Source organism: Aotus nancymaae, unplaced genomic scaffold (assembly GCF_030222135.1).
Source record: "Aotus nancymaae isolate 86718 unplaced genomic scaffold, 86718_ANA_hifiasm-v0.15.2.pri h1tg000030l, whole genome shotgun sequence".
Classification (NCBI taxonomy): Eukaryota; Metazoa; Chordata; class Mammalia; order Primates; family Aotidae; genus Aotus; species Aotus nancymaae.
The window spans coordinates 21,552,953-21,620,497 of NW_026988443.1; the positions used below are offsets into that span (position 1 = coordinate 21,552,953).

A 67,545-nucleotide genomic window follows, 5' to 3' on the forward strand; every position below is an offset into this window, starting at 1 on the left:
CCCAGAGAGGGGCAGCTCCAGGGTAAGCCAAAGGGGTTCCTGTCCCACTCCCCTTCTCTGATTTCCTGCAGATGCCCTCATGCACTCACCAGCCTGTGTGTGAAACACAGCAGTGCCTTGGAGCCTGCACTGGGGCAGAAGGATGTATCCCCAGCCTCACCTCTTGTGCTCCAGACCCATGGGGCCTCGCCATCCTGCCCAGGCCCCTGCAGAGACTAAGGGACCTCTGCCCATCCCTGGGTGCAAGTGACTCGTGCACAGGGGCACAAGGTGCTTATACATGAGCAGAAAATGGGGACTCACAAGGTTTTGCAAAGATGACATCCAGGAAAACACATAGATATCACCCTCAAAGACACACCTCCTTGACCATCACCTGCATAGAGTTCAGTCATCCAGGATCTGTGGCTGGTGGGCTCTGGATGCCCACAAAAATGACTCACTTTGCTGTGGCCCCAAGCTCTTACCGGTAGCCCATATGATGTCCCCATGTCCTTTCCTGCAAGGGACCCCAGTCTTGTCCTTTAAGCCCAGACCCTTTCTGTGTGGTAGGAGATGGGGAAGGGATGAAGGAGCATGTGTGTGCACACTCACACACACACACATGCACACAGACACTGAGACACAGATATACCAATCCTGTAGGGCCCAGCCCGGCTCTCTGGGGCTTTATTATTTTGCAAACATACTGCCATTTGGAGCGCTCCCATGGCCAGCCCATAAAGTCGTTGTGCAGGCTCTGGAGACATGTCTGGTGATGGTGATCGTGTCTCCACCCCAGGGCAGATGGAAGGGCTTCTACTCTATCCTGTCCCCTGCTGGATCTTGGGTGCTGGGCTCTCTCCCAGGGGATTCAGATGGAGCCAGAGGACAAGATTCCAGCTAGGGCTGCCTGGACCATTCAGACGGTTGCCTTCAGGGGCACGCTGTCTGCTGGTTGATCCAAGTCCTTCTTCCTTGACAGGGTCCAGTGGGTGAAGATGAGGATGAGGAAGATGCCTGTGGGGCCCAAGAGGGATGGATCAGGCCTTCGAAGGGGCTGTGGGACTTGTTCATCATGAGGGTCTTCCTGTGATTGGCACTGCTTTAATGAAGAGATGTGGTTTCCTGGACAGCATCCCGAGGCTGGGCTGGGTATGATTCTGTGGTCCTGGTGCCTGGAGAAGCTTGACTGCTCAGACTGCTTGGCCCCTACCCCTCTGAGGCTGTCCCAGTATACTCAGCCTCCAAAGTCTCCTTTTCTGGGGGACATCGGGGAACCAGTAAGTTGGACCCCAACTCTGTGGACCTCCAAGAGAAGGCTCATCACAGCCCTGTGCTAGACCAGCAAGGAAAACCAGCAAGGAGAAAATTTGAGGGGCTAAAGAAATAAAGGGGATGAAAGGGGTGGCTTAGACTGATGCAATTAGGCTACAAAGACCTGGGCTCTGTCACAACCTGACTATGTAACCTTGGACAAGTCACTTAACCTCTCAGCCTCAGTAACCTCATCTGCAAAATGGGGAGATGCCAGGATCTACCTCACAGGGTTGCTGGGAGGATTCCAGGCAATAGTCCCTGCCACACAGTCAATGTACAATCATGTACCTATAGATGCTGTTATCAATGATGATGACAATGACTATGATCAAAGGGGCAGGTGCATAATGACTAAGAGAGTTGGGGGCTTCCTTTTTCAGAGCTGGGGGCACCATGGGGACAAAGGTGTTTATTTGGAGGCTATGGTTCCATCCATTCATCGCTCTCACCCACACAGATAATGCCCAGCCTCCATTACCTATTGCTGCCAGGGTGCCCACAAGGATGCCCACTGCTGACAGCTTCGTGGGCATGCCCTTCATGCGGCCCACCTTGCGCATGCACTGCCCCTCCACATTGCAGCGACACACGATCACTGTGGGGAGAGGGGAGGAAGGTAAGATTAGGGAGGGGAGGGCTCCCCAGCTACTCAGAGCCACCAGCCCAGACACCCGGCTAATATGTGTGTGTTTGTGTACATGTGTGTATTCACTCGTGTGTGAGGATATATGCGCTGGCCAGACACGGTGGCTCACGCCTGTAATCCCAGCACTTTGGGAGGCCGAGATGGGTGGATCGCTTAAGCCAGGAGTTCAAGATCAGCCTAGCCAACATGGTGAAACCTCGTCTCTACTAAAAATACAAAAATTAGCTGGGCGTGGTGGTGCACACCTGTAATCCCAGCTACTCGGGAGGCTGAGGCAGGAGAATTTCTTGAACCTGGGAAGCGGAGGTTGCAGTGAGCCTAAATCGTGCCGCTGCACTCCAGCCTGGGCGACAGAGTAAGACTCTGTCACAAAAAAAAAGAAAATGTTTGTGCATCTGTGCCTGTTCCTGTGTGCACACAGGTATGTGTGCCCAGTCATAGGTGTGCAAGTGTGCACAGGCGTGTGCTGCCCACGTAAGGAGCTGTATGCATGTGTACCCAGCTCCCTCCCGCTGCATCTCTCAGGAACTGCAGGCTGCACCCAAGCCCAACCTCACCTTGAACCCGGAGCTGCCACATCTGGGCATTGTGGCTGACAACCACTGGGACTATGTATTCACGTGGCTCCACCCAGTGCAGAGCCAAGGTGAGGTAGGCATGGGAACCTGTCGGGATAGCAGGCAACGACCAGGGTCACCAGCCTGGACAGGCTCTCCGGGGGCTGCTCCCCCTAGGCCCAGCCCCTCCCCCATGGTAGAGAGGCATCTCACTTCCAAGTGACACCTCCTCCCTGCCTGGGCCACAGCCTCCCTCCCTTTCCCCACCACACACCATTGAGAGTCTGTAGGCGCCAATCCCGTTGCACCGTGGGGTTAGGACCAAGGGCGAAACTATAGGGACTGTGCCCACTGGCCAGGTCAGAGTCCTCACTGGGTCCACTCACGATCACGCCATGGTCCTGGCGGGGGGTGCAGAGGTATCGGGAGGGCACAGGGGCGGGAGTCAGGGCTGGGGCAGGAGGGGCCTTCAGGAAGTGGATCACCAGGGGCGCAGAGGTGCTCAGTCTTGGCTCATCTGCAGAGGAGGCAGCGCTGAGCTGGCTGGGTGTTGTCAGGGGAGGGGTGAGCTCCAAGGTCCCTGGGCTGCTCCTACAGCCCATGAGTCTGGCCCTGCAGACTCCTCTGCCATGCTTCTCTCCACCTGTCATCATCCCCATGCCACTGTGGACATCCCTGATTGGCGGAGCTCACTGCCACTGGCTCTGCTCTGTATCACAGCTCAGCTTGGAGCTGAACCCTGCCTCCCAGAGCTCCCCACCCCGGGGCCAGCTCCCTGTCCTGAGCAGTGTTCACAGTCCTCCACACCCGGCCCCAGTGGCCCATTCACTCCAGCACTCCTTCCCCAGGGGCAACCCTTGGCCTTCTTGCCACCTCTCTGGCCCTGTACCAGTCCCTGAAGCTGACACTCTGAGGGGCTAAAGGACAAGGGCTTTCTGGGGCTAAAGGACAAGGTTGGGGATTTTGAGGGTCGATCTATGAGAGTGGTCAGAGAGGGGAGGCAGACGCCAGACGTGCCCACCGGAGGAGTAGATGCATTCTCAGAGAGGAACACTGAACCCAGCTTCACGTCTGCTTCTCCTGCTTGGAGCTGGGGGTTGCCAGCGAGAGCCTCTGGGCGGAAGCTCAGTCCTGCTGTCTGTCTGTCTGAGGTTTGTATCCCCTCCCAGGGGCTCCCACCGCTGCCTGGCCATACCTGCATCCTGGGCCTCCACAAACACAGTGTAGATGTCCCCAGGCTGGGCGCCCTGCAGGAACTGGGCTGTGCGCACCTCCCCAGAGATCTTCTCAATGCAGAGCCAGCCTTCTGAGTCATTGACCAGGGAGAACCTGCCACCCAAGGAAGGGGGTGAGGAGGTACTGGAACTACATATAGGGTTTTGTTCAGAATTCCCCAGGGCCGTGTGAGTTGCTTAAATTCCACACCCTCTCTGTGACTCAGGGGCCACAGCAAAGCCTGGGGTGCCCAGTCTCTCTCTCTAGCTTCAGGATTTGTGGCTGTGGTTGTGGTGGTGGGTGTGGAGTGAACAATAGATCACGTGGGACGGGGAGAGACTCTCAGAGCCTGGGAGGCCCATTTCAGCTTTGCTTGTTCCAGGCCACCCTGCAAAGGAATCGGAACCTGGGAACAACCTTGTCTGTCTGCAATCTGTTGAGGGGCGTTGGAGGAGGGCCTGGTCCTCCCTCCAGGTACTGAAGCATAATCTGAGCTCTCATGGGGTCCAAAACACCCCCACCCGTGCTCCACCCAGTCCACCCAGCCCCAATCCCTGCCAGGAGGCACAACCTTGGCATTTGCCATAGTTTGAGAAATATTGCAGGCTGTCGATAATGTGAATCCCCTCTGAGGCCCTGGGGTCATCCCCAAGGAGCAGGGACGATCCAGTCCAGGTAAGAGGCTGGGCTTTCGGCTCACCTGAGGGGTCGGCTCATGGGGTCGGAGGGCTGGACGGTCAGCAGGAGGGAGCCAGCTGGGGCACTGATGGGGACACTGGCCTCATAGCTCTCCTGGTCCAACTTGGGGGGTGGTATCACCCTCTCCACCAGCACAGTCACCGTGGCCGTGGCTCCAGAGCCTGGGCCTGGCCCCAGCAGCTCTGCCACACTCCGCACCACCACCACCACCTCGTGACTTGGAGCTGCCTCATAGCTGAGGTTCTGGAACCGGGAGGCCCAGGTCACTGTGTGGGCCTGAGCGAGGCACATGTGCGTGCATGTGTGGGCCCCTTTCCCAGCCACCCCGGCCCTCACCTTGCAGAGTCTGAGTTGGACATGCCCAGAGTCTGGCTCCCAATCCAGGCCAAAGGTCTTTTCTGTGTCCCCCCTCTCAATGGCAAAATCCATGAGGCGGAAGGCAGGCTCGAGATCGGCATCAGTGGCTGTGAGCGTGGCCACCAGAGTCCCGGGCTCCACATCCTCAGGGAGGCTTATAGGCCCAATCTAGAGAAGAAGGAGGGGTAGTGAGCCCCCTGCCAGCATCCTTCCCAAGGCCTCCTCTCCTGTGTCTGCTTACCTGGGAAGTGGTGAACTCAGGGGCATGATCATTGATGTCTGTGACTGTGACTTCAACCTCACATGTGCTGCTGAGGCCTGGGGCAGAGAGGGCATGTTGGTGAGGTCAGGGTAGGAACAGAGGGGACAGGGGGCCTGGGTCACCAATCAAGGCACTTACCACCCTCTGCGCCTGCCAGGTCCATGGCCAGCACCAGAAGCAGGATGTCCTGGCCAGCTCGGAGTGGGAGTCCCCCCAGTGTCACACTGCCTGAAGTGGTTTCCACCTGGAAGGCTCTCCTCTCCACCCCATCCTCAGGCTCAGGGCTCAGGAGCTGATACACAATGTGAGAATTGGGGGAGCTGGGGGCATCTGCATCCTCTGCTGACAGTCTAGTCACTTCAGTACCTGCAAGACAGCACCCGCCTTGATAGGACCACAGCCCAGCCTGGGGGCCTTACCTTCCGACTCCTCTTTTGTGCTGAACTGAACTTAAGCTCGTGTGTGTGTGTGTGTGTGTGTGTGTGTGGTGGAGGGACATTGACATGGGGGCCTGAGGCTGGGTCCTTGTCCCAGAGAAGAGCAACACCAGATGGTTCATAGAGACATTGTCCCTCTCCCATCCCTACTAAGCCCGTAGCTCACCTGGGGGGCTGAACTCAGGGATGCTGACTGTGGGACCACGTGGGGGGCAGACAGGTGGGTTGTCATTCTCATCCATCACCAGCACATGCAGTTCCAGAGGCGCTGCATAGTCCTCACCACGGGAATTCCAAGCCCGCACCTGGAGCAGATACTGCGGTGGGCAGTGAAGGGGCTTCAGGTCAGGACCAAGGGCAGCTCCAACCTTGCCTGGCTCTGAGTTTCCTTCTGATCAGTCAGCTCCAGCTCTTCAAGGCTATTTTCCACTATCTCAGCCTCTGTTGCAGTTGTGACACCCCCAAAAATCAACTGGATAGTGACCAAGCACCCCCCAGCCTGCATCCCTGGCTCCCCGTTCATATTACCTCAGCCTGGGCTTCTCGGTCCAGCTCTCTGGTCACATAGAGGTTCCCTTCTGCATCCACATCAAAGGGTCCCAGGGGGTGGCTCTCCAGGTGATAGTGCACATCACTCCCACTCCAATGTACCTGGGAGGGACACCCCAGGTCGAGGGGCAGGAACAGTCCATGTCAGCCCTTGAGCCCCATCTGATTTCTGGGTGAGGAGCCTGGGTCCCAGCTGTGTGACCCAGGCAAAGTGCTGCCCTCCCTGGGCCTGGAGTCCAGGTGGGATCCTTCTGTTCAGGGCACATGTTGTTAGTGGCCTTGTCCTGGTCCAAAGTGCCTGAATGACCAGGTTACTTTATTTTCTGCCCCCATAGCCTGGGCCTGACCCCAGGGCATTCCTAGAAGAGGCCTGAGACATTCCTGGCCAGGGTGACAATCCCCATGGCAGCAAGAGGTGGCAGCTGCTCTCTCTGAGGAAGCTTTGGGCAAGTTCAAGAGGTCAGAGCACAGAGTCATGGCTGCTAGAGGATGGCAGGGCAGGTGAGGGGCTGTGGGCCTGCGCCCAGGGCCTTGAACACCCCAGTCCACAGTGGGAAGTGATGGGAAGAGTGGAGGAAGGAGCAGGGGTCACATGGGTTCCAGGCTCAGCCCCCAAATATCCAGGAGACTCAGGTCCAGTTGCACCGTCCATAGGGCTGCTTCAGCCACTGACAGCCACTTACTCACCTGGGCAATATGGTGGGGGTACAGGACTCTGAGATTCTCTGCCAGGTGGATAGGCTCTAGGGGTACCCAGGTGCTCTCTACTATGGAGACTTCTACGGTGGCAGTGGCCTGATGGCCTGAGGCCTGGTCACCCATGTCCTTGACCTGTACCAACAGCTGGTAGTGGCCCTCCAGAGTGTAGTCAAGGCTGGTGCTCCCTAAAACAGGGAGGATGGTCAGCTGAGCAGGGGGCCAGAGAGCAGGGGCCAGGGCTTCATTCTCAGCAAAATACCAGACACAAAACCAAGCATATGGCAGGTGATTGGGACACTCTCTTGGCCAAGGGAAGAGAGGAATTTTAAGCACTGTTGTGAGCATCCAACCAGGACATGACAGTTGCAAAACCACCTCGATATCTATCCACACGATGAATGAATGATAGATTAGAGGGGTAGATGGATAACCAGGATGAGGAGGTGGGTAGATGGTAGATGATGGGCTGGATGAATGGGTGGTTGATTTGGTAGGTGAATGGGACTTTGAGTGTGTGAATGGGAGAGTGTTTGGATGAGTGAGGGGTGGATGGATGGACTGTGTAGGTGTTTGGGTAGTAGGTGGGTGGATGCATGGCTGGCTATAATGATGTCTGATTCACTTTTCTTTCCATCCCTAGTTCATGCCTGTGGTCTGAGTTTCCAGGTCCAGGTCTCTTCTGTCGTCAATTGTGAGGTCGCCCAGCCACATCTTAGGCTACAGCTCCTCAGACTATTCCTATCCTTGTCCCTTAGGCCTGGGTCTTCATGGAGCATGGAGCTGATGCCTTCCGTTCATACCATTTCCCAGCTCTCCCTGCCTGGCCCTGCCTCCATGGCCGCCTGCCTTGCTGCTGTCTCCACCTAGAGTTCCCTTCCTTCCTTTTTTACCTCTCAAGCTCCCACCCATGCTTGTCTTATGTTCAGACGCCACCTTCTCCAGTTTTCTCTGACCCTCCCTCCCCAGCACACCCCACTCAGGCTCACCCTTGGGGCTGAGGGCCAGAGCCCCCAACCGAGGCTCCAGCTGGAACATGTCTGGGAAAGGCTGAGCTGGAGCCTGGCTCAGGATGTGGAATCGAAAATCCGAGTTGGCTGTGCCTGGCTCATCCTGGTCTGAAGCCTCAAGGAAGAGGAAGGGGATGCCTGGTTCATGGTGGGAGGGTAAACTGTAAGGGACAGAGAGAGTGGGGAGAGTCTCCCATGCCTCTCCTATTTCTCCCTAACCATCATCACATCAGAACTCTGGAGATGAGCCACGGCTTTTTGTCCTACTTCCCAGATCAGCAAACTGAGGCCAAGTAGTGGATGGGACCCTCAGTGGAGTAGAGGGATACAACGTGGGACAGAAATGGTACAGGATGGGCTGGGCGAGGTGGCTCATGCCTGTAATCCCAGCACTTTGGGAGGCTGAGGCGGGCAGATCACCTCAAGAAGCCAGGAGCTCGAGACCACCCTGGCCAATGTGGTGAAACCTCCTGTCTCTACTAAAACTACAAAAAAAAAAAAAAAAAAAAATAGCCAGGAGTGGTAGTGTGTGCCTGTAATACCAGCTACTTGGGAGGCTGAGGCAGGAGAATCACTTGAACCTAGGAGGCAGAGGTTGCAGTGAGGTGAGATCGCACCACTGCACTCCAGACTGGGCGACAGAGCGAGATTCCGCCTCAAAAAAAAAAGAAAGAAAAAATAAATGAGACAGAAATGGCTTCCCTGTCCCTATGCCAACTGTCTGGCCATTTCTTTGCTCTCTGCTGTCCCATCAAGTTGGCTGCCCTGGCCACTCACCAGGCCTGGTGCCCTGGCTCAGCTGAGCTCTGTAGATAGCTTGAGAGAAATGGGGCACCTGGTCATTTTCGTCCTTCACATGCACAAGCACAGGCTGTGGACCCCACAAGACACGTCCATCCTCCGTCTCCAGGGTGACCTAGCAGGGAAGGGGAGTCAGCGTCTGACCCTGCCTTGCCTGCTCTCCCCTACACCCGGTCCAGACATACCTGTAGCTGGTACTCTGCCTGCTCCTCTCGGTCCAGGGCCCTGGTCACCAGCAGGAAGCCAGAATCTGGATCCATAGCAAAGGGGCCCTCAGCTGCCTTGCCTGAGTCCCCTGACAGCACAATGTGGCCTTCAGCCCCCTCACGGGGCAGCAGCAGCTGATAGGGGTGAACAGAAGTGAAGGGAGTAGTGGTCAGGCCTGGGAGACGCCCCCCGTCCACCTGATGGCCTCATTTTATATGTGAGGAAACTGAATCTCAGAGATGTCTGGCTCCTGTCTGAAGTCACACAGCCAGTAAGCATCAGGACTGAGACTCAGAGGCAGAACTCTTTTCCCTGGACCAGATGCTCCCCAAAACTCCCTGTCCTTCTTTCTGAAGCTTGAAACCTCACCACCAAGATTTCATTCTTTAACCTAAAGCTCTACTCTCTGCTGGGATTAAAATCTTGTTAGTCATTCTCACTGCAGGTTGAGCATCTCTAACCTGAAAATCTGAAATACTCCAAAATCTGAAACTTTTTGAGCGCCAACATGTCGTGACAAGTGGAGAATGCTACATCTGACCTCCTGTGACAGGTCACAGCCAACACATAGTCAGAACTTTGTTTCATGCACAAAATCATTTAAAAATATTCAGCCAGGCGCGGTGGCTCACGCATGTAATCCCAGCACTTTGGGAGGCCAAGGTGGGTGGATCACCTGAGGTCAGGTATGCAAGACCAGCCTGGCCAACATGGCAAAACCCGTCTCTACTAAAAATACAACAGCAACAAAAAAATTACCAGTGCATGGTGGCACACACCTCTAGTCCCAGCTACTCAGGAGGCTGAGGCAGGAGAATCTCTCGAACCCAGGAGACGGAGGTTGCAGTGAGCTGAGATTGCACTGTTGCACTCCAGCTTGGGCAACAAGTGTGAAATTTAGTCTCAAAAGAAAAAAAAAAGGCCAGGTGCGGTGGCTGACGCCTGTAATCCCAGCATTTTGGGGGGCCAAGGCGGGTGGATCACAAGGTCAGGAGGTTGAGACCATCCTGGTTAACATGTGAAACCCCGTCTCTACTAAAAATACAAAAAATTAGCCAGGCGTGGTGGCAGGTGCCAGTAATCCCAGCTACTCAGGAGGCTGAGGCAGGAGAATCGCTTGAACCCAGGAGGCAGAGGCTGTAGTGAGCCGAGATCATGCCACTGCACTCCAGCCTGGCAACAGAGGGAGACTCCATCTCAAAAAAAGAAAAGGAAATGTATAACGTCCCCTTCAGGCTATGTGTGTAAGGCATATATGAAACATAAGTGAATTTTATGTCTAGATTTGGGTCCCATCCCCCAAGACATATCATAATGTATATGCAAATACTCCAAAATCTGAAAACAAAATCCAAAATCTGAAACACTTCTGGTCCCAAGCATTTCAGATAAGGGACATTTAACCTGTATAACATGTACATACTCTCTAGAAAGCAGGGTTTCAAAGAGAAACAGCAAGAGGAAGGGTGCCAGAGGAAGGAAAAGCAGGACTTTATGGGAAGGGAACCCCCCAACTCTCAGGCTCACCTTCATCAGGTATAAAGGGAAATTTCCACCATAGTTTTCTGGAACTTCCACAGACAGCTCTGCAAGCTGGGCCTCCAGGACAGCCTGTGGGAGGATTCTCACCTTGTCACCAGGCTCTATCCTCCTGCCTGGGCACTGGGACCCAACAGAAGAGGGGAATTTCTGCCCTTTCCCAGGGCCTGGCCGTATCTTAGTCCACCCACTCGCTGTCTGCCTTTGACCCCCTCATCCCACAGTAGCCCTGTAGTCCCAGCTCTGACCCCTCCCATGCCTTGCACTGTTCTCACAGTCAGTGCAATTGATCCAAGTGGAGTTGGGGGCAAGGGTGTCAACCTCCAAGGCCAAGACCTGAAGGAGAGGGGGCACGGCCCAGCTCACCTGAGGAATGGAGAAGCAAAGCAGCCACAGCCAGGCAGGGACCATGGTCAGGACAGACCTGGGGGGACACGGCAGTAAGGATCCAGCCCAGGTGAGTGGGGAGGGCCTTTCCACCCCCCACATACAACTAGAGGGCTCGTACTACAGACTAGCCTCCTCTTCCTCCCCTGCAAAAGAGCTGAGGCTCCCCATCTCCTGCAGGGTAGCACCCTGCTCCTCGCCCAGGCCCACCAAGGCCCCCAGGCCCAGCCACCCTGTATCTAGGCTCTTGGCCCCTCAAGGACTCTACCAGAACTTCACCTCTAGACCTTCAGCTCCTTCTTGCCATAGCCTCCACAGCTTGCAGATCCCAAAGTGGTAATTTTCTAGCAACCCCCCAAATCACAAAAGTTTGAAGCTGGAAAGTCCCTGAAGACCTGGAGGGTAACTTCCAGAAGTTACCTCTTGTTGCAGGCAAGGCCTGAAGGGTGGAGTCTGGCCAAGGTCACAGAGGACTTGACCACAGGAGGATTCCTCCTAGCATGGGGCCTCCAGGACTGTCCCGCCTCCCACTGCCACCCTCTAGACAAGGAGCACCTCTGGAGCAGGAGCCTGGCCCTCGTCTCGTCATTTTCCAGCCCTTGTCATGGAGCTGGGCAGCAGAGCAGCAACAAATCGACCATCCCGCTAAGATGGGGCCCTGGGAATTCTTTCGCAGATGACAAGGACAGGGCAGTGTTTCCCCTCTCCCCGACACCAACCCCAGCCTCAGCCATGCCCTCCCTTCAGATCCCAGCCCCTCACCCTCCAGTGCCCAAGGCTGGCTCCCTTGGTCCAGCTGCCAAGCGAAAGGGCTCCTTCTCCAGGGAGCTCTGGCCAGGCCGGGCTGGGTGGGGCAAGGCAGGGCACTTGAGCAGGTAGGAGGTTCAGCCACACTTGCTCAGGAGTGGAAAAAGCCACTGGGCCCACAGCAGCAGGCCTGGCCCTGCCCAGCCCCCCAAGTTACTCATTGACTTTGGAAAGCTAGGAGCTGCTCAGCATCCGTGACTGCCAGTCCCGGGAGGTGGGCAGATCATTGGCCTGGCACTCCCTCAACCCCAACACAGACCAGGGGGTATTCCTTGGCCCTCTGGGTTTGGACACTACTTTTTCTGTGGCTCCAGACTTGGTCTCACTTATCTCCCAGGCTCCAGCATCTGCAGCCTCACCTTTGCACACTCTTCCTTTTGCATGGAACACCCTTCCCACTCCATCTCTGTGGTAAGCACCTGCTCATGCTTCAGTGCTCCGCTCAAATATTCCTTTCTCCAGGAAACTTCCGCTATGCTCCCAGGCTGGTTCAGGAGCCTCCTCTGGGAATGCCCCACCCCCTCACACCATGCCATGTGCTATCTCTATTAATACACAGAGGACACCAGATTGTCATTATCTGCCTCTTCCATTAGACTGGAAGCCCTTTGAGAGCAGAACCCAGGGACTCAGCAATGATCTGGCTCTCGTTCTGCCCTGGCAGCTCCCCATGGCTTGTGGAACTAAAGGAGCTGGAGGTTGCAGAGGATGGGTGAGCAGTGTATCAGCAGAACTGGGTATTGGGGCTCCAGACCACCCACCAGGGGTGATCTGTGGTGGGGAGGTGCAGCAGCCTGTGAGCTCCCCAAGTCCTCACATTGGCCACAGCCACTCAACAGTGACAGGGCTGAGACAATGGATGGTCTCGTGCCTCCAAGAAGATTAAACCAGCTCAGGTGACCTTGAGAGAGTTGCAGGACTGAACAGGGGCCCCTCCCCCAGTGAGGGCAGCCAAGCAGAGCTAGGAGACGCTTCTGGGGCCTGGGAGTAGGGAACGAGGGGAGAGGGTGGGAAGATCCTGATCTCCAGTCCCTCCTCAGCCTTGGAGCTTCCTATGGTCCCCCCGGAGTCCTTCCCACTGTACATCTGATTAGTCTCTCTCAGGCCGGAAGCTACCCTCAGCTGCTCCCAGCCCTGTCACAAGCTGAGTACCTGCTTCAGGGTCACTCTGGCACCCAGCCTGGAGCAGGGCAGCATCGGGGGTTGAAGGGGGTTTCACATGCATTGAGCTCCTGCGAGGCGCCTAGCACTGCTCTGAGCACATACCTTTATTATGCCACCCACTCTGTTCTGAAGGGGCATTGTGTCCATGTCACACGCTGGGGCACAGAGAAGCTAAGTGGTTTGCCTAGGGGTCACATAGCCAATAAGTGACAGAGCCAGGTCCTGGGGACCCTCACTTGTTCTGAGAATACCATGCCCTCTGCATTCCTCTGAGTATGTTGTGGAGAGGGGCAGAGTAGCAACAGCTCTGAGCAGTTACCTCTGCCCTGGGGAGCACGTGGGTGAATCTCAGCGCTCCCCGTACATGGAGAGGTAGCCCTCAAGCCTCCTCTTGCCATTCAACAAGCTGTAATCAGGATTCTAACCAGGTTGCAAGGGCTCCCTGGAGTCTGTGGAGTGAATAAATCAAACTAAGAAAGGAATGTATGGATCCTGGCCCAGAACTTTCTTAGAAACTGTCCCCCACCTCGCCCCAGGCTGCCTCCAGGCTTTGGAGATGGGCAGACCTGTACACCACTCCCCACTCAGCCACTTCCCACCCAGCACCAAATGGGGATGATATTTTCCTGAGACCATGTAGGCAAAAACTCTTAGCAGCACTTGTGCCAAGCGTGGGGGAGCCACGGGCATGGGTGGGCAGGGAGACAGGTGCACCCCCAGCCATAAGCACAAGTACACTTTCTTTTCTTTTTTGAGAGGGAGTCTCACTCTGTCAACCCAGGCTGGAGTGCAATGGCACTATCTCAGCTCACTGCGACCTCTGCCTCCCGGGTTTAAGCGATTCTTCTGCCTCAGCCTCTCAAGTAGCTGGGACTACAGGTGCGCACCACCATGCCCGGCTAATTTTTTGTATTTTTAGTAGAAACGGGGTTTTACCATATTGGCCAGGCAGGTCTCGAACTCCTGACCTTGTGATCCACCCGCCTCAGCCTCCCAAAGTGCTGATTATCCCAAGTGGGATTACAGGCGTGAGCCACCATACCTGGCCGAGTACACCTTCCTATACACATGCAAGACCTTCCATTCCAGCAGGGAGGGCTCCAGGCAGCTGTTCCCACCCAAACCTAATGAGCCAATGCTAACCATGGAATGTTCTGGCCTGGACACTCACAGTGGCGAGAACAGTGAGGGCCTCCTCAGTAGCTCAACCCCAGCGGAGAGGTGGAGGACCCATGCAGAGTTGAGTGCGCCTGTGTGTGCCTTCACAGACCACCTCTTAGAGGTCTCTGTCCCCAGCCTCAGCTGATTCCAGCCCCTCAGGAGGGAACAGGGCAGAAATACCAGCTGTGGAGCCAGACCCAGGGTTCCCGCCTGGTTGTGAGGCCCAGGGCAGAATGTGCTCCCTTAAGAAGACTCGGTTTCCCTTTGTGGACAGTGAGGTGATTGAACCCTCAATCAGTTGGGCAATGCCAGGCCCCAGTGCAGAAAGAGAAGAATCTGGAAAACAGGGACTGGGAGGGGCTTGTGCCTCCTCCTGCTGGTTGAAACCCCCAAACAGGCCCACTGCTGGTCCCAGCTGGCTATATCCCAACCCTCACATTTATACATCATGGTCACTACTAGGGTGAGGCAGTGAGCCCCCATCCCTCAACTTCAGAAATGCTTCCTGCTCCTGAAGTGCCCAGATGGTAGAAAAGAGAGTCAACAGCCATGACATATCAGGAAATAATCTTTATTACAAAAATCTGCATGTAAACAAAGAGCCACCACACTGAATAGCCTCCCTCCAGGGCAGGCACACCGGGGCTGTGAAGGGGCTGTGAAGAAAGGCAGAATCCTCTCCGGGCACACAGGCCTGCCCCTTCGCTGCGCTCCGGCTGCTTGGGATGCATCTGAGCCTGCGCATGCATCTCTGTGGGCCCTGCTCTCACTGGCCCCTGGGAGCCGCCTCGCTGGGCAGCACTGTCTGTCCATGACCATGAGGTCGGGGGTGCCCAGCTGGCAGCTCCAAGGGACCCAGAGTCTGAGCCAGCCCTGAGGCACCTGGGGTGGTTGGCTGGGCCAGTCCACCAATCCATCAGTCCATCTGCCCACCGCACCACAGTGAGAGCGCGTGGGACCTAAAGAACGGAGAGGTCGTGGCATGACTTGGACTTGGCGCGAAAGGCCATCTTGCGGCTGTTACGAGCTACGATGCGGCCTAGGAAGCGCTTCGCCTTTTTGCCGAGGCTCTCTCGCCTCCGGGTACCTGCTTGCCGTCGTGCATTGGCCTCTTTGCTGTCCCTGCGCAGGCGTATCTGGCGCACGACACCTTCAAAAAGTGCCTGGACATTGTGGTGCAGTGCGGCCGATGTCTCAATGAACTTGCAGTCAAAGACCACTGCACAGGCCCGGCCCTCTGTGTGGGAGGGGACAGGCAGGCACCAGTAAACAAAGGGTGGGTGAGTGAGGAATCCCTCCAACCCTGGCCCCACCCATGCGAGCTGCCACTCGAGAATCTGCAGGGTTCTCCCTCAAAACACAGAGACCCCAGCTCCTGTACTGAGGGTACTGGGCACTGCTGCATCACCCAGTAGGCAGAGTGCCTGCATTTAAGGAGCCCCCAAAACAGTGGCCCTCAAAAGGAGATCCATTTATTGAAATAATTTGAAGCCTGGTATTTAAACAAAGTACGACAGTAGTCAACACAGGAAAATGAGAACTACGTTGAAAAATTTAGTATTTTCTAATCTAAGGTTATATCACAATGAATGACCCAGTGGACTGGGGATGGGGGGGCGAGATCACTAAGTCACTGCTGGGTTTCTCTAAGGGACTCAGTACTGGGGGCCACAGAGAAGGCTGCTGAAGCCAAGTGGGAAGGGTCTTCCCCAAGGCTAAGTCTACTCTGAGAATGGCCCAGACCTAGAACACAGGCTCTGACCTCCTGGCCTGTTTCCTTGCACTCTCTTCCACCCACTTACCCCCCAACCAGCTAGGCCAGGACCAAGAGGGGCAGGAGAGGAGAACCCCCATGGTGCTCCAGCTCCCCTGTCAGATTCGGTTCTTTCCCCAGCTCTCTGGGGCCTTCCTGAGCCCTGTGAGCAGGCAATGACTCTCTCCCATTTCCCTCCCCTCCAATTTTCTTCCTGAACATTTTTAGCCTCTGATGATCCCCAGGGACTCAAGCTGAGCCAAGACTGCCTGGATCAGGGCCCAGCTGGGCGCTCCCTCCCCCTGCAACCTGCCGCCTACTCACCATCCACCGAGACCTCCCGAGAGCGCACCAGGTCACTCTTATTGCCCACAAGGATGATGGGCACATCATCTGTTTGCCGGGCACGCCGCAGCTGGACCCGCAGTTCTGAGGCCTTCTCGAAGCTGCCCTTGTCCGTCACTGAATACACGATGACATAGGCATCCCCCATGGCCATGCAGTGGCCGGGCAGCCAGCGGCCCCCATCCTGGGGAACACACACACACATCTATGCAACAGTCCTCATGTCCCCGAAACGAGCCTGGCACTCCCAGATCTTACCCCAACTCACTCCTCCCACCCTTGCCCTGAGTCTCAGCCTGTACCCTACCTGCTCCCAAATGTCGTAGACAATGAGTGATGCCTCTTCTCCGTCCACCACAATACAGCGATCATAGGTGTGCCCTAGGCAGGAGACCAGTAGACAGGTTACCAGCTGGCTGTCAAAGCCCCTACTGCCAGGTTTCCTGTTCTGGCCACACCCTCCAACTCCTCCCTGGAGCCCTCCTCTCCACTTGCAGATGGCTGGCAAAAAGAGTGCCAGGCAGAAAAGTGGGGGCTGGAGGGCATGGTGTGCCTGAATTCCACCCACATGCCCCCAAGCTAGCAATGTCCCAAGTGGCCACTCTAATGCCTTCTGCCCTCCTGTTGCCTGGGTCCTGAGGTGGCTGTGACCCAGTGGCTTGAGTTAGAATGTCGTGCTCCCTGGGGACCTTGGCCACCTAGGGCTCCTCTCTTAGGAACCCCTCCAGTAAGAAACTCTGACCTGTCCCTGATAGGTATGGAGGGATGTCCTGTCCCATCCCGCAGAGCAACCATATCTATGCTCCCGCCTTCTGCTCTGGGTATTTCTTCCCTACCAAAGGTTGGGGGTGTCCCTTCTCCCTTTGTTCCCCATTTATGAAATGGGTAGGTAGAGGCATGATTCTGAAAGTGCCAATAGAATTCCACGGTATTTGCGGCTTTGAGTCCTGGTCTCAGCCCCCAGTCCTAGCCCCAGGATCGCCCCTTCCCTGGACAGCCCAGTTCCCTCACCTGCCGCCTCTGCTTCAGGTCCATCCTCGACACCGCCGAAGATGCGCGCCAGGGCGCTCTTGCCCACGCCGGGCGCCCCCAGCAGCAGCACCTTGTAAACGCTCTCGTCTGAGTCGCTGTCCCCTGAGCTGAGCGAGTCCGAGGAGTCCTCCGGCCAGTCCAGCCTGGGACCCTGGGTCCCTGTCCCGGCCGCGGCCGCCGCCAGGGCGCCCGGGGCCAGCGCCGCCTGCAGGTCGCGCTCGTCCACCGGCATGCTGCGGCGGTGCAGCGGCGGCGCGGGGCCCCAGGGCGTGCTGCCCCGACGGCCCTCGCGCTCCCGGCCCCCGCCGCTGCTCCCGCCCGCTCCGCTGCCACCGCCGTTCAGGGTCATCGCGTCCGGGGCGTCTAGAGGAGCAGGAACCGGCGTGGCCGTGTAAGCCGCGAGGGAGGCGGGACCCCGGGCGCACGTGCCCAACCCGGAGTCAGGCGGGATGCTGGGGCCAAGGTCCTGCCGCAGCCCTCCCCCAGCCCGGAGGTCGCCGCGCCCTCACCCGGACCCCTCCGGACCTGGCGCATCCATCTGCAACCGAGACGGTGCAGCCGCCCCGACCCCGCTCCGCCAGGACACTCACCCACTCACACACAGACACGCGCAGGACTAGGATCCGGGCTCAGATGCCACTCACTCGTAGTCCAGACTCGGACTCTTGGGTCTCTGCCGCCGCTGCCGCTGCAGCCACCGCCTTCTCCGCCCGCACTAGGTCGGGGCTCCAGAGCCGCCTATTTAAGCTTCTGCCCGCCCCCGCTCCCGCCCCCGCCCCCGCCCCCGGTCCACGCTGCTGCGGGGGCTGACGTGTCTGTCCATCCCCACCAGGGGAATCCCCCACCCTTCTCCTCAGACCTCACACCCTCGACACCCCGCCCCACCCGCCAGGGGCGGAGCCAGTAGCTATCTGGGAATAGAGGGGCTGACCCGTAGGCGAAGTCCGGGGCTGAGTGTGTGTGTGTGAGAAGGAGAGAGCGAGCGACGTTGAGGGTGGGGAGTACGTGATGGGAAGGCAGGCAGCGGGTGAAACCCGACCAGCCAAGAGCAGCAACTGCCCTCTGGAGAAGAATTCAGTTTGGCCCAGTGAGAGTTAAGTCTCCCTTCCCTCTCCCCTAGTACCCGATTGTCGTCCTAGCAAGTAGACTAGTTACAGATGGGACAGAGATCCCCTTTCCCTGACCAGGACACACACTCCCCACAGGGTCAGGATGAGCTAGAATTTAAGGGGTATCCACACAAAATCCTTTCCACTCCCTCCCCACCCTGGATTTGAAGATTCTCCCTAATGAGCCTACCCTTCAGGGTGAGGGTTGGTGTCACCCATGACCCCCTCGGGGTCCTGAGAGGGCTGCTCGGGCCCGGGGTGGGGGGGCTCTGGCAGTGTGGCAGGTGGAGGTGCCTGCTTGAATCCTGGGGAGGAAACTTCAGCCCAGAAGAGGGAAGGGATTAAACTCAGTCCACATCCCACCTCCCAGCACCCACCAGGCAGCTGCCAGCAACTCTGCTAAAAATAAATAATCTGCCCCGGCCCTGGCCCTGGTTATGCTCCTGGGCTGGAAGTTGCCCAGAGTAGGGGAAATCCAGACCGATGGGTGTTGGATGCCAGCAGGAGCCAGCCACTTTTGAGTTGTCAAGGTCTCCCTTCTTCCCTCTAGCTGAAGGCTAAGCTGGCCACCCAGGGCACATCCAGGGCCTGGAGATTCACGCACATCCACGACCCAACAGGGGCATAAACACAGGGTGTGTTCGAGGCATGAGGAGTGTCTAAGCCCCCTGCTTATCTCTTAGGGGTGTGAGGGTTGCAGGTCAGGCTGTGAGGTATTTTTGATAGGGACCTGCTATTAGACTGTGACATCTGATCGTGACAAGTGTGCTGGGGCAGGAGGGCACCCATTTGGGGCTCAGGTGACATCACAGATGGATGGACCCTGGTGGGCTGTGGTAGGTTGTCATGGAGACCTGGGCCAGGCTCTTTAGCCTCTGCATCAGTTTCCTTGGCAACACCTAAGAAGGCCTTGGATTGAGGAGGGCCTGGCTAGGTAAGATGAGGGCCCTCTTGTTCTTGAGGTTCCCAAAGTAGGCAAAAGGTGGGCTGAGAGGTGGCCGGCCCATGGTCCTGGGGGATCTTGGAGGCCTGGGCAGCCCCACACTGGTTCTGGGTTCCTGGAAGAAGTCCAGTGGGAAGAGAGAGTTATGAGCAGAGCCTCCTGTTAGCGGACAAGTCTAAAGAGCCAGCGCACACTTCCCATGAGGAATCCTGGCTGGGCTGCCGGTGCCCCCTCCAACCCCATGACTGTGCCACTGGAAAGAGCCCCTGGGTGTCCGGCAGAGGGTGGGGGCTGGGGGTAGCTGTGGCCCTTCCCACCAGGGGGCCAGTCAAAGAAACAGGGCTGGGTTTCCCCTCTGGCAATCTGAGCTCTTGACCTCAGCAGTGTTTTTTCATTGCCAAGGGAACTGCATCCACAAAGGGCCACTCAAGCCCCAGGCATTCCAGTGGCTGCTCCAACAGGCCAGAGACACTCACCACAAGCTAGATATGGCCAGGGGCCCCAGGCATTAACACCAGGACATGACCTTGAGACACCCCCCCCTCCCACCACCTGGTCCTCCCAGCTCTCTGGGCTGAGCATGGCTGCCTAGGAGGAATAAATTGAGGCTAGACTACCCCTAGGTCATCCCGGGCTTCAGATCCCAGCTGCACCCCTTGCTAGCTGTTTCACCTCTGTCCATTTATCTAGGCTGAGCCTCAGTTTCTCCTGTGTAGAACAGGGGTGATCTCTTCCTAATGATTATTATGAGACATAGCAAACATGAAATGCAGAGGCACAGTAGTTGGCTCAAGTCTGGCACACAGTAATATCTCACTAAGAACAGTTTTATCATCATCCTTGGTTGGATGAAGCAAGTTAGGTGAACTTGTGGTCCCTCTCTTGCTTCTACTCCACTCTCTCCAGGACAGTGGTCTGCCCAAGAGTGAGGCAGAGGTCTCAGGAATAATACAGACACCTCTCGCCTAGCCCCATACCCGTATCTCCTCTCTGTGGGACCTCACACTCTTCCCCCTCCCTTAGGTGACAAGATGCTGCAAAGGGAACTGGGCTGGGCTTCAGTGTCCCCACCACCTCCTCACACCATAGCCTTTAGGCCCCAGGGCCTCTGCTGTGTTCTAAGGCCCCACCATTCATTCATTCCACGGACTTGTACTAAATACCTACTGTGTGCCAGGCCCTCGTGCTGGGGGCAGGATTATGAGCAAAAATAGACATGGCTGGGCATGTTCATACATGTCATCTAATCCCTGGGTCAAACTCAGCTATGATTTGTTGTTCCCATTTTGTAGAGATGGTAACCAAGGCCTGAGGGGTCACAGGCCAGAAACAACGGAGCCAGACATACCTGGTGGAGGGTTTCAGGAACCTCAAACTTCACCACCCCCAGTACCTCTGTGTCCTCAGATAGCATCTGGGGTTCCAGAAAGTTCCTTGGGCGCTGGCCGAGGATGCACAGATGGTGGCCCTGCAGGCAGCCAGGGGCCAGGCACAGATGAGTCAAGAGTGACAAGGGGACTATGTGATACACCAGCTGTGGCATGAGCAGTTTGATGTCCCTCACCCACCATGGCCTGGCTGCCAGGAGGGCCAGCTGAATGACTCAGCCACACCTGCTGCCCCATGACTCCCCTCTTCCCCAGCTCAACACAGACACCATGGCCACCTCAGACAGGGACTGTCAAGCAGAAGGTACACACAGCCCAGGGTGTGAGGCCTTCCTCGGGAAGGCTCCCTGGGGCCCAGCTGCTCACCTACCTCTTTGGAGCCCTCAGCTTCCTTGTCTGTGTGGGATACAGTGCCTAGATCATCAGAGCTAGGCCTAGACCCATTTAAATCTCCCAAGAGCAGTCCCGAGTGATTGACATGACTATCTCCCTATCACAGATGAAGCTGCTCAGGGCCTCCTTTACTCCCTAGACAGAAGTTCTGTTGTTGTTGTTTTGAGACAGGGTCTTGCTCTGTTGCCCAGGCTGGAGTGCAGTGTTGCAATCAGTTCACTGCAGCCTCAATCTCCTGGGCTTGTCAAGAGATCCTCCCACCTCAGCCTCCCGAATACCTGGAACCACAGGCTTGCACCACCATTCCCCATTAGTTAAAAAAAAAAATTTTTTTTTAGAGACGGGGTCTTGCTATGTTCCCCAGGCTTGTCTCAAACTGCTGGGCTCAGGCGATCCTCTCACATCAGCCTCCCCAAATGCTAGGATTACAAGTGTGAGCCACTGCGCCCAGCTACAAGTCTTGAGAATTAAATTAGAGTGTCCCTTGGTATCCACAGGGGATTGGTCCCAGGATCCCCATGAATTCCCAAATCCATGAATACTCAACTCCCTTACGTATATTTTATTTTTTAAATTCTACTAAAGTGGCTGAGATCAAGTCTCTTACATAAAATGGCATAGTATCTGCATGTAACCTCTGCACATCCTTCCATATACTTTTAAGTTTTCTCCAGATTACTACTGTAATACCTAATACAATGTAAATGCTATGCAAGTAGTTGTTAGACTGTGTTGTTTAGGGAATAATGACAAGAAAAAAGTTTGTACATGTTCAGTACAGACACAGTTATCCTAGGCCTGACTACAGTTTCGATCCACAGTGGGTTGTACCCATGGATGTTGAAGCCATGGATAATGGAGGTCTGATTACATTTATTCTGGAAGCCCATTTCCTGTCCTAAAAATTGGGGATAAGAAAAGAATAGCAAGCTAGGTGTGTTGGCAGGTGCCTGTAGTCCCAGGTATTCAGGAGGCTGAGGCAAGAGAATCTCTGGAACCCAGGTATTCAAGGCTGTAGTGTACTATAATCACACCTATGGATAGCCACCGTACTCCAGTCTGGGCAACATAGTGAGATCCTGTATCTCAAAAAAAAAAAAAGAGAGAGAGAGAAACTGCTGCACAGGGCTGGAGAATGGACTGGCTAGATAGTAAGTGTAAAGCCTTCGGCTGAATGCCACTCTCAGGACAGGCTCAATGTTGTCAGCAGGCCCTCAAGAATAGACTTGTGAAATGGCCAGGATCCCTGCTGAGGCTTCTCTGCCTTCAATCACATCTGAGCCTCAGTAGGGATGGGGTGGGGTTGCGCACTGCTTCTTAATATTGCCATTTATCCTCAGAGAATGAGACTAAGGCAGAAGGGATATTTCCCCTGGGAAAGCAATCCTAACCAGCTAAACTGAGGTCTAAGCCCTATAGTCTGTCCAGGTGGCCAAATGCAATCTGGGCACAGGGCCAAGGAGGGGCAGAGGCCAGAGACCAAGCACATCACTTCACTGTGCTGAGCTTCCCTCTTACTCACATGCCTTTGGGAGAGCTGATGGGGAAGGTGCCTGAGGTTCCCTTCAACAGAGAAATCTAATGTCACTGCCCTGACCAGGGGACCAGACTGAGCATCACTAACAGCAGGAAAAGCTGGCACCACACACCTACTAGTGGGTTTATAAAATACATACGCTGCTCCCCTGGGCAGGGTTTTCATCAAAAAGCTCAAACCTGGACTCATTTAGGCCTTTAGACCAACTTCCAGTCACAGGCAACACAAATCAGGAATAAATCAGACTGCAGGACTGGGACTTCTCTGAATTTTTCAAAAAAATCACTGTGAAGAAAGATAAACGGCCGGGCATGGAGGTTCACACCTGTAATCTCAGCACTTTGCCAGGCTTGAGCCCAGGAGTTTGAGACAAGCTTAGGCAACATAGGGAGACCCAGTCTCTACAAAAAAAAAAAAAAAAATTAAAAAATTAGCCTGGCATAGTAGCACATGCCTGTAATCCCAGCTACTCGGGAGACGGAGGCAGGAGGATCACTTGAGCTCAGGAGGTTGAGGCTACAGTGAGCTCTAATCGCATCACTGCACACTCCAGCCTGGGTGGCAGAGGAAGACACTACCTCTTAACAAAATTTTTTTTTTTTTGAATTAAAAAAACTAAAAACCAGCTAGGTGTGGTTCTCAAGCCTGTAATTCCAGTGCTTTGGCAGACCAGGTGAGAACTGCTTGAGGACAGGAATTTGAGAGCAGGCTGGGCAACACAGCAAGGCCTCATCTCTTAAAAAAAAAAAAAAAAAAATTTATTGGGCTGGTTGTGGTGGCTCATACCTATAATCCCAACATTTTGGGAGGCTGAGGTAGGAGGATCACTTAAGCCCAGGAGCTACAGACTGGCCTGGACAACCTAGAGAGACCGTCTCTACAACAAAAATTAAAATAAACTAGGCACAGTGGTACATGCCTATAGTCCCAGCTATTCGGGAGGCTGAGGTGGGAGGACTGCTTGAGCCCAGGAGGTCAAGGCTGCAGAAAGGTGTAATTGTGCCACTGTATTCCAGCCTGGGCAACAGAGCAAGACTCTGTCCCCTCAAAAAAAAAAAAAATGGCCAGGAATGGTGGTGTATGCCTGTAATCCAAGCTACCTGGGAGGCCAAGGCTGGAGAATTGCTTGAACCCAGGAATTGAAGGCTGCAGTAAGATACGATCTAGCTGTTGCACCTCGGCCTGGGCAGCAGGGTGAGTCCCTGTCTCAAAAACAAAACAAAAACAACTATAAATGACATCTTAGGGAAATCCAGATATGCCTGGGTATTAGATAGTGTTGAGGAACTGTCCATTTTCTGATCAAATAAAAGGATTGTGGCCACACAGGCTTACTCATATAGAGGGAGGATGCAGTACTTCAAAGTAAAGAATCAAGTCTCTGCAGCTTACTCGCAAATATACTGATATTTATATACATACACATAAATAAGCCAGTGATACAATATGTCAACAACTGTTGACTCTAGTGCTGGTGGTAGGCATACAAGCACATTTGTACACTACTCTTTCCATTTTGATTTTGTTTTCATTAAGAAAAGTTGCAAGTACACCAACCTTCAGAGGCACTAACTACCACCGTCCCCCCTCAAATTCCAAATGACTCCAACCAAGATAAAAGACACCAAGACATCCTGGGAACTGAATATAAATTAAGTTTATTACAAAAAGCAAAATGTTAGTTTCTCATTGTGAGTGATTCAAGAAAACAAGGGTAAGAGCCCTGGCTGGAGCTGGGAGCAGAACACCAGTATGCAGGCTAGTGGGGGCCAAAGGCCAGGCTCAGGAGCGGGCTGAGAGGCACTGATTCACAACCTCCAGGAGGTGGGTGTTCTCCAGGGCAGCTGCCACCCTCTCCTTATCTGCAAGTTGCTTGTTCACTAGGTGTGAAGAAGGGTGTGGGGAAGGCAGAGTCAAAGCTAGGCTCTGTCCAGGCTGCTAGCCAGCCCAGCCCTACCTCTGAACCTTTGTATAGGATCTGTCCCCACCAGCAACAAAGCCCTCCTGTCACTTCCTTCCCAGGACCCCACACCTTGATCAGGCTACCTCAACCACCTGAGCCCACCTAGCCTGCCTTCTTAGGACCTCTCCACCTGGCTGTCTCCTGTACTGCTGAAGCCTGACACATTCTGGTCCTGTATACTTGGTGAAAGGGGATTTGGGAGAAGAGGACACGATAAGCACAGGAGATTCAAGTCAGGCCAGCTTTGGTCTAAGGTATGACCTACACTGAGGAGTCTCTGGCAATTTCACTCACCCAGTCACCCATCCCCAGTCTTGCCCATAGACTCCTGGGCAAGAGGTGAACCTCAGACTGCTTAGGGTGCCCAAGTCAACACGCTCACCACCAGCCCACACTTACCTGCATGCTCTGAGGCGTGGGTCCCCGGGGTAATGTGCACGTCCATCTGGGAGGGAGATAAGATAACCGGGGCCTAAACACCCACCAGAATTTTCCCCCCAGCCCCCAGACCCTCAGGCACCATCTCCAGCTGATCCTTCTCCCTAATCATGACTTTGGACTATGGCCCATCCTTTACACTCCAAACCCATCCACAGCTATTCCAATTTTTTTTTCCCGCCCCCCACCACCTCAAGACTGAGTCTTGCTCTATGGCCCAGGCTGGAGTGCAGTGGCAAGATCTTGGCTCATTGTGACCTCCTTCTCCCAGATTCAATCAATTCTCCTGCCTCAGCCTCCTGTGTAGCTGGGACCACAGGCCCACACCACCATGACCCGCTAATTTTTGTAGTTTTAGTAGAGAGGAGGTTTTTACCATGTTGGCCACGCTGGTCTCGAACTCCTAACCTCAGGTGATCCACCCACCTCAGCCTCCCAAAGTGCTGGGATTACAGGTGTGAGCCACCATGCCAGGCCTTAGCTATTCAAATTTTACCCAACGAACTGGCCCACTATTGTTGATTTAAAGGCCTGCCTGGGCCCCACCACTGGTCCAAACCCATCTGCAGCTCCTTGCTGCGCTTCCTGCCACACTCTTCAATATTTTTCTCCACTTTCCAGCTCAGATTTTTATTCTTGTCACATCGACTTGGAAAGTTTCCTCCCAGTTTCCTCTCTGCTAATTGGAATCCTTCCAGGCCCCACTCTGATGTCCTTTCCATGTTCATGCTCTCCCAGTCCCCATCCTCAGCAGTAGATCCTCATTGCCTGGTCCCACTTCCGGGGCTCAGCTCCAACTGACCTTGAAACGCTGAGGAAGGGAGCGCAGAAGCTTGACCTTGATGGACAGGCCAATAAGAGTGGCCATGCTGCAGTGTGGAATGGTTGGTGTGAAGGCCACAGCCACTGTACTCTCAGGGTCGCTAACCTGGTTGTGGAGGGGAGACGTCAAGAGGCAACCACCCTCAGCCAAAGGCCTCTCTTCTTAGTTTGTTGCTTTGGGCAAATCATCCAATTTCTATGGGCCTCAGTTTCAACACCCATAAAATAGGCACAACAATCTCCCCACCCAAAGATACCCTTCGGTGTCCGTGAGTGGAGAGCACTCCAACTCCTGGTGCACAGAAACCTTTCTGACTCTAGAACAACTCGCTCTCCTCCGAAGTGACTCACCTGAACCCGGACTTGCTCTACTACGTTCAACTCCTCTAGCGTCAGTGGATGCTCCGGGTCATTGATGGAGCGAATCAGATGTGGCAAGTGAAGGAAAAGGGACTCTGCGCCTTTGCCCACTCAGAACCCTTTGTCAGGAATCCCCGGTCGGGATGCGACTCCAACAGCTACTGGACATCACTGCTCCCCCCACTGCAAGCCCCCGGAACCCGCCCGCGGCCAGCAGCGGCGGATATCGAAGATCTCGCGTGCGTCGATGCTGTCGGGAACCTGCTCGTCCTCCTCGCCCGCCGTCACGGGCCGCTCCCCAGAGCGCTGGTAGATGAGGGGGTTAGCATTCTCCAGGAGGCCGCCGCCAACGCCGCCGCCGCCCACCATCGCGGAACCAACGCCGCCGATACTAGCAGGCGTGCACTTCCGCTCCTACCCGCGCACTTCCGGGGAACGGAAAGGGGGCGTGACGCGGTGACGGGGTCTCGCGAGGGACAAGCCGCGCTGTGCGTTCTCGGCCTGGAGTGTGAGAGAAGCGGTGACCTCGGCTCTGGCTGCTCGGTCCCGGGAACATGACGGTCGATGGGGCAAAGCCGCTGAGAAGGGATCCCGGCGGTGCTGGGTCCAGTGAGCCCGTAGCGGGCTGAACCCAGAGTCCACCGCCAGGTCTCAGAGGGCACTACACGATGTGAGGTGATCCCCGCACCGCTTCCTCCGGGAAGTCAGGCTGTCCAGGCTCTCCCGTGCCCAGGCCAGTTGGTCACCTCTGACCTGGCAGTGTCTTGGGATCTCCCAGTGACGCGCCCGCCTCCCCAGCTGCGCCATAGGCCCGGGAGTGCCTGTCCCAGCGCTTGGACCCGCAGGTGCTCATGAAATGTTTGTCAAGTGGATAAATGACCCTGGCCATGGCCTCCGCGGGAGGTGAGGAAACCAAAAGCCAGTGAGGCAAAGCCGGGCTGTCCTTAAGTAGTGCCGCTGCCACGTGTACGTTTCAAAAGAAGGGCATGACAGGTTTCCGGAAGGAAACCTCGGAGAGCCTCAGCTGGACTATAAGGGGATGAGAGGTCGTGAAGTGGGACCCAGGAAATTGATTCCTGAAAGCAAGGAGGAGCGTCCATAATGAAGGGCGCCGTCACTCCTCGCTGCCTTTGCTCAAGCGGTTCCCTTCACCCTGATCATGGGTTCCTTCCCATTTCTCCATCTGTGGGGATCCTGAACATGCACTTCCTCAGAGAAGTCCTCGTGGGTTTGCCAATTCTAGTTTATTGCTCCTTTTTCTAGATCCCCCAGCGCGCTCATCGGGCCTGTGGACAAGGACAGGTTTGAGGAGAGGATTCTCTGTATGGGGAGGTGCTGCAGAAGCCGCGCAGCCCCTTCCGAGGATGCCAAAGGGGCCCGGGCAGAGGGAAAGTGGCGGTGCCCGGGCCTGCCTGCCACTAGATCCCCACTCACTTGTGACTGCTCAGTCCCGCTCTCCTGCCAGACCCACCTTGCCCTGGCCCAAGCCAGCACACCCCGCCCACTCCCTGCCCAGTCCAAACTCCGAGACTGGGCGAGGCCCTGATCCACGGTTGGATAGACCCGGGGCAGCCTCTGGGTGGACAGCAGCGTGTCCGCCGACGGCGCACCAAGACCTGCGACCATGCGACTGGACCGACTTCGGGCGAAACTGAGCGCAGTGGCCTGTGGGCTCCTCCTGCTTCTCATTCAGGGCCAGGGTGAGACTCCCGCGGAGGGGCAACAGAGACCGGGCTCAGATCTGCCAAATGCTGGGAAGGCAGAACCTGAAAGTGCGGGAGGGAAGGCGCCTGGGAGATAGGAGCTGGTGGAGATGACAGCGTGGAACTCGTGAGTCCCACACGACACCTCCCTGACGCCCAGGGTGGGCTTCTAGACGCACAGAAAGGGTTGGGCTGCAGGACACAACAGCGAGGAGCCAGCGGAGTACAGGGGCCCAGGAGCACTGGGACATGCCAGGCTGGGTGGGCAGCCTCATGACTGAGTGGGTGAGGGATTGGGGGTGCGGGAATTCAGTCCATTTCCCTCTAATGATTGTGACTGTAGCCGGTGCTGTTGGCAGGTAAGAACAATAACAGCTTCTTGCAGCATCTGGCTCCGAGTGTGTGGCATCCTTGGCCAGGGGGGCACCCTGACCCTTGCAAAGGGGCCTCAGACAAGGTTAGTGGCCTTTGGGGAACAGAAGCCCCCAGGCACCAAATCCTAAAGCAGATCTAAGAGGCTACAGTGGCTGGGTGCAGTTGGCTCATGCCTGTAACCCCAACACTGTGGAAGGCCAAAGGGGAGAATCACTTGAGCCCAGGAGTTGGAGGCCAGCCTGGGCAATATAGTGAGACTTGGTGTGGACAAAAAATTAAAGGAAATTAGTGGGCTGTGGTGACCTGTGACCTGTAGTCCCAGCTACTTGGGAGGCTGAGGTGGGAGGATCACTTTAGCAGTGGAGGTTGAAGCTGCAGTGGGCCTTAAGTGCACTACTGCACTCCAGCCTGGGTGACAAAGCAAAAATCTATCCCCAGAAAAAAGAGCCAAAGAGCTCGAGGTGTCCCTCCCCCCATTTACATCATCCTGGGCAAGGGCAGAACTTGGCTTCCCAGGCAAAGGTGATGGCTTTGTGTGCCTGCCAGGCTCCTCCAGGCCCTTATCAGAAACTTGTGGGGTGTTTTTGGCCTTTGGCCTCTCACCCGGAACTCTCCTAAGTGTATGATCTGTCTCTCCCGACCCTTTCCCAATGTAATGTGCACAGGTGGAGCCATACTCCCCCTGCCCCGCAGTGCACCCCTGCAGGGCTTCCTCCCATTTCTGCCCTTGACCACGTTCCAGAGTTCACCAGGAGCCCAAGCAGGAGGAGCTGCCCGGCCTCTCAGATGCCTATCTTTTAAAATATTTTGGGCCAGGCAAAGTGGCTCACACCTGTTATCCCAGCATGTTGAGAGGCAGAGATGAGAGGATTGCTTGAGGCTAGGAGTTAGAGACCAGCTTGGGTGACAAGATTTGTCTCTACCAAAAAAAAAAAAAAAGTCAGGCATGGTGGCCCACAGCTGTACTCCCAGGTACATGGGAGAATGAGGTGGGAAGATCCCAAGCCCAGAAGGTGGAGGCTGCAGTGAGCTGAAATCACACCACTGCACTCCAGCCTGGACAACAGATGGAGACCTTGTCTGTCATATATATATAATTTTGGTTTGGACACACATTCAGAAAGAATAATTGACAAGCCATAGGAGGGTACAGGTGATGTGTGCCATCCTCTTTTGTCTAAACCAGTCTTGGCTTCTCCTCAGGGGCCATCAAAGTCCCCATGGCATTTAACACAGTGTCCAGCAGTTTACACAAGAATAGATGTGTGCACTTGTCCTTGATTTTCATCTAAACGGTCATAAACTGACCGACTTTCTGAGGCCAGACTTCTCCACTGTCTAACACAAGGGGCGGCCTCCTCACACCCCTACATGGTAGAGCTTCTTCATGCTGATTAATGGAAGGGCTTCTCTCAAGGATGAAGCAAGTAACGAATCTCTTTATTACATGAAGGTGATGTAACAGGTCTCTAATCAGGGACATTTCAGCAGGTGATGTCCTTTGCTGTAACAAACATCAGGCATCAGTGACCAGTGGCCACAGAGAATTACATGGATGGACATCCCCTCCAGCAAGGAATTGTGTGAAGGCAGCGTGTTACTGGGGAGAGGAGTGGGCCTTTTGACTTGGAGACATCGTTAAGTTGTCCTCTCTGGTGCCTGTAAATGTCTGCTGACGCTGGCCTCACCCACACTAGGTGGCATCAAACATGTTGAACTGACAGGTGTAGGGTAGCATTAGCTCCCTAAGGCTGTTTTTGTTTTTGGACTTTTGCTTTTTTGAGACAGAGTTTCACTCTGTTGCCCAGGCTGGAGTACAGTGGTGCCATCTCGAATTACTGCAACCTCTGCTTCCCAGGTTCAAGCGATTCTCGTGCCTCAGCTTCCCAAATAGCTGTGTCTACAGGAACATGCCACCATGCTCAGCTAATTTTTATATCTTTTGGCAGAGACAAAGTGTCACGATGTTGGCCAGGCTGGTCTCGAACTCCTAACCTCAAATGATCCACTTGCCTCGGCCTTTCAAAGTGCTGGGATTACAGACTTGAGCCACTGCGCCTGGCCTGTTTTTTGACCTTTTATTATGGAACGGGGCTCAGATTTCCCAAATCCTACAGAAACAGAACCTGAGGTTACAAAAGGGACGGTGCCAGGCAGGTGGGAGCTGGTGGAAATAACAACAGCAGGCGAACCTCCCTGAGGCACAGAGAGCGTCAAGGCTGCTTGAGGGCTGCACAGCACCAAGGGATCAGCCAAGTCTGAGATAGAAAGAGTAGTATAACAAATCCAACGTATCCACGTCTAGCTTCAGCAATGACAAAGATCTCATTTTTGCTTTTGTTTTAAATCAGCTTTCTCAGGTTGAATATAACCTGGTGTTTTCTGGACGGCCACCTCTCCCTTGCACCATTATTTGAAACAAATCCCAGACATCATATCATCTGTAAATTTTTCATGTCCTTCTAAAACAAAAGGAACATATATTTGTATGTGTGTGCATTTCCACAACATAATATGTTCTCAATTTAATCAAATGTACAGTCAAGTGTTCTTTCATATTTATAAATGATATTTTTCTTAATACAAGGTTTTTTAAAAATCAGGATTCAAATAAGGTTCATACTTTGCGAATTGGTAGACTTTTTTCTTTTTTTTGAAACAGAATCTCACTCTGTCGCTCAGGCTCACTGCAACTTTGCTTCCCAGGTTCAAGGGATCCTCATGCATCAGTTTCCCAAGTAGCTGAAATTACAGGTACATACCACCACACCTGGCTAATTTTTAGTAGAGCAGGGTTTCACCATGTTGGCCAGACTGGTTTTGAACTCCTGACTTCAGGTTATTCACCCACCTCAACCTCCCCAACTGCTGGGATTACAGGTGTGAGCCTCCATGCATGGCCAATTTTCTTGGCTTTATACTTAGGAGTGGAATTGCTGGGTCATATGGCAACTCTATGTTTAATCCCCTGAAAAACTGCCAGACTGCTTTTTAAAGCAGCTGCACTATTTTACCTTCTCACCAGCAATGTATGAAAGTTCCAAGTTTTCCACATCCCTACTGACACTTATTATCTGTCATTTTTATGTGTTTCTTGAATCTCTTTCAATCTTCAGATTTTCCCTCTGCCTCTCTTTTATTTTCTTTCTACATTTTGCTGTGTGCTGAAGAAACCAGTTTATTTGTTCTGGAGAGGATCCCACCATCTACGTTTGGCTGATTGCATCCCAGTGGTGTCTTTTAACTGTTCTTCTGTCCCCTGTCTACCCTGTAAACTTCTATTTACATTCCAGAGGCATAATCAGATTTGGATTTTGATTTTGGGTTTTGTTTTGTTTTGTTTTTAGGAGGACTACTTCACGTGTGGTGCTGTGTACTTCTGATAGAAAATATGTAATGTCTGATTGTCTTGCTTTTTGTGATACCAGGAAATGAGTGGTTGACGTCACAGAATTCAATATGCATTTCTCTTACTGTGAATGAGGCAAAGATCTCTTTGTTTATTTGAGAGACACTGATTTGTATTGCTTATTCTTAACATTACTGCTTTTTCTGTTGTGTAGCTGGCATATTCTTTGTAGAAATACTTTATCTATTAAGAGGACTGATTTTCTCTGTTAGGTGATTTTTAATCACTTCCTCCCTTCCTAATCCCCACAGCAAGCAGGCTGTGCTCTTTTATTTGGAGACTGGGTCTTGCTTTGTTGCCTAGGCTAGAGTGCAAGGGTGGGATCGTAGCTCATGCAGAGTGGAACTCCTCCTGCCTTAGCCTCCTGAGTAGCTGAGTATCTGGGACTACAGGCCCACACCACCACCCAGAGGCTGTGCTTTTTTTTTTTTCTTTTGAGACAGCTTTTCACTCTGTCACCCAGGCTTGAGTGCAGTGATGCAATCATGGCTCACTGTAGCCTCAACCTCCAAGGCTCAAGCAATCCTCCCAAGTCAGCCTCTCAAGCAGCTGGGACTACAGGCATGTGCCATGATGCCCAGCTAATTTATTGATTTTTTAAGCAAAGACAGAGTCCCACTATGGTGCCCAGGCTGGAATCTGTGCTTTTTATATCTCAGCCACAGCCACACTTCTCTCTTGCAGCTCTTCTCACCAACATCACTCATGGTTTTGAGGATGCTTGCTTTATGTCATTTCTTGCCACCTTGGGCATGACATCTCTGAGGACAGAAACCTTGCCTGCCCAATTCCCACCATCATCCTACAGTCACATGACCTGGCCCACAGCTGAAAGGACACTCTAGTCCCATCAAGGGCCTATGACCCTTTGTTTGAAGGTCCCAGGGTGGAATGATGGTGCTGAGCCCCAGGGAGCCTCAGCCTGGTGGGGTGAAGACAGGCCCGGGAAGGCAGAGCCAGAAGGGAGTGTCTCAGGCAGGAAATCTGTAAAGCCGTGTTTATAGACCAGGGTCCTTGAGCTGAGCTGAGGATGCCAAGGAGGCAGCAAAACCAACAGTCTGGGAGGGCAGCTGATTGGTCAGAGCCAACCGTGATGTCTGTCTGTCTGCCCACAGGCCAGGACCCTGCCAGTCCCATCCGGACCACACACACGGGACAGGTGCTGGGGAGTCTTGTCCACGTGAAGGGTGCCGATGCGGGGGTCCACACCTTCCTGGGAATTCCCTTTGCCAAACCACCTATAGGTCTGCTGCGATTTGCACCCCCTGAACCCCCTGAATCTTGGAGTGGTGTGAGGGATGCAACCGCCCATCCGGCCATGTAAGCTCTCCCAGGGGTCCAGAAACTCCAGGCCCTGGCATAGGCTGGGGGTGCTCTGAGCTCAGCTAGGCTGCAGTGCTCATTTCATCTAAACCCCAACAGCCAATTTTCCTTCTGAGTCTTGTGGATTCCCACGTGCATGGTCCCAATGAGCATGCTGAGGTTTGGGAGGGCGTAATAACTTCTCAGACCCCTGGCTCAAAGCTCGGCATTCAGAGGGCATTGGCTCCAGGTGCTGAAGGGAGGGGGAGAGACACGTATCTCCCCGGATTCTGCTTATGACAAGCTTTCTCTGCCACCAGTGGCAGGTGTCTCTGCGAAAGGTTCAGGTTGGCTCTATGAACCTTGTAGGAGCCCCTAACTCTAGTGGCAGATATTGCAGATAGCTGAAGAGAACAGTAGTGGTAACTTTCTGGGGACCTGCGCTCTCCACAGTCACTGTGTCCACCCACAGGGCCAGGAGCCATTGGCCAAGAGATGTGTATATGTTTACAACTGGAGACTGTTTGGGAATGATGGGTTTTTGAGAGTTTAGACTTGAGATGAGGGACATCCTACTGCCTTTCTCATGAGAAATTAGCATCCCTTCATTCATGTAGCACACATATGTGGGCTACTCCCCTGTTCCAGGCCTGAGGGAGTACAGCAATATAGTGGTGAATGTCAACACATGTGCCAGTGGTTCTCATAGAAACCCCTAAGAGTCAAGGTTTCCGGCGTTGGGAGGAATGATATCCAAGGTCCTCAATAACCTTGAGGCCTGCCTGGAAGTCCAAGCTCCATTCCAGCTTCCCCAGAGCCTGTGGCCTGTAACTTGGTGGGAAGGCATTTTAGAGAGGGATCATGTGTGAGCAGGTTATTGTGGGAAGAGGCTGAGGGTGGTTGGGAGCACACCTGAACCCAGGGTCTGGTTTTGGCCACGACCTGGACCCTGGACTGATTGCTTTCATTACCAGGTGTCTGCAGGACGTTACCACACTGGATTCAGAGGTTATAAACCAAGTCAATGTGACCATCCCTTCCATTTCCATGTCCGAGGACTGCCTGTACCTCAGCATCTACACGCCGGCCCATACCCATGAAGGCTCTAACCTGCCGGTAGGTGTCAGACCACCGTTCACTGGGAGTGGGAGGACAATTCTTCTGCAAGAAGCTACAAAGGACAACATTAGCTCAGGCCCTGCTGCAGGGTGGACCATGCTGAAAAGCTTCTTACTATCAGGTCCGAGAAATACTCCTTACCCAGGCTAGGCAGCTGGCCCCTGGGCCTGGGGTCACAGAGTTCTGGCTGCTCCCAGAGGTCAAAGGCTATGGCTCTGGGTTGGACTCAGGACTCAACCAGCGAGCTCATTCCCAGGAGATCCACTCAAGTGCCCAAGGGCTGCACTTTGAGGTTACCAAGATCCCCAGCCATGGATAATGTGTCGGGCCTATGAGAATGGGCACACACAGAATTATCTTGTTAGAGATGGCATCTTGCTCTGTCGCCCAGGCTAGAATGCAGTGGCATGAACATAGCTCTCTGTAACCTTGAATTCCTGGGCAATTCTCCCACCGTAGTCCGGTAGCTGGGACTACGGGCCTATGCCACTATGCCTGGCTAATTTTTAAAACATTTTCTGTAGAAACAGGGTCTCACTAAGTTATTCAGGCTAAGGAGGACATTTTTGATGAATGTTCACGTGGGGCCATCAGGGAGACACCCCTTTTCTTTCCACTTTGGTGACTTTTCTGGGACTAATGAAACCAGGCTTTGATACAGAGGGTAGACCCCAAAGATTGGGAGGCCTGGTCTTCCTGACAGATCTTGGGTGCCTGGTCTGTGGCCCACATGATGAATTTGTGCTGGGGAGGTACAGAGGCAAAGCACTTGTTGTTCTAGGTAGGGGCCCTGGTGGGGTTGGGGCTGGGTAGGAGCGTGGTGGTAGCTGCCTTGATTTCCCCAGGTGATGGTCTGGATCCACGGTGGTGGGCTTGTTTTTGGCATGGCTTCCATGTATGATGGTTCCGTGCTGGCCGCCTTTGAGGATGTGGTGGTGGTCACCATCCAGTACCGCCTGGGTGTCCTGGGCTTCTTCAGGTGAGACTAGGGCTGCATTTGGCAATGGGGGCTGAGCGGGGTCAGGACAGCCCTGTGATCCCTATCCTTGCTACTTCTCAGCACTGGAGACAAGCACGCAACCGGCAATTGGGGCTACCTGGACCAAGTGGCCGCACTACGCTGGGTCAGGCGGAACATCGCCCACTTTGGAGGCAACCCGGACCGTGTCACCATTTTTGGCGAGTCTGCGGGTGGCACGAGTGTGTCCTCGCTTGTCGTGTCCCCCATAGCCCAAGGACTCTTCCACAGGGCCATCATGGAGAGTGGCGTGGCTGTGCTGCCCGGCCTCATTGCCGACTCAGCTGATGTTATCTCCACGGTGAGCCCTCAGCTGCAGAGGCCTAGGCCCGCCACCTCCTCTCATACCCCTCAGAGCCTCTGTCTGTTAAACGGGGATGACAAGGGCCATCAAGGGTCAGAATGCACATCCTGCTGCCATTGCAGAGGCCAAGTATGTTCTGTGACCTCTGTGCAAAGTTGTCACCCTGGGGACTCCCATCATAAGGAGAACCATCTAGGCAGATGGGATGGCCCCTGTGTCTGAGTCTTCTGAATCGGAGCACGGTCAGAACTGCAGGAATTCATACATAATGCCCTGTGAGATTTGGGGTGCCCCTGCCCCCAGCTAGGCCTTGGGCAAACTCCTCTAATCTACCTGGAAGGATGAGCCAGCCCCTGCCTGGTCCCTTTGCAGGTGGTGGCCAACCTGTCTGCGTGTGACCAAGTTGACTCTGAGGCCCTGGTGGGCTGCCTGCGGGGCAAGAGTAAAGAGGAGATTCTTGCAATTAACAAGGTTGGTCTAAACGGATGTGGGTGTGGAGGAAGGGGTGCGATAGGCATGGGCCTGGTAGTCCTGCATACCCCTCATATTCCCTGGGCACGTTACCTCATCTGCATGCCTGGGTGTCATAGCCCCAGATGGGGACCGAAGGTCGGTGTATGCTGAGCCAGGCGTCGGGTCTCCTGGGGTGGATATAGCATCCAGGGATGGACCAGGAAGGAGGGTAAGGTACTCAGAGGGCATGGGAAGATGTCTGAGACCTGACCTCGTTCCCTGACATTGCATTTCCCCTCAGCCTTTCAAGTGTATGATCCCCGGTGTGGTGGATGGGGTCTTCCTGCCCAGGCACCCTGAGGAGCTGCTGGCCTCTGCTGACTTTCAGCCTGTCCCCAGCATCATTGGTGTCAACAACGATGAATTCGGCTGGATCATCCCCAGTGTGAGGCCCAACTCAAGCCCTCAAGTGCTTGGGGAGCCCATCTGGTAGTGGGAGGTCTTCAGGTCTTTGTAGCTCCAAGCTTATCCCATTCCCAACTACATATTCTCTCTTGGCCACCCAGATCATGAGTATCTATGACCCCCAGAAGGAAATGGACAGAGAGGCCTTGCAGGCTGTTCTGCAGAAAATGTTAACACTGATGGTAAGGCTCCTGGGGTCCCAGTCCAATGGGGAGGGGCTCCTCTTCTCTCCTGAGGCAGAGGAAATCCAACCCCAGATACCCTGCCTATGTAGCACCTTCATGAGCAAAGGCCCTGGTATGAGTGTGGTTGGGGGTGTGGTCACCTCAGAGCCTCGCCTTTTCTCCACATTCCCTGTTCCATCTCACGGTCCATCTCCCTAAGCGGGAGGCCACCTCCTCCCCGCCCCTGGCAGCCGGCCTAACCTGCCTCTTCCTGATCCACCTGGGGTAGATGTTGCCTCCTACATTTCTGGACCTGCTGATGGAGGAGTACATTGGAGACAGTGGAGATCCCCAGACCCTCCGAACTCAGTTCCAGGAGATCATGATGGACTCCCTGTTTGTGATCCCTGCACTCCAAGTAGCACATTTTCAGCGTGAGTATATTTGGAACTGAGGCCTGCCTGGCAGCGGTGCAGCTCATGGCTGTGGGTCCCAGGTGAGACCTGTTGCTGTCCAGGTCCCCACTCATTTTTATTGGGCCCCTCGGACACTTGATGTTCATCATTGGTGTAAATTCTCCTGGCTAGCACAAGAGACAGATATTTCCCCTGTTTCACAGATGAGGAAATTGAAGTTACGACCTTCAGTGACTTCCCCAAGATTACACAGCTAAGAAGTCCAAAGCCATGATTTCTTCCCACGTCCCTCCCTCTGCTCCTGCCCCAGCCTGGGGCTCCCCATCCCACTGTCCAGATTCCAGCCAGCTTTGAACCTAGGTATCTTGTCACCATGGGTGAGGCCAGAAGCCTGCAGGGGAAGGCCACCGAGTCATGAGCTGTCCACCCCGCAGGTTCCCAGGGCCCTGTGTACTTCTACGAGTTCCAGCATCAGCCCAGCTGGGTCAAGAACAGCAGGCCGCCGCACGTGAAGGCAGATCATGCTGATGAGCTTCCCTTTGTCTTCGGAAATTTCTTCTGGGGCAACTACGGTGAGTCTTATTCCTTTCCCAGGAAGTGGGCTGGGATCCTGGTTGGGTTTCTGAGGGGTGATTGTTTGTCCTCACTGCCTAGATAAGGAAACTGAGGCTCAGAGAGAGGATGAGATCAGGGGTCCAAGGTCTTACAGCTCCAAAGGCTGAGCTAGGATTCGAATTCATGACTCTTCAGACTGGCCTATGCTCCCTCCACCTCTTCTCACCCTTGGGTGTCTGGTAGTGGCAGAGCGGGTGTTTCAGGGGCATGTTTGTTTCTTCAGTGACTCCCAGCAACAGAAGGAAGAAAGGGCCTTTGGGGCCAGGAATGAGCTAAGAAGGGAGTCAGCTAGAGACTGGGCTAAGGGGAAGTTTGGGAAAGGGGAGGGCTGGGTCCTGAGGGCCGTGGGAGAAAAAGCAGAGAAGTGGGACTAGGGGCCGAGGGTGGGGGCCACGGACAAGCTCCACCTGGGATGCTGGGGTGGGGCAGCCTGACCAAGACACATGACCCCTTCCTCTCCGCAGTTAAATTCACTGAGGAGGAGGAGCAGCTAAGCAGGAAGATGATGAAGTACTGGGCCAACTTCGCTCGAAACGGGTGAGACAGCACACCCCTGCCTCAACCTCCCCGGGATGGGGGCCTGTGCCCATCCAGCACTCTTCTAGTCTGGGGTGACCTCATTAGCACACCCGTGTCCTTAATCACATGAGAGCCCCTTCCCCAGCTCCGGAACCCACTCGGCCAGCATAGGGGTGCCATGAGACAGTGACACACTCCATCTCCCCGGACTGTCTGGAGGGTGGGCGCCAGTGCTGGGCCACTGTCAGGGCTTCCCTCCCAGAGAGAGGGACACAGCAGGGCCAGCCGTCCTGTCCCCACTGGAGCTGACACTAGCAGAAGGGAGTTTGTCTTCTGTTTCTGGAAACCTCTGCCCTCGTTACCCCAAGCCCACCTGGCCTACTTGGCCGCCTTGCCTGACCAGAGTCAGGGTGGTCAGGTGTGGGCTCCAGGGGCTCAGAGTGACCCTCATACTGCCCTGCTGGGACGGCATGCCTACAGGAACCCCAACGGCGAGGGTCTGCCCCACTGGCCACTGTTCGACCAGGAGGAGCGATACCTGCAGCTGAACCTACAGCCTGCGGTGGGCCGGGCTCTGAAGGCCCACAGGCTCCAGTTCTGGAAGAAGGCGCTGCCCGGAAAGATCCAGGAGCTCGAGGAGGCTGGAGAGGGACACTCAGAGCTGTAGCTTTCTGTGCCAGGGACAAGGGGTGGGCTCGCTTACGGGTGAGGGTCAGCCTGCTGTGTGCACACACACCCACCGAGAAGAAACAAGTTGATTTCTTCCTTCATATAGCCATTCATTCATTCTTCTGTGCATCCATTCAGAAATCATTTATTAAGAACGTACTCAGAAATGATAGCTCATACCTGTAATCCCAGCTGTTGGGGAGGCCGAGATGACAGGATGGCTTGAGGCCAGAGGTTTGACACCAGCCAGGGCAACACAGTGAGATACCTTCCCAAGACGAAGAAGAAGGGGAGAGAGAGAGAGAGAGAGAGACAGAGAGACAGAGAGACAGAGAGAGAGAGAATGTGTTTAGAAATTAAATAGGAAAATTTTGAGCTTCAAGTCAGTGACAAGTAAAAAAGATTTTTAAAAAGCAAAGAAAACAAAATGTAAGGAAAATAATGAGAAAAATAAAAATTAAAAGAGCATAAAAGGCGAGGCACTGTGGCTGATGCCCATAATCTCATGATGGTAGTTGCTAGGGCTGCCACGAGTCCTCTCTTATTAGACACACTTGATAGATCCCCCCCACTGAGCTGTGGATGGGCAAACCCCAGTGGAATCCCACCCTCTTCAACACGCCACTGATTCCTGGGCCCCATCCTCCCTTCCTCACTTCCACCTTTTCCCTGCCTTCTCTCTTCTTTTGTCTGAGCCCCCAGCCTTTCTCACTTTGAGGTGCTCTAAAGAATGTTGCCCACACCTGAGTGTCAGACGCCTATGTTCATTCATCCCTGAGATATCTGAAAAAATAAAAATAAATTCTTAAATCCTCTGCCTCTCCTCAAGCCCCTAGTGCTCTTATATCAAGTGGCCAATAGAAAACCTGGACACCAGAAGCCCTAGTGTCTTAGTCCATTCAGCTGCTATAGCGAAAATACTATCGTTAGGCCAGGTGCCGTAGGCCACACCTATAATCCCAGCACTTTGGGAAGCCGACGTGTGCGGAACACTTGAGGCCAGGAGTTCGAGACCAGCCTGGCCAACATGCTGAAACCCTGTCTCTACTAACAATACAGAAATTAGCCAGGCTTGGTGATGCATACCTATAATCCCAGCTACTTGGGAGGCTGAGACACCAGAATCACTTGAACCCAGGAGGCAGAGGTTGCAGTGAGCCAAGACTGCGCCACTGCACACCAGTCTGGGCTCGTGCCTATAATCCCAGCACCTTTGGAGGCTGAGATGGGCCTCCTGAGCTTGAGCCCGGGAGTTCGAGACCAGCCTAGGCAGCATGGAGAAACACCATCTCTACAAAAAAATACAAAAATTAGCCTCATGTGGTGGCACGCACCTGTAGTCTCAGTTACTCAGGAGGCTGAGACAGAAGAGTCACTTGAACCCAGAAAGCAGAGGTTGCAGTAAGCCGAGATCACAGCACTACACTCCAGCCTGGGTGACAACGTGAGACACCCATCTCAAAAAAAAAAAAAAAAAGCCACCCACCCTCCTATCTGTGTCCTGCAGAGGTGACTCACGCCACTTTTGTAAGAAGCAAGGCTGGGCTTGTCCATAGGCCCCTGAGCCTGGGCCGCCTGCACAGTGGCCAGGAAAGCCAAGCCGCTTCCTCAGTGGCCCGTCTCCTGAAGTTTGCTCTTCTCAGGGGTTCTGCAGACACTGTAAGGCCCCTACTCACAGGATCGGAGCACACTCACAAAGATGTTTATCTGTGGGGTGTGTCCTGGACGTGGGATTGAGGGTCCAAAGGCCCAGGCATATCTAGGACAAAAGACTCCTGTCCCCTGACTCCCAGGGCCTCTCCATCCAGGGAGATGTCCTCTTGCCCTTCAGAATCCCCCTGCCAACTTTTCAACCCCCTGAGCATCCCCGAACTCACCATGTGTGTCCACGTGATTACTTTTCCTACTTACTTCATTGCTGTCCCTAAACTTCTCTCCTTCCTGGCTCCGCAAAAACCTTCTCATATTTTATCTCGGTGTGCAAAGCTGGCCAATTGTGTTCAATCGGCCTCTTGGTTCCATCAAAGTATTTTCTCTTTGTCATTAAGACCATGTATTCCTGTCTAGACCCTAGTAATCCCCTTATACCCTACCTCTGACCAACTTGCCTCTCAGGGTACCGGTTTTCCAGAGGAAAAGTCTCCCTTTTTTCCATCCAAGGCCTTTAAGCCCAACTACATAGGCCCTTCCGAAGTTTGGGGTGAAAGACCATGACACCCACATTGCCCATTTTGGCCACCAGGTGGCAGACAAGGATAATATGAAGCCTGGACTGACTTGAACTTGAGAGGGAGGAGCAGTTTCCTTTCAGTGAACACTGACTGGTGCATAATGTTCCCGCTACATTCTGAAAGCATTTATTGTGCACTGACTGCATGCATGTCTCTGTATGTTTTTCACTTCTGCAGATGTAGAATATACTTTCTCAATAGACGTTCCCAGGATTACTGTTTAGACTTAATAGTTATTTTTTTAACAGCTTTATGGTGAGATAACTTACAATTAAATTTACCCCGACCCCTCCTTTAAAACACACACACACACACACATACACACACACACACACACACACACACACACACGGAAGGTCTGGTTCTGTCACCCAGGCTAGAATGCAGTGGCACCATCACAGGTCACTGCAACCTCCACCTCCTGGCTTCGGACACAGTAAGGCCCATACTTACTTAGGTGATAATAGCACACTCCTGTGCTCAGGCCGGTTGGTCGCCTCTGGCCTGGCAGGGCTCCCAGTGTCTCGGGATCTCCCGGTGACGCGCTTACCTCCCCTGCTGCACCATAGGCTCGGGAGTGCCGGGTCCCCAGAATGGGAGCGGCAGGCGCAGGCGCTCCTGAAATGTTTGTCAAGTGGATAAACAACCACAGCCCTGGTCTCCGCGGGAGGTGAGGAAACCCAAAAGCCAGGGAGGCAAAGCGGGGCGGTCCTTAAGTAGTGCCGCCCGCACGAGTATGTTTCAAAAGAAGGGCGTGACTGAGTAGGGAGGAAACCGCTGAGACCCTCAGACCCCGGACTGTAAGAGGACGACAGGCAGTGAAGGGGGAACCCAGGAAACCGAGTCCTGAAAGCAAGGAGGAGCGTCCATAATGAAGGGCGCCGTCACTCCTCGCTGCCTTTGCTCAAGCGGTTCCCTTCACCCTGATCAAGTTCCTTCCCATTTCTCCATCTGTGGGGATCCTGAACATGCACTTCCTCAGAGAAGTCCTCGTGGGTTCGCCAATTCTAGTTTATTGCTCCCTCTTCTGGATCCCCCAGCGCGCTCATCAGGCCTGTGGACAAGGACAGGTTTGAGGAGAGGATTCTCTGTATGGGGAGGTGCTGCAGAAGCCGCGCAGCCCCTTCCGAGGATGCCAAAGGGGCCCGGGCAGAGGGAAAGTGGCGGTGCCCGGGCCTGCCTGCCACTAGATCCCCACTCACTTGTGACTGCTCAGTCCCGCTCTCCTGCCAGACCCACCTTGCCCTGGCCCAAGCCAGCGCACCCCGCCCACTCCCTGCCCAGTCCAAACTCCGAGACTGGGCGAGGCCCTGATCCACGGCTGGATAGACCCGGGGCAGCCTCTGGGTGGACAGCAGTGTGTCCGCCGGTGGCACACCGAGACCTACAAGCCGACCATGCGACTGCAGCGACTTGGCGCGCGCCTGAGCGCGGTGGCCTGTGGGCTCCTCCTGCTTCTGGGCCAGGGCCAGGGTGAGGCTCCCGCGTAGGGGCGACAGGGACCGGGCTCAGATCTGCCAAATGCTGGGGAGGCAGAACCTGACAGTGCAGGAGGGAAGGCGCCTGGGAGGTAGGAGCTGGTGGAGATGACAGCGTGGAACTCGTGATTCCCACGCGACACCTCCCTGCCGCCCAAGGTGGGCTCCTAGAAGCTCAGAAAGGGTGGAGCTTTTTGCAGGACACCAGGGTGAGGAGCCAGCGGAGTACAGGGGTCCAGGAGCGCCAGGACATGCCAGGCTTGGTCGGCAGCCTCATGACTGAGTGGGTGAGGGATTGAGGATGTGGGGATTCAGTCCATTTCCCTCTTATGATTGGCTGCAGCCGGTGCTGCTGGCAGGTAAGAACAACAACAGCTTCTTGCAGCATCTGGCTCCGAGTGTGTGGCATCCTTGGCCAGGGGGGCACCCTGACCCTTGCAAAGGGGCCTCAGACAAGGTTAGTGGCCTTTGGGGAACAGAAGCCCCCAGGCACCAAATCCTAAAGCAGATCTAAGAGGCTACAGTGGCTGGGTGCAGTTGGCTCATGCCTGTAACCTCAGCACTGTGGAAGGCCAAAGGGGAGAATCACTTGAGCCCAGGAGTTGGAGGCCAGCCTGAGCAACATAGTGAGACTTGGTGTGGACAAAGAATTAAAGGAAATTAGTGGGCTGTGGTGACCTGTGACCTGTAGTCCCAGCTACTTGGGAGGCTGAGGTGGGAGGATCACTTTAGCAGTGGAGGTTGAAGCTGCAGTGGGCCTTAAGTGCACTACTGCACTCCAGCCTGGGTGACAAAGCAAAAATCTATCCCCAGAAAAAAGAGCCAAAGAGCTCGAGGTGTCCCTCCCCTCATTTACATCATCCTGGGCAAGGGCAGAACTTGGCTTCCCAGGCAAAGGTGATAGCTCTGTGTGCCTGCCAGGCTCCTCCAGGCCCTTATCAGAAGCCTGGGGAGTGTTTTTGGCCTTTGGCCTCTCACCCAGAACTCTCCTAAGTGTATGATCTGACTGTCTCTCCCGACCCTTTCCCAATGTAATGTGCACAGGTGGAGCCATACTCCCCCTGCCCCGCAGTGCACCCCTGCAGGGCTTCCTCCCACTTCTGCCCTTGGCCACATTCCAGAGTTCACCAGGAGCCCAAGCAGGAGGAGCTGCCCGGCCTCTCAGATGCCTATCTTTTAAAATATTTTGGGCCAGGCAAAGTGGCTCACACCTCTTATCCCAGCATGTTGAGAGGCAGAGATGAGAGGATCGCTTGAGGCTAGGAGTTAGAGACCAGCTTGGGTGACAAGATTTGTCTCTACCAAAAAAAAAAAAAAAAAGTCAGGCATGGTGGCCCACAGCTGTACTCCCAGGTACATGGGAGAATGAGGTGGGAAGATCTCAAGTCCAGAAGGTGGAGGCTGCAGTGAGCTGAAATCACACCACTGCACTCCAGCCTGGGCAACAGATGGAGACCTTGTCTGTCATATATATATATATAATTTTGGTTTGGACACACATTCAGAAAGAATAATTGACAAGCCATAGGAGGGTACAGGTGATGTGTGCCATCCTCTTTTGTCTAAACCAGTCTTGGCTTCTCCTCAGGGGCCATCAAAGTCCCCATGGCATTTAACACAGTGTCCAGCAGTTTACACAAGAATAGATGTGTGCACTTGTCCTTGATTTTCATCTAAACGGTCATAAACTGACCGACTTTCTGAGGCCAGACTTCTCCACTGTCTAACACAAGGGGCGGCCTCCTCACACCCCTACATGGTAGAGCTTCTTCATGCTGATTAATGGAAGGGCTTCTCTCAAGGATGAAGCAAGTAACGAATCTCTTTATTACATGAAGGTGATGTAACAGGTCTCTAATCAGGGACATTTCAGCAGGTGATGTCCTTTGCTGTAACAAACATCAGGCATCAGTGACCAGTGGCCACAGAGAATTACATGGATGGACATCCCCTCCAGCAAGGAATTGTGTGAAGGCAGCGTGTTACTGGGGAGAGGAGTGGGCCTTTTGACTTGGAGACATCGTTAAGTTGTCCTCTCTGGTGCCTGTAAATGTCTGCTGACGCTGGCCTCACCCACACTAGGTGGCATCAAACATGTTGAACTGACAGGTGTAGGGTAGCATTAGCTCCCTAAGGCTGTTTTTGTTTTTGGACTTTTGCTTTTTTGAGACAGAGTTTCACTCTGTTGCCCAGGCTGGAGTACAGTGGTGCCATCTCGAATTACTGCAACCTCTGCTTCCCAGGTTCAAGCGATTCTCGTGCCTCAGCTTCCCAAATAGCTGTGTCTACAGGAACATGCCACCACGCTCAGCTAATTTTTATATCTTTTGGTAGAGATAAAGTGTCACGATGTTGGCCAGGCTGGTCTCGAACTCCTAACCTCAAATGATCCACTTGCCTCGGCCTTTCAAAGTGCTGGGATTACAGACTTGAGCCACTGCGCCTGGCCTGTTTTTTGACCTTTTATTATGGAACGGGGCTCAGATTTCCCAAATCCTACAGAAACAGAACCTGAGGTTACAAAAGGGAGGGTGCCAGGCAGGTGGGAGCTGGTGGAAATAACAACAGCAGGCGAACCTCCCTGAGGCACAGAGAGCGTCAAGGCTGCTTGAGGGCTGCACAGCACCAAGGGATCAGCCAAGTCTGAGATAGAAAGAGTAGTATAACAAATCCAACGTACCCACATCTAGCTTCAGCAATGACAAAGATCTCATTTTTGCTTTTGTTTTAAATCAGCTTTCTCAGGTTGAATATAACCTGGTGTTTTCTAGACGGCCACCTCTCCCTTGCACCATTATTTGAAACAAATCCCAGACATCATATCATCTGTAAATTTTTCATGTCCTTCTAAAACAAAAGGAACATATATATATATGTGTGTGCATTTCCACAACATAATATGTTCTCAATTTAATCAAATGTACAGTCAAGTGTTCTTTCATATTTATAAATGATATTTTTCTTAATACAAGGTTTTTTAAAAATCAGGATTCAAATAAGGTTCATACTTTGCGAATTGGTAGACGTTTCTTTTTTTTTTTTTGAGATGGAGTCTCACTCTGTCCCCCAGGTTCACCACAACCTCTGCCTCCCAGGTTCAAGGGATCCTCATGCCTCAGCCTCCCAAGTAGCTGGAATTACAGGCACACACCACCAGTCCTGGCTGATTTTTGTATTTTTAGTAGAGAAAGGGTTTCACCATGTTGGGCAGGCTGGTTTTGAACTCCTGACCTCAGATGATTCACCCACCTCAACCTCCCCAACTGCTGGGATTACAGGTGTGAGCCTCCATGCACGGCCAATTTTCTTGGCTTTATACTTAGGAGCGGAATTGCTGGATCATATAGCAACTCTATGTTTAATCCCCTGAAAAACTGCCAGACTGTTTTCCAGAGCAGCTGTACCATTTTACCTTCCCCCAGGCAATTTACGAAAGTTCCTATTTTTCCACATCCCTACCGACACTTATTATTAACTGTCTTTTTTTTTTTTTTTGAGATGGAGCCCTGCTCTGTCACCAAAGATGGAGTGCAGTGGCTTGATCTCGGCTCACTGCAACCTTCCCCTGCCTGGTTCAAGCAATTCTCCTGCCTCAGCCTCCCGAGTAGCTGAGACTACAGGCACACACCACCATGCCCAGCTAATTTTTTTTTTTTTTTTTTTTTTGAGACAGAGTTTGGTTCTGTTGCCAGGTGCCAGGCTGGAGTGCAGTGGTGTGATCTCGGCTCACTGCAACCTCCGCCTCCTGGGTTCAAGCAATTCTCCTGCCTCAGCCTCCCAGGTAGCTGGGACCACAGGCATGAGCTACCACACCCAGCTAATTTTTGTATTTTTTAGTAGAGACAGGGTTTCACTATGTTAGCCGGGATGGTCTTGATCTCTTGACCTCATGATCCACCTGCCTCGACCTCCCAAAGTGCTGAGATTACAGGTGTGAGCCATCGCACCCAGCCTAATTTTTTGTATTTTTAGTAGAGACAAGGTTTCACCATGTTAACCAGGATAGTCTCAATCTCCTAACCTAGTGATCCGCCTGCTTCAGCCTCCCAAAGTGCTGGGATTACAGGCGTGAGCAACCGTTCCCGGCACTATTATCTGTCATTTTTATGTGTTTCTTGAATCTCTTTCAGAAAATCTTCAGATTTTCCCTCTGCCTCTCTTTTATTTTCTTTCTACGTTTTGCTGTGTGTTGAAGAAACCAGTTTATTTGTTCTGGAGAGGATCCCACCATCTACGTTTGGCTGATTGCATCCCAGTGGTGTCTTTTAACTGTTCTTCTGTCCCCTGTCTACCCTGTAAACTTCTATTTACATTCCAGAGGCATAATCAGATTTGGATTTTGATTTTGGGTTTTGTTTTGTTTTGTTTTTTGGAGGACTACTTCATGTGTGGTGCTGTGTACTTCTGATAGAAAATATGTAATGTCTGATTGTCTTGCTTTTTGTGATACCAGGAAATGAGTGGTTGACGTCACAGAATTCAATATGCATTTCTCTTACTGTGAATGAGGCAAAGATCTCTTTGTTTATTTGAGAGACACTGATTTGTATTGCTTACTCTGAACATATTCTTACACTGCTTTTTCTGTTGTGTAGCTGGCATATTCTTTGTAGAAATACTTTATCTATTTAGAGGACTGACTTTCTCTGTTAATGATTCTCAATCAGTTTCTCACTGATTCCCACAGCAGACAGACTTGTGCTTTTTTTTTTTTTTTTTTAATGAGACTGTGTCTTGCTTTGTTGCCTTGGCCAGATGTAAGGGCGGGATCATAGTTCATGCAGCATTGAACTCCTCCTGCCTTAGCCCCTGAGTAGCTGAGTATCTGGGACTACAGGCTCACACCACCACCCAGAGGCTGTGCTATTTTTTTTTTTTTTTGAGATAGATTCTCACTCTGTCACAAAGCCTGGAGTACAGTGACACGATCATGGCTCACTGTAGCCTCAACCTCCCAGGCTACAGCAATCCTTCCACCTCAGCCTGCCAAGTAGCTGGGACTACAGGCCTGTGTGCCACACCCAGCTAATCTATATTCTTGATTTTTTTGTTTTGTTTTGTTTTTTGTCTTTTTGAGACAGAGTCTCGCCCTGTCGCCCAGGCTGAAGTGCAATGGTGTGATCTTGGCTCACTGCAACCTCCACCTCCTGGGTTTGAACAATTCTCCTACCTCCAGCTCCGGAGTAGCTGGGATTACAGGCACCCGCGACGACACCCAGTTAATATTTGTATTTTTAGTAGATACCGGATTTCACCGTGTTGGCCTGGCTGGTGTTAAACTCTTGACTTTGTGATCCGCCCACCTCGACCTCCCACAGTGCTGGGATTACAAGTGTGAGCCACCACTGCGTCCAGCCTATTTCCTTGATTTTTTTTGCAGAGACAGAGTCCCACTATGGTGCCCAGGCTGGAATCTGTGCTTTTTATATCTCAGCCACAGCCACACTTCTCTCTTGCAGCTCTTCTCACCAACATCACTCATGGTTTTGAGGATGCTTGCTTTATGTCATTTCTTGCCACCTTGGGCATGACATCTCTGAGGACAGAAACCTTGCCTGCCCAATTCCCACCATCATCCTACAGTCACATGACCTGGCCCACAGCTGAAAGGACACTCTAGTCCCATCAAGGGCCTATGACCCTTTGTTTGAAGGTCCCAGGGTGGAATGATGGTGCCGAGCCCCAGGGAGCCTCAGCCTGGTGGGGTGAAGACAGGCCCGGGAAGGCAGAGCCAGAAGGGAGTGTCCCAGGCAGGAAGTCTGTAAAGCCGTGTTTATAGACCAGGGTCCTTGAGCTGAGCTGAGGATGCCAAGGAGGCAGCAAAACCAACAGTCTGGGAGGGCAGCTGATTGGTCAGAGCCACCCGTGATGTCTGTCTGTCTGCCCACAGGCCAGGACCCTGCCAGTCCCATCCGGACCACACACACGGGACAGGTGCTGGGGAGTCTTGTCCACGTGAAGGGTGCCGATGCAGGGGTCCACACCTTCCTGGGAATTCCCTTTGCCAAACCACCTATAGGTCTGCTGCGATTTGCACCCCCTGAACCCCCTGAATCTTGGAGTGGTGTGAGGGATGCAACCGCCCATCCAGCCATGTAAACTCTCCCAGGGGTCCAGAAACTCCAGGCCCTGGCGTAGGGTGGGGGTGCTCTGAGCTCAGCTAGGCTGCAGTGCTCATTTCATCTAAACCCCAACAGCCAATTTTCCTTCTGAGTCTTGTGGATTCCCACGTGCATGGTCCCAATGAGCATGCTGAGGTTTGGGAGGGCGTAATAACTTCTCAGACCCCTGGCTCAAAGCTCGGCATTCAGAGGGCATTGGCTCCAGGTGCTGAAGGGAGGGGGAGAGACACGTATCTCCCCGGATTCTGGTTATGACAAGCTTTCTCTGCCACCAGTGGCAGGTGTCTCTGGGAAAGGTTCAGGTTGGCTCTATGAACCTTGTAGGAGCCCCTAACTCTAGTGGCAGATATTGCAGATAGCTGAAGAGAACAGTAGTGGTAACTTTCTGGGGACCTGCGCTCTCCACAGTCACTGTGTCCACCCACAGGGCCAGGAGCCATTGGCCAAGAGATGTGTATATGTTTACAACTGGAGACTGTTTGGGAATGATGGGTTTTTGAGAGTTTAGACTTGAGATGAGGGACATCCTACTGCCTTTCTCATGAGAAATTAGCATCCCTTCATTCATGTAGCACACATATGTGGGCTACTCCCCTGTTCCAGGCCTGAGGGAGTACAGCAATATAGTGGTGAATGTCAACACATGCGCCAGTGGTTCTCATAGAAACCCCTAAGAGTCAAGGTTTCCGGCGTTGGGAGGAATGATATCCAAGGTCCTCAATAACCTTGAGGCCTGCCTGGAAGTCCAAGCTCCATTCCAGCTTCCCCAGAGCCTGTGGCCTGTAACTTGGTGGGAAGGCATTTTAGAGAGGGATCATGTGTGAGCAGGTTATTGTGGGAAGAGGCTGAGGGTGGTTGGGAGCACACCTGAACCCAGGGTCTGGTTTTGGCCACGACCTGGACCCTGGACTGATTGCTTTCATTACCAGGTGTCTGCAGGACGTTACCACACTGGATTCAGAGGTTATAAACCAAGTCAATGTGACCATCCCTTCCATTTCCATGTCCGAGGACTGCCTGTACCTCAGCATCTACACGCCAGCCCATACCCATGAAAGCTCTAACCTGCCGGTAGGTGTCAGACCACCGTTCACTGGGAGTGGGAGGACAAATCTTCTGCAAGAAGCTACAAAGGACAACATTAGCTCAGGCCCTGCTGCAGGGTGGACCATGCTGAAAAGCTTCTTACTATCAGGTCCGAGAAATACTCCTTACCCAGGCTAGGCAGCTGGCCCCTGGGCCTGGGGTCACAGAGTTCTGGCTGCTCCCAGAGGTCAAAGGCTATGGCTCTGGGTTGGACTCAGGACTCAGCCAGCCAACTCATTCCCAGGAGATCCACTCAAGTGCCCAAGGGCTGCACTTTGAGGTTACCAAGATCCCCAGCCATGGATAATGTGTCGGGCCTATGAGAATGGGCACACACAGAATTATCTTGTTAGAGATGGCATCTTGCTCTGTCGCCCAGGCTAGAATGCAGTGGCATGAACATAGCTCTCTGTAACCTTGAATTCCTGGGCAATCTTCCCACCATAGTCCGGTAGCTGGGACTACGGGCCTATGCCACTATGCCTGGCTAATTTTTAAAACATTTTCTGTTGAAACAGGGTCTCACTAAGTTATTCAGGCTAAGGAGGATATTTTTGATGAATGTTCACGTGGGGCCATCAGAGAGACACCCCTTTTCTTTCCACTTTGGTGACTTTTCTGGGACTAATGAAACCAGGCTTTGATACAGAGGGTAGACCCCAAAGATTGGGAGGCCTGGTCTTCCTGACAGATCTTGGGTGCCTGGTCTGTGGCCCACATGATGAATTTGTGCTGGGGAGGTACAGAGGCAAAGCACTTGTTGTTCTAGGTAGGGGCCCTGGTGGGGTTGGGGCTGGGTAGGAGCGTGGTGGTAGCTGCCTTGATTTCCCCAGGTGATGGTGTGGATCCACGGTGGTGGGCTTGTTTCTGGCATGGCTTCCATGTATGATGGTTCCGTGCTGGCCGCCTTTGAGGATGTGGTGGTGGTCACCATCCAGTACCGCCTGGGTGTCCTGGGCTTCTTCAGGTGAGACTAGGGCTGGGTTTGGCAATGGGGGCTGAGCGGGGTCAGGACAGCCCTGTGATCCCTATCCTTGCTACTTCTCAGCACTGGAGACAAGCACGCAACCGGCAATTGGGGCTACCTGGACCAAGTGGCCGCACTACGCTGGGTCCGGCGGAACATCGCCCACTTTGGAGGCAACCCGGACCGTGTCACCATTTTTGGCGAGTCTGCGGGTGGCACGAGTGTGTCCTCACTTGTCGTGTCCCCCATAGCCCAAGGACTCTTCCACAGGGCCATCATAGAGAGTGGCGTGGCTGTGCTGCCCGGCCTCATTGCCAACTCAGCTGATGTTATCTCCACGGTGAGCCCTCAGCTGCAGAGGCCTAGGCCCGCCACCTCCTCTCATACCCCTCAGAGCCTCTGTCTGTTAAACGGGGATGACAAGGGCCATCAAGGGTCAGAATGCACATCCTGCTGCCATTGCAGAGGCCAAGTATGTTCTGTGGCCTCTGTGCAAAGTTGTCACCCTGGGGATCCCCATCATAAGGAGAGCCATCTAGGCAGATGGGATGGCCCCTGTGTCTGAGACTTCTGAGTCGGAACACGGTCAGAACTGCAGGAATTCATACACAACGCCCTGTGAGATTTGGGGTGCCCCTGCCCCCAGCTAGGCCTTGGGCAAACTCCTCTAATCTACCTGGAAGGATGAGCCAGCCCCTGCCTGGTCCCTTTGCAGGTGGTGGCCAACCTGTCTGCGTGTGACCAAGTTGACTCTGAGGCCCTGGTGGGCTGCCTGCGGGGCAAGAGTAAAGAGGAGATTCTTGCAATTAACAAGGTTGGTCTAAACGGATGTGGGTGTGGAGGAAGGGGTGCGATAGGCATGGGGCTGGTAGTCCTGCATACCCCTCATATTCCCTGGGCACGTTACCTCATCTGCATGCCTGGGTGTCATAGCACTGGATGGGGACTGAAGGTCGGTGTATGCTGAGCCAGGCATCGGATCTCCTGGGGTGGATATAACATCCAGGGATGGACCAGGAAGGAGCGGAGGGTACTCAGAGGGCATGGGAAGATGTCTGGGACCTGACCTCGTTCCCTGACATTGCATTTCCCCTCACCCTTTCCAGTTGATCCCCGGTGTGGTGGATGGGGTCTTCCTGCCCAGGCACCCCCAGGAGCTGCTGGCCTCTGCTGACTTTCAGCCTGTCCCCAGCATCATTGGTGTCAACAACGATGAATTCAGCTGTCTCCTCCCCCGTGTGAGGCCCAACTCAAGCCCTCAAGTGCTTGGGGAGCCCATCTGGTAGTGGGAGGTCTTCAGGTCTTTGTAGCTCCAAGCTTATCCCATTCCCAACTACATATTCTCTCCTGGCCACCCAGATCATGAGTATCTATGACCCCCAGAAGGAAATGGACAGAGAGGCCTTGCAGGCTGTTCTGCAGAAAATGTTAACACTGATGGTAAGGCTCCTGGGGTCCCAGTCCAATGGGGAGGGGCTCCTCTTCTCTCCTGAGGCAGAGGAAATCCAACCCCAGATACCCTGCCTATGTAGCACCTTCATGAGCAAAGGCCCTGGTATGAGTGTGGTTGGGGGTGTGGTCACCTCAGAGCCTCGCCTTTTCTCCACATTCCCTGTTCCATCTCACGATCCATCTCCCTAAGCGGGAGGCCACCTCCTCCCCGCCCCTGGCAGCCGGCCTAACCTGCCTCTTGCTGATCCACCTGGGGTAGATGTTGCCTCCTACATTTCTGGACCTGCTGATGGAGGAGTACATTGGAGACAGTGGAGATCCCCAGACCCTCCAAGCCCAGTTCCAGGAGATGATGGGAGACTACATGTTTGTGATCCCTGCACTCCAAGTGGCACATTTTCAGCGTGAGTATATTTGGAACTGAGGCCTGCCTGGCAGCGGTGCAGCTCATGGCTGTGGGTCCCAGGTGAGACCTGTTGCTGTCCAGGTCCCCACTCATTTTTATTGGGCCCCTCGGACACTTGATGTTCATCATTGGTGTAAATTCTCCTGGCTAGCACAAGAGACAGATATTTCCCCTGTTTCACAGATGAGGAAATTGAAGTTACGACCTTCAGTGACTTCCCCAAGATTACACAGCTAAGAAGTCCAAAGCCATGATTTCTTCCCACGTCCCTCCCTCTGCTCCTGCCCCAGCCTGGGGCTCCCCATCCCACTGTCCAGATTCCAGCCAGCTTTGAACCTAGGTATCTTGTCACCATGGGTGAGGCCAGAAGCCTGCAGGGGAAGGCCACCGAGTCATGAGCTGTCCACCCCGCAGGTTCCCAGGGCCCTGTGTACTTCTACGAGTTCCAGCATCAGCCCAGCTGGGTCAAGAACAGCAGGCCGCCGCACGTGAAGGCAGATCATGCTGATGAGCTTCCCTTTGTCTTCGGAAATTTCTTCTGGGGCAACTACGGTGAGTCTTATTCCTTTCCCAGGAAGTGGGCTGGGATCCTGGTTGGGTTTCTGAGGGGTGATTGTTTGTCCTCACTGCCTAGATAAGGAAACTGAGGCTCAGAGAGAGGATGAGATCAGGGGTCCAAGGTCTTACAGCTCCAAAGGCTGAGCTAGGATTCGAATTCATGACTCTTCAGACTGGCCTATGCTCCCTCCACCTCTTCTCACCCTTGGGTGTCTGGTAGTGGCAGAGCGGGTGTTTCAGGGGCATGTTTGTTTCTTCAGTGACTCCCAGCAACAGAAGGAAGAAAGGGCCTTTGGGGCCAGGAATGAGCTAAGAAGGGAGTCAGCTAGAGACTGGGCTAAGGGGAAGTTTGGGAAAGGGGAGGGCTGGGTCCTGAGGGCCGTGGGAGAAAAAGCAGAGAAGTGGGACTAGGGGCCGAGGGTGGGGGCCACGGACAAGCTCCACCTGGGATGCCGGGGTGGGGCAGCCTGACCAAGACACATGACCCCTTCCTCTCCGCAGTTAAATTCACTGAGGAGGAGGAGCAGCTAAGCAGGAAGATGATGAAGTACTGGGCCAACTTCGCTCGAAACGGGTGAGACAGCACACCCCTGCCTCAACCTCCCCGGGGTGGGGGCCTGTGCCCATCCAGCACTTTTCTAGTCTGGGGTGACCTCATTAGCACACCTGTGTCCTTAATCACATGAGAGCCCCTTCCCCAGCTCCGGAACCCACTCGGCCAGCATAGGGGTGCCATGAGACAGTGACACACTCCATCTCCCCGGACTGTCTGGAGGGTGGGCGCCAGTGCTGGGCCACTGTCAGGGCTTCCCTCCCAGAGAGAGGGACACAGCAGGGCCAGCCATCCTGTCCCCACTGGAGCTGACACTAGCAGAAGGGAGTTTGTCTTCTGTTTCTGGAAACCTCTGCCCTTGTTACCCCAAGCCCACCTGGCCTACTTGGCCGCCTTGCCTGACCAGAGTCAGGGTGGTCAGGTGTGGGCTCCAGGGGCTCAGAGTGACCCTCATACTGCCCTGCTGGGACGGCATGCCTACAGGAACCCCAACGGCGAGGGTCTGCCCCACTGGCCACTGTTCGACCAGGAGGAGCGATACCTGCAGCTGAACCTACAGCCTGCGGTGGGCCGGGCTCTGAAGGCCCACAGACTCCAGTTCTGGAAGAAGGCGCTGCCCGGAATGATCCAGGAGCTCGAGGAGGCTGGAGAGGGACACACAGAGCTGTAGCTTTCTGTGCCAGGGACGAGGGGTGGGCTCGCTTACGGGTGAGGGTCAGCCTGCTGTGTGCACATACACCCGCTGAGAAGAAACAAGTTGATTTCTTCCTTCATATAGCCATTCATTCATTCTTCTGTGCATCTATTCAGAAATCATTTATTAAGAACGTACTCAGAAATGATAGCTCATACCTGTAATCCCAGCTGTTGGGGAGGCCGAGATGACAGGATGGCTTGAGGCCAGAGGTTTGACACCAGCCAGGGCAACACAGTGAGATATCTTCCCAAGAAGAAGAAGAAGGGGAAAGAGAGAGAGACAGACAGAGAGACAGAGAGACAGAGAGAGAGAGAATGTGTTTAGAAATTAAATAGGAAAATTTTGAGCTTCAAGTCAGTAACAAGTAAAAAAGATTTTTAAAAAGCAAAGAAAACAAAATGTAAGGAAAATAATGAGAAAAATAAAAATTAAAAGAGCATAAAAGGCCAGGCACTGTGGCTAATGCCCATAATCTCAGCACTTTTGGGAGGCCAAGGTGAGTGGATTACCTGTGGTCGTAAGTTCAAAAACAGCCTGGCCAACATGGTAAAACCCCATCTCTATGAAAAATACAAAAATTAGACAGGCATGGTCTCACACTCCTGTAATCCCAGCTACTCAGGAGGCTGAGGCAGGAGAATCACTTGAACCCCAGGAGGCGGAGATTGTTGTGAGCCGTGATGGCACCACTGGACTCCAGGCTGAGTGACAAGAATGAGACTCCATCTCAAAAAAAAAAGGAATAGAAGAAGCTACTTCATGACGTTAGTTCCCGAGCCTGCCACGGGCCCTCTCTTGTTAGACACACTCAATAGATCCCCCCAGTGGATGGGCAAACCCCAGTGGAATCCCACCCTCCCCAACACTCCACTGACCCCTGGGCCCCATTCTCCCTTCCTCACTTCCACCTTCTCCCTGCCTTCTCTCTTCTTTTCTCTGAGCCCCCAGGCCTTTCCCACTTCGAGGGAGGTGCTTTGAAGAATGTTGTCCACACCTGAGTGTCAGAAGCCTTTGTTCGTTCATCCCTAAGATGTCTGAAAAAATAAAAATAAATTCTTAAAAAAATAGCCTCTGTCTGCCTCTCTGCAAGTCCAAGTGCTCTTATATCTGTTAGTGGCCAATACAAAACCTGGACACCGGAAGCCCTAGTGTCTTAGTCCATGCAGCTGCTATAGCAAAAATACTACTGTTAAGCTGGGTGCAGTAGGCCACACCTATAATCCCAGCACTTTGAGGGGCGAGGCAAGCAGATCACTTGAGGCCAGGAGTTTGAGGTCAGCCTGGCCAAGCTGGTGAAACCCTGTGTCTACTAAAAATACAAAAATTAGCCAGGCTTCATGGTGCACATCTATAATCCCAGCTACTCGGAGGCTGAGACACCGAATCACTTGAACCCAGGAAGTGAAGGTTGCATGAGCCAAGATTGCACCACTGCACTTCAGTCTGGGTGACAGAGTGAGACTCTGTCTCAAAAAATAAACACTATGGTTATTCCAGGCATGGTGGCTCATGCCTGTAATCCCAGCACTTTTGGAGGCCAAGGTGGGCCTCCTGAGCTTGAGCCCAGGAGTGAGGCCAGCTTAGGCAGCATGGAGAAATGCCATCTCTACAAAAAAAAAACACAATTAGCCGCATGTGGTAGCATGCACCTGTAGTCTCAGTTACTCAGGAGGCTGAGGCAGGCGAATCACTGAGCTCGGGAGGTCAAGGCCACAGTGAGTCATGATTGTGCCACTACATTCCAGCCTGGGCAACACAGCAAGACCCTGTCTCAAAAAAAAAAAAAAGAATTTCCTATAAAATTAAAAAAAAATACTACAGGTGGATATTATAACCTGGGTGCCTTCGTATGACAGACATGTTTTGCTTGCAGTTCTGGAGGCTTGGAAGTCCAGGATCAAGGTGTCAGCAGATTTGGTGTCTGGCAAGGGCTTATTTTCTGGTTAACAGATGGCAGCCTCTCACTGTGTACTCACAAGGAGGGCAGGGAAAACCAGCTCCCTCGGGCTTCTTTTGTAAGGACACTAAAGGCCCCACCTCTTAGTACCATCACCTCAGGGATTAGGTTTCAACATACACATTTTTGAGGCAATACAAATATTTAACCCTGGCACTTAAAGCTCCCAGATTTCAGCCACCAAGGTCACCAGTGACTGAAAATACATAAGTTCCTATACGCCCCTTTTGTTCCACTAAATGTCATCTATCATTAATACTTAAAACAAGCTACTTGTACAGGCCGGGTGCGGTGGCTCACACCTGTAATCCCAGCACTTTGGGAGGCCAAGGCAGGTGGATCACCTGAGATCAGGATTTCAAGACCAGCCTGGCCAACATCATGAAACGCTGTCTCTACTAAAAATACAAAAATTAGCTGAGCGTGGTGGCAGCCGCCTGTAATCCCAGCTACTTGGGTGGCTAAGGCAGAATTGCTTGAACACGGGAGGCAGAGGCTGCAGTGAGCTGAGATCGTGCCACTGCACTCTCAGCCTGGGTGACAGAGCAAGACTCTATCTCAAAAAAACAAACAACAACAACAAAAAAAAAAAACAAGCTCCCTACCCTCCTATCTGTGTCCTGCAGAGGTGACTCACCCCACTTTTGTAAGAAGCAAGGCTGGGCTTTTCCATAGGCCCCTGATCCTGGGCCACCTGCACAGTGGCCAGGAAAGCCAAGCCGCTTCCTCAGTGGCCCGTCTCCTGAAGTTTGCTCTTCTTCTCAGGGGTTCTGCAGACACTGTAAGGCCCCTACTCACAGGATCGGAGCACACTCACAAAGATGTTTATCTGTAGGGTGTGTCCTGAACATAGGATTGAGGGTCCAAAGGCCCAGGCATATCTAGGACAAAAGGCTCCTGTCCCCTGACTCCCAGGGCCTCTCCATCCAGGGAGACGTCCTCTTGCCTTTCAGAATCCCCCTGCCAACCTTTCAACCCCCTGAGCATCCCCGAACTCACCATGTGTGTCCACGTGATTACTTTTCCTACTTACTTCATTGCTGTCCCTAAACTTCTCTCCTTCCCGGCTCCGCAAAAACCTTCTCATATTTTATCTCGGTGTGCAAAGGTGGCCAATTGTGTTCGATCGGCCTCTTGGTTCCATCAAAGTATTTTCTCTTTGTCATTAAGACCATGTATTCCTGTCTAGACCCTAGTAATCCCCTTATACCCTACCTCTGACCAACTTGCCTCTCAGGTTAACGGTTTTCCAGAGGAAAAGTCTCCCTTCTTTCCATCCAAGGCCTTTAAGTCCAACTACACAGGCCCTTCCGAAGTTTGGGGTGAAAGACCATGACACCCACATTGCCCATTTTGGCCACCAGGTGGCAGACAAGGATAATATGAAGCCTGGACTGACTTGAACTTGAGAGGGAGGAGCAGTTTCCTTTCAGTGAACACTGACTGGTGCATAATGTTCCCGCTACATTCTGAAGGCATTTATTGAGCAAGGCTGCATGCATGTCTCTTCAATTCTGCAGATGTAGAATATACTTTCCCAGTATATGTTCCCAGGATTACTTAATAGGTATTTTTAACAGCTTTATGGTGAAATAATTTGCAATTAAATTTACCTGACCCTGACCTTTTTTTTCTTTTCTTTTTTCTTTTTTTGAGACAAGCCCTCATTCTGTCACCTAGGCCTGAACGCAGTGGTACAATCACAGCTCACTGAAGTCTCCACCTCCTGAGCTCAAGCTATCCCCCACCTCAGCCTCCCAAGTAGCCAGGACCACGGGTACGCGCCACCATGGCTGGATAACTTAATTTTTTTTTTTTTTTTTTTTTTTTTTTTTTGAGAAACGAAGTCTCACCAGGTTGCCCAGCTGGTCTCCAACTCCAAGGATCAAGTGATCCTCCCGACTAGGCCTCCCAAATTGGTGGGATTAGAGGCAGGTGTGAACAACTGTGCTCCGCCCAAACTCACCCATTGTAAGTGTACAGTTTGATCACTTTGAGTAAATCTATAAAACATGCAAATACCACCATGTGGAGTTTTAGAATGTTGCTATCACTTCAAAATTCCTGCAAGCCCTTTTGCAGTCAATAATTGTCCTGATCCACGCTCCTAGGCAACCACCAAACTGCTTTCCATTGCTAGCGTTTGCATTTTCTACAATATAAATGAAATAATACAAACTATAAATTAATATTAATACTAATTATATAAATAACTTGTGATTGGCTTCTGTCAATTTTGTGTTTGAAATTCAACCAGTAGTTATTTTCTTTTATTGCGGAATGGTATTGTGTGTATAAATATACCCCCTTTCTTTTTCTTTGGAGACAGGGTCTTGCTACGTTGCTCAGGCTGGTCTTGAACTCCTGGGCTTAAACAATCCTCCCGCCTCAGCCTCCCAAAGTGCTAGGATTATAGAAGTGAGCCACTGTTCCACGCCAATATATGCCATTTTATTCATTCATCAGTAGGTGCACATTTGAGTGACTTCCATTTTGAGGGTATTTTTATAAAGCTGCTGTGAACATTTTCAGACAAGTCTTTCATTTCTGTGGGGTAAACGCCTGAGAGTGGACACTCACCATACGATGTCATTCTGGGTCATATGGTAAGAGCGTGTTTAACTTTTAAAGAAAATGCCTCCTATTTAAAGATCTACACTAGGCTGGGTGTGGTGGCTCATGCCTATAATCCCAGCACTTTGGGGGGCCGAGGTGGGCAGATTGCTTGAGACCAGGAGTTCTAGACCAGCCTAGCCAACATAGTGAAACCTCGTCTCTACTAAAAATACAAAAATTAGCCGGGCGTGGTGGTGCATGCCTGTAATCCCAGTTTCTTGAGAGGCTGACGCACAGGAATTGCTTGAGCCTAGGAGGCAGAGGTTGCAGTGAGCCGAGATTGCACCACTCTACTCCAACCTGGGCAACAGAGTGAGACTCTTAAAATAAATAAATAAATATCTACACTAAACAATAAATAAATGTAATTTTTTTGAGACAGAATCTTGCTCTGTCACCTAAGCTGAAGTGCGGCAGCACGATCTTGGCTCCCTGCAACCTCCACCTCCCAGGTTCAAGCGATTCTCCCGCCTCAGCCTCCTGAGCAGCTGGGATTACAGGCGCCCACCACGCCCAGCTAATTTTTTGTATTTTTAATAGAGATAGGGCTTAACCATGTTGGCCAGGCTGGTCTTGAACTCCTGATCTCAAGTGATCTGCCCACCTCAGCCTCCCAAAGTGCTGGGATTACAGGTGTGAGCCACTCTGCCTGGCCACAATTTTTTTAAAAATAAAATGCCCAACTGTTTTCCAAAATGACTATATCATTTTTGCAACCCCACCAGCCATCTCTGAGCGTTCCAGCTGCTTTCTATCTTCACCAACACTTGGTCTTGTGGGCCTTAAATCTGACTTTTTCAGGTTTTGGGGTTTGTTGTTGTCGTTGTTTTAGAGTCAGGGTCTTGCTCTGTCACCAAGGCTAGAGTGCAGTAACATGATCATAGCTCACTGTAACCTTGAACTCCTGAACTCAAGGAATCCTCCCACCTCAGCCTCCTGAAGAGCTAGGACTACAAATATTTTTAAAAATTTTGTGGCCAGGCGCTGTGGCTCACACCTGCAATCCCAGCACCATGGGAGGCCAAGGCGGGCAGATCATGAGGTCAGGAGATCAAGACCATCCTGGCCAACATGGTGAAACCCTGTCTCTACTATAAAAATACAAAAATTAGCTGGGCGTGGTGGCGTGCACCTGTAGTTTCAACTACTCAGGAGGCTGAGGCAGGTGAATCACTTGAACCCAGGAGGCAGAGGTTGCAGTGAGCTGAGATTGTGCCACTGCACTCCAGTCCGGCAACAGAGCAAGACTCCCATCTGAAAAAAAAAAAAAAAAAAAAAAAAACTGTGGAGACATGATCTCATTATGTTGCCCAGGCTAATCTCAAACTCCCGGACTGAGCCTCCCAAATTGCTAACATTACAGGTGTGAGTCATCGCACCTGACCCTGAGTTTTTAAATAGCTGTTTAGTGGCATCTCATTGCAATTGGTTCCTTGGACTTTTAGCCTCTGCTTTTGACTCTTTCTCTGTCTGTGTCTCTATCTCTCTACATTTACTATGTATGTAACATTTCCCCCCACACGTAGAGCAATGTGCTCCTGAGATGACTCTTCTCTTCCTTTCACTATATTTTCTTGAGACAAGGTCTCCCTTTATTACTCAAGCTGGAGTGCAGTGACATGATCATGGCTCACTGCAGCCTCGACTTCCTGGGCTCAGGCAGTCCTCCCACCTCAGACTCCGAGTAGCTGGAACTAAAGACATGCACCACTAGCCTGGCTAAAAAAAAAAAAAAAAAAAAAAAAAATTCTGTAGAAGTAAGGTCTTGCTATGTTACCCAACTCCTGAGCTCAAGTGATCCTTCTGCCTCAGCCTTCCAAAGTGCTGGGATTACAGGTGTGAGCCACCATGTCTGGACTTCATTTCACATTTTTGGGATTCCTCCAGTCATCATCAGTGCCAAGACCTCTGAACGATAGCACAGTAAATGGTGGACTGCATGGGGACGTTCACCCCAGTAGTCATGGACAGCAGCCCAGGGATTTGGAAGAAGTTAGAAGAAGTTGACCTGTTAATGTAAAGGAGTTTTGTTACTGGACTCTGAACTGGGAGGAGCTGGGGACCTTAGCACCCACAGCCCAGGTATTAATTAGGGCATGAGAATTAAAGGCAGAGATAGCATCTATCAAGGCAGGAGGCTGGGGCCACAGTGAGTTCGGTGGGAGACACTAAATCAACAACAGGCCGTGCTGTTGGGCAGAGGTCAAGAGCAACTTCTGAGGGAGACTGGAAGGAGAGAAACTAAAGACAGCAAGAGTGGATGACTAGCTTTTCTAGAAATAAGAAGAGCAAGGCCAGGCGTGGTGGCTCACGCCTGTAATCCTACCACTTTGGGAGGTGGAGAAAGGAGGATTGCTTGAGCCCAGCAGTTCGAGACCAGCTTAGGCAACATAGGGAAACCCCATCTCTACAAAAAATACAAAATTAGCCAGGTATGATGGCATGCTTGCACCTGTAGTCCCAGCTATTTGGGAGGCCAAGGTGGGAGGATCACTTGAACCCAGGAGATCAAGGCTGCAGTGAGCGAAGATCATGCCACTATACTCTAGCCTGGGTGACAGACCCTCTCTCAAAAAAAAAAAAAAGAAAGAAAGAAAGAAAGAAAGACGAAAGGAAGGGAGGAAGGGAAGGAGGGAGGGAAGGAGGGAGTGGGGAAGGAGCAATAGCTAGAGGGCAAAGTAGGTCAAGACAGGCTTTGTATGGTTGCATTTACACAGAAGCTGTATTTGCAGCTGATGGGAGGGTTGCCACTGTCAAAGAGACAACCCTGAGGAGGAGGGAGGGGAGCAGGTCCTGGTGTCCATGGGTAGGTCCCAGAGCTGGGATTAGAGCAAGACAAGCAAATATAAAATTTAGAAGGCAGTCACTCTCAGGTGCCGACCCTCTGCAGGTGTGACCCTGGGGATGAGTGCCTCTTTAACTTTTATGTCCTGGGCACTTTGCTGGCCTGTTTCACCCTAGTCCTGGCCCTGATAGGCCCATCCACAATGCTAGGAGGGAGGGCAGACCTAGCTGCACGGAGTTGGAAAACTTGGCCTTGGAGCAGATGGCGCTCTCTCCTGACAGCATCTACACCTGAAGGTGGAAGGCAAGATTGCGGGCAGAGAAGAGATCCAGGTGCCTTGATGAGAGTGTCGAAGGTAGAAAGCATGCCAGAGCCAGGTGCTAAAATCTTCAGCAATTGATCAAGAGGGTGTGGCTCAGGGGTGGTGGGGCTGCGCTGGGAACAAGAAGAAGAAGGAGAAGGAGGGAAGGACAAAGGTCTGGAAGCAGCTCTGAAAAGCAGAGCGCCCCACCCCAGGCTGCTGGGGAAGATTCAGGAAGCTGCAATGGTTTTTTACTGCTTTTTTTTTAGAGACAGTCTTGCTATGTTGCCCAAGCCGGCCTCAAGCTCCTGGGCTCAAGCAATCCTCCTGCCTCAGCCTCCTGAATAGCTGGAACAACAGAATTGTGCCACAATGCCCAGCTGGCACTATTTTGGCAGAAGAGAAGTTTCATCCTAAAGCCTTTTTCTTCAGCTCTGGGTGCCAGCTAGAGCTGGCATCGTGTTTAGGCACAACCTTCACTCTGTCCTTCACTGGACAAGCAAATATCTATCCATCCTCCCACTGCCTACTCCCAGCCAGCCATGTCCTTGATGCTGAGGCCCAGAAGTGAGTCCTGCCTCCGCTTGGAGTGGGAACCTCCTAAGCCAGAAGAGACGGATGCCCTGCAGATCCCCACCCTGGTCAGGGGGGGCTTCCATCCGCTCTGGTTCCAAGCCTCTCCTCTCCTTTTTCTTTCTCGATCTCTTTCTTTTCTCCTTCCTTCCATCCTTTTCTTTCTTTCTTTTTCTTTCTTTCTCTCTTTTCTCTTTCTTCTTTCTTTTTCTCTTTCTTTCTTTTTCTTTGTTCTTTATCTCTCTTCTTTCTCTTTTTCTTTTTTCTCTATCCTTTCTTTCTCTCTCTCTCTCTTTCTTTCTTTCTTCTTTCTTTCTGACATGGTCTTGCTCTGTAGCTCAGGCTGGAGTGCAGTGACTTGATCACAGCTCACTGCAGTCTCAACATTCTAGGCTCAAGGGATCCTCTCACCTCAGCTCCTGAGTAGCTGCACCACCACCAGCCCCACCTGCAGATCTCAGTTTCCCCTGTCCAGGAGTCTCAAAGCCACTTGGGGGCAGTGTCGTGCTTCTTCCTTGTTACTGAGGATTCTCCAAGAGAGTGGGCCTCTATGAGAAAATCACCCCCAACATACGCCCTGTGCATCCGCAGTTCTGGGGCCCAGGGCAGAGCTGCTCAGGTCCAAAGCTCTGAGGCTTTACAGGAGCATCATCTAACTGCTGTGGAAAACAGGCTGTTTGTATTCAAAATGTTAAACATAAAATTATGACGCAGGAATTCAACTCCAAAACCCAAGAGAAATGAAAACACAGTTCCACACAGAAATTTGTACAAAAATGTTTATAGAAGCATTATTCATAATAGTTGAAAGGTGTAAACGACTCAAATGCCCATCAGTGAACAGGTGGATAAGCAAATTATGGTATAGCCATACAATGGAATATCATTCAGTCATAAAAACTACTGATACCTGGCTGGGCGCAGTGGCTCATGCCTGTAATGCCAGCACTTTGGGAGGCTGAGGTCAGGAGTTCGAGACCAGCCTGATCAACATAGTGAAACCCCATCTCTACTAAAAATACAAAATTAACCAAGCATGGTGACACATTCCTGTAGTCCCAGCTACCTGGGAGGCTGAGGCAGGAGAATCACTTGAACTCAAAAGGTGGAGGTTGCAGTGAACCGAGATCGCACCATTGCACTCCAGCCTGGGCAACAAGAGTGAAACTCTGTCTCAAAACAAAACAAAACAAAACAAAACTACTGATACCTGCTACAATTTGGATGAACCTCAAAAACATTATGCTAAGTGGAAGAAGCCAGACAAAAAACGTCACTTATTGTGTGATTCTTTATTGATATTTTTATTTTTTGTAGGGACAAGTTCTCAATATTGTTGCCAAGGCTGGTCTCAAACTCCTTGCCTCAAGTGATCCTCCCAACTTGGCTTCCCAAAGTGCCTGGATTATAGGCATGAGCCACCATTCCTGGTCTGTATGATTGTTTTTATATGATATATCTGGAATAGGTAAATCATAGCAAATTAATGGTAATCAGGTGGAATGGGTAATGATTATTTTTTAAATGTTACAAAGTGTTTTGTTTCGTTTTGTTTTTGTGAGACGGAATTTCGCTCTGCCCAGGCTGGAGTGCAGTGGCTCAATTGCGGCTCACTGCAACCTCCGCCTCCTGGTTTCAAGCAATTCTCCTGCCTCAGCCTCCTGAGTAGCCGAGATTACAGGTGCGCACCACCACACCTGGCTAATTTTTGTATTTTTAGTAGAGATGGTGTGTCGCCATGTTGGGCAGGCTGGTCTTGTACTCCTGACCTCAGGTGATTTGCCCCACCTCGTCCTCCCAAACTGCTGGGATTACAGGTGTGCACCACCGTGCCCAGCCTTTAATGGTTATGAAGTGTTTTTGCTCAGGTGATGAAAACGTTTTGTGACTAGAAATGTGGTAGTTGCATAATATTTGGAATCTACTAATTGCCACTGAATTGTATGCTTTATAATAGTTAATTGTATGTGAATTTCACCTCAATTTAAGAAAAAAATCAACATCAGTTTCCCCAACCCCACATCAAGGCTCAGACACAGCACTAGTAGGCAAGACTAGACACCTGCCATGCATTAGCCCATTTTGCATTGGTGTAAAGAAATACCTGGGGCCAGCCATGATGGCTCACACCTGTAATCCCGGCACTTTGGGAGGCCAAGGTGGGTGGATCACCTGAGGTCAGGAGTTTGAGACCAGCCTGGCCAACATGGTGAAACCCTGTCTCTACTAAAAATACAAAAAAAAAAAACAATAGCTGGACATGGTGGTGGACACCTGTAATTCTAGCTACTCGGGAGGCTGAGGCAGGAAAATCGCTTGAACCCGGGAGGCTGAAGTTGCAGTGAACCGAGATTGTAACATTGCACTCCAGCTTGGGCAACAACAGCAAAACTCAGTCTCCAAAACAAACAAACAAGCAAACAAACAAACAAAAAGTACTTAAGACTGTGTAGTTTATAAAAAAAAAAAAAAGAGGTTACTTTGCCTCGCAGTTCTGCAGGCTGTACAAGCATATTGCCAGCATCTGCTTAGCTTCTGGTGAGGCCTTAGAAAGCTTATAATGTGGCAGATGTCATCACATGGCAAGAGAGAGCAAGAGAAATGCCAGGTTCTTTTGTATTTTTCTTTCATTTTTTGAGGCAGAGTCTTGCCCTGTTGCCCAGGCCATCACAGCTCACTGCAGCCTCGACTCCCTGGCCTCAATTGATCCTCCTGCCTCAGCCTCCCAAATAGCTGGGACTACAGGCGTGTACCACCATGCCCAGCTAATTTCTGTATCTTTTGTGGAGATAGGGTTTCACCATGTTGCCTGGGCTTGTCTGGAACTCCTGGGCTCAAGTGATCTGCCCACCCACCTTGGCCTCTCAAAGTGCTGGGATTTCAGACATGAGCCACTGCACCCCCTGCCCGGCTCTTTTAAACAACCAGATCTTCAGCTGGGTGCGGTGGCTCACGCCTGTAATCCAGCACTTTGGGAGGCTGAGGCGGGTGGATCACCTGAGGTCAGGCATTTGAGACCAACCTGGCCAACATGGTGAAACGCCATCTCTACTAAAAATACAAAAATTAGCTGGGCATGAAGGCAGGTGCCTGTAATCCCAGCTACTCAGGCAGCTGAGGCAAGAGAATTGCTTGAACCCAGGAAACAAAGGTTGCAGTCAGCTGAGATTGTACCACTGCCCTCCAGCCTGGGCAACAAGAGTGAAACTATATCCAAAATAAATAAAATGAAATATAAACAACCAGAACTTAAGTGAATTTATAGAGTGAGAACTCATTACCAGAAGGACAGCACGAAGTCATTCATGAGAGATCCACTCCCATGATCTAATTCCCTCCCACTAGACCCACCTCCAACACTGAAGGTCACATTGCTTTTTTTGTCTGGTTCTGTTGCGCAGGCTGGAATGCAGTGGCGTGATCTAGGCTCACTGCAACTTCCGCCTCCCAGGTTCAAGCAATTCTCATCTCAGCCTCCTGAGTAGCTGAGATTACATGCACCCACCACCACGCCCAGCTAAATTTTTTGTATTTGTAGTAGACATGGGTTTCACCATGTTGACCAGACTGGTCTCAAACTCCCAACCTTCAATGATACACCCGTCTTGGCCTCCAAAAGTGCTGAGATTACAAGTGTGAGCCACCACGCTTGGCCTGAAAGTCACATTTCAACATGAGATTTGGAGGGGACAAAACATCCAAACCATATGAAGCCCTCACCCCAGGCCGGACTGTCCACTCAAAGCGGCGCCCCAGGGTCACTGGCCACAACTTCCTTGGGTCAGTGATGTGGGCATCTTGGAATGAACGCACAAGATTTCATGGAGATCAAGTCAGGAGAGCTGGAATTTGAAAACAGTGGATGGGGGAGGGCTATCATCATCCAGGTCTCTGCCGGGCACTCATCCAGCCCTGCCTCTGACTCAGCCTGAGGATGAGGCATTGGGTCCAGGGGCTGGCCACCAACTAGGCGGGGCTATCCATGGAGGTTTACAACACCGCCCTTTAGAGACTGGTGGTGCCAAAGGGCAGGGATCTCATTCCACCTTCTGAAGCTTCTGTCCAACCAGTTGTAAGGAGAATGGAGACAACGGTGAGAGTGGAGTCTGGGGTCCTGGTCGGGGTGACCTGTCTGCTCCTGGCATGCCTTGCCACAACCCGTGGTAAGACACACCTGCTGGGCCTGCAGGGGAGCTTGGTGTGGAGGAGTCCAGAGTGAGACAGGGACAGGGAGCAGTGGGCAGCCCGTTCAGGAAAGAGTCCTGTTTGGAGACAGACCAGGGGTTGTGCATTCTCTCTGGGCAGGGGATTTGCTCTTGCTTTTTTTTTTTTTTTTTTTGAGATGGAATTTCACTCTTGTCACCCAGGCTGGAGTGCAATGATGCAATCTCGGCTCCCTGCAACCTCTGCATCCTGGGTTCCAGCGATTCTCCTGACTCAACCTTCTGAGTAGCTGGGATGACAGGCACCTGCCACCATGCCCAGCTAATTTTTGTATTTTTAGTAGAGATGGGGTTTCACCATGTGGCCAGGCTGGTCTCAATGCCTGATCTCAGCTGATCCACCCACCTTGGCCTCCCAAAGTGCTGGGATTGCAGGCATGAGCTACCGTGCCCAGCCTGTCTTTATGTTTTAAGGGGGCCTGAGATTTGTTTTAATCAAATGTAGTAAGACAAGTAGATATGCAGATGACTATCACCAGGGAAGGAGTTTGCTCACAGTTCCCTGTGAACAGGAAGCAGGCCATGCCACACAGGGCCACAGAGGGAAGCACCAGGTGGCATCGGCCAGGAGGCAGAGGGAGAAGTGGGAAAACGTGGGCAAGCCCCTTTGCCATGGTTTCTGCGAGAAGGAATAGCAAGGCAGGCTAAACAGGTTTAGGATTGGCAGTAGGCGCTGAGGCAAAGGGGCTGTCCCCAACTTCCTGGTCCCTGGCTCTAGGGTGATTAGGGCCAGTGGATGGTAGCCAGGAGCTGAGAGCTGTATACAGGAGGTGGTTGGGGGATGGTTCTCGACTGTTTTGCATTTGCTCCCTAGAGTGTTGCCTGCCAATTCCAACTCCCCAGAGAGCTGCCTCCTATGTCCAGGCATTGTCTAGCCCTGGGAGAGGTGGTCCTCTTGTCTTAGTCTGTTTGTGTTGTAAAAGAATATATGAAGCTGGACAATTCACAAAGAAAAGAGGTTTATTTGGTCCACAGTTCTACAGGTCACACAAGAAACATGGTGCCGGCTGGGCATGATGGCGCACGCCTGTAATCCCAGCACTTGGGGAGGCCGAGGTGGGAGGATTGCTTGAGCCTAGGCATTTGAGACCAGTCTGCACAACATAGTGAGACCCCCCTCTCTATTTTTAGAA

General features: G+C 52.6%; 6 protein-coding genes across 11 annotated transcripts in view; 3 read left to right on the forward strand and 3 right to left on the reverse strand.

The window, feature by feature from the left end:
* Nucleotides 1-637: 637 nt before the first annotated feature.
* CDH16 (cadherin 16) lies at nucleotides 638-11,896 on the reverse strand. Of its 5 annotated transcripts, none has more exons than XM_012468279.3 (18): nucleotides 11,828-11,896; nucleotides 10,641-10,698; nucleotides 10,263-10,346; nucleotides 8,714-8,869; nucleotides 8,563-8,643; nucleotides 7,707-7,842; nucleotides 6,709-6,905; nucleotides 6,001-6,123; nucleotides 5,639-5,789; nucleotides 5,174-5,401; nucleotides 5,015-5,091; nucleotides 4,753-4,941; nucleotides 4,418-4,659; nucleotides 3,698-3,831; nucleotides 2,777-3,019; nucleotides 2,503-2,610; nucleotides 1,778-1,894; nucleotides 638-999 (listed from the first exon to the last, which is right to left on the reverse strand). In XM_012468279.3, the coding sequence occupies exons 1-18, from the start codon at nucleotides 11,893-11,895 to the stop codon at nucleotides 902-904; spliced, it is 2,490 nt and encodes an 829-aa protein (XP_012323702.2). In that variant the 5' UTR covers nucleotide 11,896; the 3' UTR covers nucleotides 638-901. The 5 variants fall into 5 exon arrangements, with proteins under 5 accessions (XP_012323702.2, XP_012323698.2, XP_012323700.2 ...); XM_012468275.2 differs by having other exon boundaries at nucleotides 7,707-7,865; nucleotides 8,505-8,643; XM_012468277.2 differs by lacking the exon at nucleotides 11,828-11,896 and adding an exon at nucleotides 11,424-11,548 and having other exon boundaries at nucleotides 7,707-7,865; nucleotides 8,505-8,643.
* A 2,452-nt stretch (nucleotides 11,897-14,348) lies between these two features.
* RRAD (RRAD, Ras related glycolysis inhibitor and calcium channel regulator) lies at nucleotides 14,349-17,646 on the reverse strand. Its single transcript, XM_012468274.3, has 5 exons — nucleotides 17,514-17,646; nucleotides 16,903-17,286; nucleotides 16,199-16,272; nucleotides 15,871-16,075; nucleotides 14,349-15,030 (listed from the first exon to the last, which is right to left on the reverse strand). The coding sequence occupies exons 2-5, from the start codon at nucleotides 17,270-17,272 to the stop codon at nucleotides 14,753-14,755; spliced, it is 927 nt and encodes a 308-aa protein (XP_012323697.3). The 5' UTR covers nucleotides 17,273-17,286; nucleotides 17,514-17,646; the 3' UTR covers nucleotides 14,349-14,752.
* Nucleotides 17,647-23,930: 6,284 nt separating this feature from the next.
* Nucleotides 23,931-26,298, reverse strand: CIAO2B (cytosolic iron-sulfur assembly component 2B). The gene is made up of 5 exons (XM_064383170.1): nucleotides 26,102-26,298; nucleotides 25,868-25,945; nucleotides 25,497-25,622; nucleotides 24,656-24,701; nucleotides 23,931-24,173 (listed from the first exon to the last, which is right to left on the reverse strand). The coding sequence occupies exons 1-5, from the start codon at nucleotides 26,243-26,245 to the stop codon at nucleotides 24,076-24,078; spliced, it is 492 nt and encodes a 163-aa protein (XP_064239240.1). The 5' UTR covers nucleotides 26,246-26,298; the 3' UTR covers nucleotides 23,931-24,075.
* Nucleotides 26,299-27,325: 1,027 nt separating this feature from the next.
* On the forward strand, nucleotides 27,326-39,222 carry CES2 (carboxylesterase 2). 2 transcript variants are annotated; one of them, XM_012468269.3, is made up of 12 exons: nucleotides 27,326-27,576; nucleotides 32,479-32,683; nucleotides 33,640-33,781; nucleotides 34,630-34,763; nucleotides 34,845-35,103; nucleotides 35,479-35,577; nucleotides 35,861-36,004; nucleotides 36,126-36,206; nucleotides 36,478-36,622; nucleotides 37,039-37,176; nucleotides 37,684-37,756; nucleotides 38,219-39,222. In XM_012468269.3, the coding sequence occupies exons 1-12, from the start codon at nucleotides 27,501-27,503 to the stop codon at nucleotides 38,403-38,405; spliced, it is 1,683 nt and encodes a 560-aa protein (XP_012323692.3). In that variant the 5' UTR covers nucleotides 27,326-27,500; the 3' UTR covers nucleotides 38,406-39,222. The 2 variants fall into 2 exon arrangements, with proteins under 2 accessions (XP_012323692.3, XP_021522748.2); XM_021667073.2 differs by lacking the exon at nucleotides 32,479-32,683 and having other exon boundaries at nucleotides 27,329-27,576.
* A 2,468-nt stretch (nucleotides 39,223-41,690) lies between these two features.
* On the forward strand, nucleotides 41,691-54,391 carry LOC110567479 (cocaine esterase-like). The gene is given in 13 exon segments (XM_064383169.1): nucleotides 41,691-41,949; nucleotides 41,952-42,111; nucleotides 48,007-48,211; nucleotides 49,168-49,309; nucleotides 50,158-50,291; nucleotides 50,373-50,631; nucleotides 51,007-51,105; nucleotides 51,398-51,529; nucleotides 51,651-51,731; nucleotides 52,003-52,147; nucleotides 52,564-52,701; nucleotides 53,209-53,281; nucleotides 53,744-54,391. Coding segments are annotated over 13 exon segments (1,974 nt in total). The 5' UTR covers nucleotides 41,691-41,730; the 3' UTR covers nucleotides 53,931-54,391.
* An 11,807-nt stretch (nucleotides 54,392-66,198) lies between these two features.
* Nucleotides 66,199-67,545, forward strand: part of CES3 (carboxylesterase 3) — a 13,957-nt gene continuing 12,610 nt past the window's right edge. Inside the window, exon 1 of the mRNA XM_064383171.1 lies at nucleotides 66,199-66,352. Within this exon, the coding sequence (XP_064239241.1) occupies nucleotides 66,271-66,352 (82 nt within the window). The 5' untranslated portion in view covers nucleotides 66,199-66,270. The remainder of the gene's footprint in view (nucleotides 66,353-67,545) is intronic.

Coding starts and splice junctions, on each gene's coding strand:
- CIAO2B (XM_064383170.1), bottom strand. CDS start 26,245: ATGGTGGGCGGCGGCGGCGTTGGCGGCGGCCTCCTGGAGAATGCTAAC. Junction 25,623..25,867: donor TAGAGCAAGTCCGGGTTCAG/GTGAGTCACTTC, acceptor CTCCACAACCAG/GTTAGCGACCCTGAGAGTAC. Junction 24,702..25,496: donor CCCTTCCTCAGCGTTTCAAG/GTCAGTTGGAGC, acceptor TCTCCCTCCCAG/ATGGACGTGCACATTACCCC.
- RRAD (XM_012468274.3), bottom strand. CDS start 17,272: ATGACCCTGAACGGCGGTGGCAGCGGAGCGGGCGGGAGCAGCGGCGGG. Junction 16,273..16,902: donor ACCTGAAGCAGAGGCGGCAG/GTGAGGGAACTG, acceptor TCTCCTGCCTAG/GGCACACCTATGATCGCTGT. Junction 15,031..15,870: donor TCGGGAGGTCTCGGTGGATG/GTGAGTAGGCGG, acceptor CCTCCCACACAG/AGGGCCGGGCCTGTGCAGTG.
- CES2 (XM_012468269.3), top strand. CDS start 27,501: ATGCGACTGGACCGACTTCGGGCGAAACTGAGCGCAGTGGCCTGTGGG. Junction 33,782..34,629: donor ATGAAGGCTCTAACCTGCCG/GTAGGTGTCAGA, acceptor TGATTTCCCCAG/GTGATGGTCTGGATCCACGG. Junction 35,578..35,860: donor AGATTCTTGCAATTAACAAG/GTTGGTCTAAAC, acceptor ATTTCCCCTCAG/CCTTTCAAGTGTATGATCCC.
- CDH16 (XM_012468275.2), bottom strand. CDS start 11,895: ATGAGCAGGTGCTTACCACAGAGATGGAGTGGGAAGGGTGTTCCATGC. Junction 6,906..7,706: donor TCTGGCCCTCAGCCCCAAGG/GTGAGCCTGAGT, acceptor TCCCTGTTTTAG/GGAGCACCAGCCTTGACTAC. Junction 5,402..5,638: donor CCCTGAGTTCAGCCCCCCAG/GTGAGCTACGGG, acceptor GCTGTCTTGCAG/GTACTGAAGTGACTAGACTG.